Source organism: Narcine bancroftii, chromosome 9 (genome assembly GCF_036971445.1).
Source record: "Narcine bancroftii isolate sNarBan1 chromosome 9, sNarBan1.hap1, whole genome shotgun sequence".
Classification (NCBI taxonomy): Eukaryota; Metazoa; Chordata; class Chondrichthyes; order Torpediniformes; family Narcinidae; genus Narcine; species Narcine bancroftii.
In genome coordinates this window covers 19,321,853-19,390,661 of record NC_091477.1, presented here as the reverse complement: position 1 = coordinate 19,390,661, position 68,809 = coordinate 19,321,853, and the positions used below count along the sequence as shown (strand labels likewise).

At 39.9% G+C, this 68,809-nt stretch overlaps 1 protein-coding gene across 1 annotated transcript; it reads right to left on the bottom strand.

The window, feature by feature from the left end:
• Positions 1 to 17,156: 17,156 nt before the first annotated feature.
• On the bottom strand, positions 17,157 to 67,649 carry LOC138743524 (organic cation/carnitine transporter 2-like). The gene is made up of 10 exons (XM_069899017.1): positions 67,255 to 67,649; positions 60,951 to 61,054; positions 57,285 to 57,439; positions 53,107 to 53,278; positions 43,420 to 43,546; positions 29,397 to 29,497; positions 27,373 to 27,587; positions 25,054 to 25,236; positions 20,582 to 20,717; positions 17,157 to 17,226 (listed from the first exon to the last, which is right to left on the bottom strand). The coding sequence occupies exons 1-10, from the start codon at positions 67,639 to 67,641 to the stop codon at positions 17,157 to 17,159; spliced, it is 1,650 nt and encodes a 549-aa protein (XP_069755118.1). The 5' UTR covers positions 67,642 to 67,649.
• Positions 67,650 to 68,809: the final 1,160 nt, after the last annotated feature.

Genomic DNA, 68,809 nt, shown 5'->3' with positions numbered 1-68,809 from the left:
CTTTTTTTTTGGGTGCACAAAGGCCAAGACTATTCACAATTCTTGATGTGGGTGGAATCTGATCTATAGTTCACATAAAAGTTCCACAGATGGCTGGAAGGCATGGACATAAAGATAACTATTAATTTGAAGAAGGGTGAGAAAGGAATGAATAAATCACAAAAGGCAGGTCTGGACAGGAAAGCCTCAAATATTTAAAATTACAGGTCACAAAAAAACAATGAAAATGAAGTTTCAAAAATGAATTTCAAATGCTTTCAGCATTCAAAGTTCATAATCTGCTGAAACCTGAAGATAAAAATGTTTATATTTGTTTATATATGTTTACATATGTTTATATACCAGCTAATTGGTGTCAGGCCTACAAGGTGATTAACATTTGCCATGCTTGATGAAGAATACACCAGAGGCAGAAACATACAAGCTACTGTACAAAAAATGCCAATATCTGGCATAGACTTGGGAACTTGAATACATTTGCTGTCATCTTGGTGGAGACCACTTTTAAGCATTCCTACAACAACAACTTTGGGTATTTCTCTAATCATAGCTCTTCAAATCTGGGGTAAATTTATGTAAACATGTAGCTGAATTAGGTCCTGTGTGAATGTGTTGTGGTTGAAATGAAAGAGCTGAGACCTTGCAATGTGATCATTTATGCTTCAATAAAGTAATATATTTTTTAAAATTTTTTTTTTACTTGACACATACACCATGGTAACAGGCCCTTTTGGCCCATGAACCCATGCCGTTCAATTACACCCAATTAACCTACAACCCCAATATGTTTTGAACAGTGGGAGAAAACTGGAGCCCCCAAGGAAACTCATGCAGACATAAGGAGAAAGTACACACTCCTTACAGATAGCACGGGACTTGAACCGCAGTCCTGATCACTGATGCTGTAACAGCATTGCGCTAACCGCTATGCTATCTGTGCCACTATGTGTCATCTGAGTGTTCCTCTAGGGTTTTGAAATGTATATGAAGATGTGCAGCTGTGATTTATGATCAGAGATTATTGTGAATTGCTTTACATCCAGATATATGATCAGATGGTTCATCCATTTACTATTTTAAACTTATTGCAAGTTTCCATGGAAAGTAGGACAAAAATCTTTCCATAGCACTGCAAAATTTTATCAGCACATTAAAACTGATGAATCAAGGTGTTTATGCTAAATGTTTACAGAAGCTTGGTTGGACCACTTACAAAGAACATACAGGTACTGGAGGAATAGTGTGCAAAAGCTAACAAAAGTTCCTTTGATGAATGCAAGAGAAGTGGAAATATCCAGGCTCTTTATGATACATGAAAATGGATTTGAAGTTATGGTGTTGGATGAAGACCAAGAAAAACCTATTGCTTTCTCTTCTGGTATTTATGAAAGGATTGAGTAAAATTGTGCAAAAATCATAAAGAAATGACTTGGAGTGATAAAGTCAAGAAATTCCATCAGATTTTATCAGACAGATCCTTTTGTTTAAAGCCGGATTATAAGCCACAAGTGGTAGTGCACCTCAATTTTTGTCATAATATATCTATCACAGTATGACAAGCAATCAAGTTCAGAAATGTCAAGCAGGAACAATGAGATGTCATGACTACTACACAAGAACTCTAATTATGAAAGAGAAAATGGAATCTACATATTAAATGAAGTCACTGAGGTCTTTCCAGTGACTGTCTGAAATTACAAACAAGATCCAGAGATACTCAATATTCAAGAATTCTGAACAGACAGTAAAAAAAATGGACAGAATGTGATTCTGTATAGATGAGAAACTGAAATAATACCAGAAGCCAGTGGGGTGGGGGGCGGCATTAAATGGGATAATTCTTCTTTCTTTGGCTTGGCTTCGCGGATGAAGATTTATGGAGGGGTAATGTCCACATCAGCTGCAGGCTCGTTTGTGGCCGACAAGTCCGATGTGGGACAGGCAGACACGGTTGCAGCAGTTGCAAGGGAAAATTGGTGGGTTGGGGTTGGGTGTTGGGTTTTTCCTCCTTTGTCTTTTGTCAGTGAGGTGGGCTCTGCGGTCTTCTTCAAAGGAGGTTGCTGCCCGCCGAACTGTGAGGCGCCAAGATGCACAGTTTGAGGCGATATCAGCCCACTGACGGTAGTCAATGTGGCAGGCACCAAGATATTTCTTTAGGCAGTCCTTGTACCTCTTCTTTGGTGCACCTCTGTCTCGGTGGCCAGTGGAGAGCTCCCCATATAACACGATCTTGGGAAGGCGATGGTCCTCCATTCTGGTGACGTGACCTACCCAGCGCAGTTGGATCTTCAGCAGCGTGGATTCGATGCTGTCGGCCTGTGCCATCTCAAGTACTTCGATGTTGGTGATGAAGTCGCTCCAATGAATGTTGAGGATGGAGCGGAGACAACGCTGGTGGAAGCGTTCTAGGAGCCGTAGGTGATGCCGGTAGAGGACACATGATTCGGAGCCGAACAGGAGTGTGGATATGACAACGGCTCTGTATACGCTAATCTTTGTGAGGTTTTTCAGTTGGTTGTTTTTCCAGACTCTTTTGTGTAGTCTTCCAAAGGCGCTATTAGATCTAAGAGATTTTAAAAAAATGACCACACTTCAAATTGAACACAAGAATATTCAGAATTACTTGGGAGTGTTTAACTTCTTTAATGGCCTCAAAACTGAACAGTTTTTGCAAAATTGTAAAATAAGCTTCTAAATTTTCACTGCCATCGTGAATGTAGCCTACTCCACCTTTTAAAGACCTTGTGTAGAGTTCTGTGGAAATGAAAATGACACTGTCCTGCTTGTCAGTGATTGAAACTCACTGCTAAACATCCTGTAGGTGACTTCAAATCTAAAACAAGTGACATCATCAGCCAAAAGCTAAAGTGGTTACGAATAGACAAATATCAAATCATTTTTTGTTAGAAAGGTCAAGACAAGGTTGTCCATTGTCACCTTTTTTATTTGCATTAGCAATAGAGCCATTGGCAGAAATAATTAGAAGTGATAAAGAAATTGAGGGATTTGAGATAGGTAATAAAGAGCATAAAATTAGTTTGTTTGTAGATGATGTTATAGTATATTTAATGAGACCAGAAATATGGTTGTACAAATTGAATATGGATTAGTATAGGGTTACAAATTTAATGTTGATAAAAGTGAGGTGATGCCTATAATTGATATGGATTATTCACAATGTAAGTGATTGATGAAATTTAAGTGGCAAAAAATTTAGGAATAAAAATTGATAGAAATATAAATAATTTATATCAGTTAAAAATATAAGAGAGAAAACTGTGACAGGAAAATAGGGTCAGTGCAAAAACAAAAAAATGGCTAAGAGGGTAATAATGTTAAAAGGACATTGTACCGGAACTAAAAGTGCAAATTGGAAATTAGAAAAATAAAAATTGGAAAAAAAAGTGCAACAATTGAATACATACAGAACTTTGTTTCTGACTTCACAAATGAGCCTGCAGCTGACGTGGACATTACCCCTCCATAAATCTTCGTCCGTGAAGCCAAGCCAAAGAAAAAAATACAAATTTACTATCCACTGTCTATTTATGTATCAAAGCTGTTGTATTTGTTTGGTAATCAAAACTGTTGGTCACTTAAGTGTCTTCGGCCACTACCCATTTCGCAGAAGGGGGTAGTACATTAAGTATTTTTGAGTGTGTTGGGAGGGGGACTTACTATTCCTTTTTAAATTTTTTTTCTTTTTTTATTCTTTATTTAACTTTGTTGAGGAGATGAGAATTAATTTTACTATGTTTTATGTGGATGGGGGTCCTTGTAGGGTTTGGATGGTAGTGAAATGAGATGGCTAATTTAAATTTTGCAACATTTAATGCTAATGGGCTCAATAATCCAATGAGAAGAAAGCAAGTGTTATATTAAAAAAAAAATAAAGGTTGATGTTGTATTTTTGTAGGAGACACATTTAACTGAGAAGGAACATCAAAAATTAAAGAGATTTGGTTGGTCAGATTTTTGGTTATTTTTAAAATTCAAAATCGAGAGGTGTGACAATATTAGATAATAAATCAATTGTCATTTAGTTCAGAATCTGTATACTAGTAAGGGGGAAGAGTTTTGATAATAAATTGTAAAATTTAATCAGATTTTTGGACACTTGTGAATATTTAAGCACCAAATGTTGATGATGAGATGTTTTAACATAACATAACATAACAATTTACAGCACGGAAACAGGCCATTAGGCCCTTCTAGTCCACACCGAACCAAACACCCCACTCTACTCCCACCTCCCTGCACAATGCCCATAACCCTCCATCTTCTTCTCATCCATATACCTGTCCAACCTTTTCTTAAATAATTTTTTTAATTTAGCACAACCTTTTGATCAAATTATGATTGGATGTGATTTTAATTGTTGTTTCGATCCTTTAGTTTATAAATCTGGTAAAATAACAATTAGAACAAAGACAGCTAAAAATTGATATCCTTGATAAAGGAAGTGAATTTGATTGATATATGGAGGAAATTAAATCTGAAAGAGAGAGATTATTCATCTTAATCAGTTCAATATGATACTTATTCAAGCATTGATTTTATTTTTTTTTGTTATCAGCTCAGTTACAAGGTAATGTGGTATTGTTTGAATATGTCTAGAATTTTGTTGGATCATTCACTTGTTTTATTGACATATACAAAAACTGAAAAAATTAATTCTACATATCATTGGAGATATAATCCTTTATTATTAAAAAATTCTGAATTTTGTAATTGGGAGAAAAGTGACCTTATGCCTGTAATGGAGAGGCAGCATCCACCACCGAGTGGCGTTGCTGTGCTCCTGTTTGAAGGACACACTACCTGCCAATCAAGGTCAAAGACTCACCCCAAGCCATCAAGGTGACCCTTACAATTGGCCCACGTGAATTACCACAGTTCATCCCTGCTGAGCCCCTGCACTTGGCTTCGAGCCATTGGCCACAGCAACTAATGGGGCCCACACTGATCATTATGATTGGTCCCCCAGCTTTGCCCCCAGAACTATGAAGGACCATGTGCCCCTTTGTTCTGCCTCTTTGGACTCCTCATGGAATGTAAGTATCACCTTCTGTACTGTGTTGGGGTGAGTTTTGAGGCTAGGTAGCAGAGCCATGTCTGTACCAGTCAAGGAGTGGGGGCAGGTAATATCACCTTGATCTGATTGTTGAATGTGTATGCTTTTGAAACCTCCCCATTTTCTGTCGGTTTCCCCTCATCATCTGAAAGTGTATATTTACTCCCCGCATATTGTGTATGTGTTGAAGTTTGCTTGAGATATTGACCCTGTTGTCTCAATTCCATCCCTGAAATAAATGTGTGCTTTGTACCTGCACTTTGGTCTGGTTATTAACCTGTGGGACTCACACGAATCCAAACATCAATGCCATTATCTGATGCAAATTATTCTTCTTGTAAAGATGTTGTAAGATTTAAATGTACTGATCAAATTAAATATTTAGGTATTAAAATAGATAGACAAATAAATTTATATGCTTTAAATTATTTGCTGTTATTTTCTAAAATTAAAAATGACTTAATTAGATGGAAAGTGAACTGTATTAAAATGAATATATTCCCAAGACTTCAATATATTTTCCAATCTATTCTGTGTAAAGTACCTAAGAAATATTTTTAAAGATTTGAATGCAGTAGTTTTGTTTTTAAAAAGTTTATTTATTCGTTCAAAGTACAGATAATAAGTAACATATATAACAATAAACCATAAACATAATGAACATTATATTTTATATGTATAAAAGAAAGAAAAGAAAGAAAATAAATAGAACCCCCCCCTTCAGCCAACCCTCCTAAGGAGAGCCATAAAGAAAAGAAAAAAATATTAAGAAAAAATTAAATATACATATTAAAATCTAATCAACGTAAATCAAAATGTAAAAATTCTGAATATGGCAACCACTTATTAATAAAAACCTATAGTTATCACGTGAAACATATGTAATTTTTTCCATTATTAAACAATATTTCATCTCATTATGCCATCTATTAATATCAATCATGTTCGTATCTTTCCACGTACTAGCAATACATTTTTTCGCTACAGATAAAGCTAGATATACAAAAGCAAGTTGAAATTTATCTAATCCCAAAGCATTCAAAGGTTGCAAACTACCTAATAAAAATACTGTCGGATCTAAAGGTATTCTAGAAACAAATAAATTTTCTTCCAAAAAGATTGTATATATATATATATATATATACATGACCAAACTGCATGAAAAAAAGTTCCAACAGAGTTATCACATCTAAAACACAAATCTGATTCATAAAAACCATACTTTTTAAATTTTTCAGGTGTTAAATATAATTGATGTAAAAAATTATAATTAATCATTGCATAATGTGTATTTATCAATCCAGTTACACTATCATAACAAATATCTAACCAGTCATCCTTGGAAAAAATAAAACCAATATGCATTTCCCATTTACCTTTGGATTTATCCCAACCCATTTTAATCCATACCATCCTGTAATATTTGATACATAAATGATACATACCCTTCTCTGGTACCTTCATAAGAAAGGTCTCAAATTTAGTCATTGCAGGTAAAAGCATATCTCTACCAAACACATGTTTTACCAAAGATCGAATTTAATAATAAAGAAACAAAGAATTCTTATCAATACCATAACTGTCCCTCATCTGGTCAAAAGATAAAAATTTACCTTCTTTAAAACAATCTCCCAAATTTTCCACACCTTTAGATCTCCAATATAATAAACTTCGATTATTTATTGAAAAAGGAATAAGTTGATTATTATACAATGGAGTCAAAGCCAATAATTCACCCCTAGAACCTATCATTTTCTTTTTCTTTGTCCATAACTTCATTAAATGTTTTAATATAGGCACATTATAATGCTGCAACAAATTTACATTCCATTTAAACAAAAATTGATGTATTTCAAATTCAGAAATATTTGCCATCTCAATTTTGGCCCAACTAGGAGACCATTCCAAATCCATCAATGAACTAATAAATTTAAGTTGGGCTGCTTCATAATAATTTTGAAAATGTGGTAAATGCAGTCCCCCTAATTCATATTTCCAAGTTAATTTATTCAAGGCTACTCTTGAAAATTTACCTCTCCATAAAAACTCCCTAACCATTTTATTCAAATCTCAAAAAAAATATTATCAAGTAAATACGGAATAGATTGAAATAAATATTGCATACGTGGAAAAACATTCATCTTAATTGTATTTATTCTACCCAATAAATTAATAGGTAAATCTTTCCATTTAATCAAATAAGTTTTAATTTTTTTATTAATGGAACATAGTTTAATTTCTATAAAGATTGATAATTAACATCCAAAATTATACCCAAATACTTAATTCAATCCATCCATTTCAAATTAAGAATATTCTTATAAGCTGAATAATCTCCTTCACTCACCAGTAATATTTTGCTTTTTTCCCAATTAACTTTATATCCAGAAAGACATCCATATTGCATCAGACCCTCCTTCAAATGTAAAAGTGATTGAGCAGGATTTGTTAGATACACCAATACATCATCACCAAATAAATTAATTTTATTCTCCTCATCTAAAACTTTCATACCTTGTATCTGTGTATTTTGTCTTATCAACTGTGCCAAAGGTTCGATCACTAACGCAAACAAAGCTGGTGATAAAGGACAACTTTGACGAGTAGATCAGGTCAATTTAAACGGTTCCAAAATCAAACCATTCGTCAGTACTCTAGCTACTGGTTTACTATATAAAGCCTTTATCCAACCAATAAAAAAAGGACCAAAGTTGAATTTCTACAGAACTTTGAACAGAAAATTCCACTCAACTCTATCAAACGCTTTGTCGGCATCTAAAGATATCACCATCGGATGGTCTGAAGATTGTTGAAATCTATTAATCAAACTAATCACACATAAAGTATTATCTGAGGCATATCTAATCTTTATGAAACCTGTCTGATCCATATGAATCAACTTAGGTAAAAATTTAGCCAATCTATTTGCTAAAATTTTAGCTATAATTTTATAATCTACATTTAACAATGAAATCGGTCTATATAAGGATACTTTCAAAGCATCTCTGTCTTTCTTTGGAATTACTGTAATTAAAGCACTAGAATAAGACACAGGCAATTCATAATGTTCTCCAACCTGGCGTAATACATCTCCAAACACTGTAGAGAAGTCATCATAAAAAATGTTATAAAATTCGACCGAAAATCCATCATCACCAGGCTATTTACCATTCGGCATTTCCATCATAGCCATTTTAATTTCCGAGTCAGTAAATGCTGCTTCCAACTCCTGTATATCTACATCCTCTAATGTTGGTAAATTCAACTGTGATTAAAAAAAATCAATCGATTCATTTTCTTGTTTTCCATCCGATGTATATAACTTTTTATAAAATGAACAAAATTCATCATTAATCTCATGAGATTTATAAGTGATAAGCGAATTCTGTCTAACAGCATTAATAGTCCTCGAAACCTGTTCTTTCTTTAATTGCAATGCCAATACCTTATGTGCTTTCTCTCCCCATTCATAATATCATTGTTTAGTCCTATTAATCATACATTCAAATTGATAAGATTGTAGAGTATTATGTTCCAGTTTCAACCTAGACAATTCTATTTTCTGATCTTCTGTAGCATCTTTCTGAAATTCCTTTTCTAACTCACCAATCCGTTTCTCTAAGTCAAGATTCTGATTTAATCGGTTCTTTTTTTTATTTTAGAAGTATAACTAATTATTTGTCCTCTCAAATAAGCTTTCATAGCATCTCATAATACAAACTTACTTTGAAAAGAATTAGAATTTTATTAAAAAAAATTTAATTTGTTTTTTCAAAAAATCAATAAATTCCGTATTTTTAATTCTTTCTTTGGCTTGGCTTCGCGGACAAAGATTTATGGAGGGGGTAAATGTCCACGTCAGCTGCAGGCTCGTTTGTGGCTGACAAGTCCGATGCGGGACAGGCAGACACGGTTGCAGCGGTTGCAGGGGAAAATTGGTGGGTTGGGGTTGGGTGTTGGGTTTTTCCTCCTTTGCCTTTTGTCAGTGAGGTGGGCTCTGTGGTCTTCTTCAAAGGAGGTTGCTGCCCGCCGAACTGTGAGGCGCCAAGATGCACGGTAATTTTCTCAGAGGTTGCATATATAAAATATAACAAAGAATTATCTGAAATCACCCTACTTTTATATTCCGCTTGTTGTATTTTCCCCTGTAAATGTGCCGATATTAAAAAAAAGTCAATCCTTGAAAACGATTCATGTCTAGTTGAATAAAAGGAGAAATCCTTCTCTGTCGGATTAAGATGTCTCCAAATATCCACTAAATTAAAATCTTTCATCAATGCTTGAACCTGAACTGCCATTTTAGATTTCTTAACTTTCTTCAGAAATTTATCTAATAAAGGATCCAAAACACAATTAAAATCATCACCAACTAAAACATAATCATTAGCCTGACCCAAATATAAAAATGCATCAGAAATAAATGTTTCACCATCTACATTTGGGGCATAAATATTAAGTAAAGTCCAAAATTCACTAAAAATCTTACAATTTAATTTAAGAATACATCGTGCCTTTTCCTCCATTGATTGTAATTCAAAAGATAAATTCTTATGTATCAAAATTGCTACACCTTGAGCCCTGGAATTAAATGAAGAAGAATATACATGCCCTATCCAGTCCCTCTTCAATTTCATACTTTCTTTGACATTCAGACGTGTTTCTTGTAAAAAAGCAACATCAATTTTCATTTTCTTAATATACGCCAAAATGCGCTTATGCTTAATCGGACTGTTTAAATCTCGAACATTAAAAGTAGCAAACCGCAACTTTGACATATCTACTAATATTACTAAGAACTAATAATATCATTATATAAAAACTCAAATCAAATAGGCTCTCCAATAGGAGAAAAAAACCCACAAATTAAAGACTAAATAAAATAAAAATTAAAATAAAAAAATAAAGAAAAATTAATAAGAAAAAAAGAAAAAAAAAGAAACCCCCCCAAAAAAACTACCAAAAGGTAGTAAACCCTAAACAAAACTTGGGTGTGGATAACCCACCAGTGGCTGAACTCAGAGCCAATCTCTCCCTCCCCAGACAAACAAAGAGTAACATCAAAATATCATAATGACATAAAAAATAAAGTAAGAATAAGAAAGTTCTTCTATTCATCCAAGAGATTCCAAACTCGGAGACCTCATTTCCAGAGAAGTTGGACTCTTTCCATTCCCATTTCTCCCATTTCTGCCATTTCTTCCATTTCCAGAACAACCATATTTTTCTTTAGGAGACAATGGTGGACTACGTCTTTGTCCTCTTGCATCTGGCAATGAATCACCAAAAATAATTGCTTCATGATCATTCTCAAAAAACCAAGATTGAAAGTCTCCATAGAACACCTTCAACATTGCCGGATAGCGAAAAGTAGACTTATAGCCTTTACGCCACAAAACTTCTTTAACTGGGTTAAATCGACACCGACGCTGAATAACCTCTTGACTCAAATCTGGATTTAAAAAAACTCCACTATTCTGAATCAATAATGGAGCCTATCGTTGTCTCACATTTTGCACTGCTAGACAAAGTATTGCTTCTCTGTCCAAATAATTCAAACATCGAATTATCACAGGTCTCAGTGATTGACCAGGTTGAGATGTTCTTCTTAAAGCTCTATGAGCTCTTTCCAATACCAAGCCTCCAGAGAAAAATTCTTGTCCCAATACTTGTGGGATCCATTCTTTGAAAAAATGAAGAGGATCTTGTCCTTCCATACCTTCTGGCAAACCAACAAATTTCACATTATTCTTTCTACTTTGATTCTCCAAATAGTCTATTTTCTTCTCTAACTCCTTCTCATGTTCTTGCAATTCTATAACGGATTTTTCAACCTTCAACACTTTTTCTGTATTAGAAGCCACTAGCTGATTACATTCCAAAAAAGCAGACTGAAATTTTTAAAAATCTTCACAAGATGCTTCCACACGTGCTTTAACTGTATTAAATTCTGACCTTATACTAACATTCATTTGAGCCAGCTCTTGCATTATAGGCTGAATGACAGCATTTAACTGCTTATATAGTTGCTCAGAAAAGCTCAGCCCTGCTTTCTCTGACGTAGTGGCAGAACCAGGGCACTGCAACTCCTGCTGCATCTCAACAACAGGCAGTTTAACGGTTCTACTGCGGGTCTGGACTCCCAGCGACGGCACCCCGACTTCTTCAGGGGGTTGATGCGGGTCTCCCCCCGCAACTCGCTGTTGTTTCAAAAACTCACAGATAAGATCGAGTTCTTCAGGTTGGAACATTGCCTGAGTCATTTCAAACAATGGAGTCATCTTCCTGCGTGCTCCCTCCGTTAAAGTTGGCAGGCTGCCAGAATCGGGATCCACTTCATGGGCACATGCACCTTCCTCCTGAGAATGGGTAATTCCAGCGATGTCCTTCTCTTGGTGAGTAGTAGTCATTCTTTTTCAGCTCCCACAGGCAATCTTTGTGGTTTAGGCACTGAAGAAATTAAACCTGAGGGTGTAGCAAGCCGTTTAGGCCCTAAATCTTCAACATTCCAAAAATGTAATTTCTTCTGCACTTGAGGTTTAATCTTTTTACCATTAATGGCCATAATAGTTCCTTAATACTTTAGACTAAAATTTTAAAAGTTTAAACTTGAAAACAAAGGGTTAAAAACAGGTACTTAAAAGTCCGGCCAGAGAGGTCGAGATTACACGTCTAGTCTCTACACCATCTTGCATGCCCCCCTTGAATGCAGTAGTGAGAAATTTTTTATGGGAAGGTAAAATGATAAGGGAAGCTACTCAGAAAATTAACGTGGAAATATGAATTAGGAGGTTAACAACCAACTCCCAAATTTTCAAAATTATTATAAAGCTGATCAATTAAAATTTATTAATAGAATGTTTGATTCTGATAATTTGTTAATATGGACAGATATAGAGTTAAAATGAATTAATGAAATAGAAGGGATCAATTTGTATATAAATGGAATGAAAAGTTGTTATATTTGCATAAGTCACCAATATTGTCTCATTTGATAGGAATATGTGAGAAAGTGAATAAGGAAATTGGTACTCAAGGTAAAATATCTAGATATACTCCTTTGTATCAGAATAAGCTTTTTCCTTTACGATTAATAATCAACTTATTAAGATTTGGTATCAGAAAGGTATTAAGAAAGTGAATAATTGTTATGAATTGAATCATTATCTTTCATTTGAGGGAAGGAAAGAGAGGTATCAAATACCAACCCATACACTTTTCTGTTATTATCAAATCAAATTGTTTTTGCATGACTTTTATGGGAGAAATTTGGATCCTCCAAAGGAATCAAAATTAGCCACATTGAGCTGGCCAAATTGCTGGAACAGGCCAAGCTCGAGAACGCTGACATTGAAGCCAGTGAGCTCGCTTGCCCAGGTGATCCCTTCCAAGGACCGGCTGCTCCTGCTACCCCAGCCCTAATGGGTGCCGCTTCCCATGCTAGGCAGTGCTCTTTCTGCAGCAAGAGCCAGCATCCTTCATCTCGTTGCCCAGTGTTGCAGCTGTGGCAAGAAAGGGCAATGGGTGAGGGTTTGTCATGTAAGGGGCCTGTACTGCTCCCAGATCTGATTCCAGCCCCAAGTAATCTGCACTGAATTCACCTGAACCCACTTGGTGCGCAACACGCTGACGGAGGGTAGCAGTGATGAACCAGTACAAAAAGGCTCAGTGGCCATCATGCCATGACCCAAATTCAAACTCAGTGCCATCATCATCGGAGGAAGGAGGGCGGCCATCTTGCCATGCCACCAGGTCGATGTTAGGTTACCCATGCAGGACAACCCAGGATGGCAGGGGCCACTTGAGTGAAGAGTATGGAGTCTCTGGGGACCTATCCTCGATGGTCTAGATTAGAACAAACCTCACCAACTCAGCAACTGCATAGTGACTGTGAAGACCCTAAATTTTACAGAAAAGGGTGAATGCAGTGAATTGGGATTCACAGGTAATGTGTTGTGCTGATGGCCGGCCCCACCTTCTGGCTCCACCCCCATCTGCTCACTTATAACTCTGGTTTCCTGCCTAAACCCAGAACCCTTCTAAAGACTACCCTACCCTTAGTTATAAGCTAATAAAAGTATTTGTTCTCCCTCCAGTCATGAGAGCTTTTATTCACACTACAGGTGACTCACTGGGAGATCTTTGTTGTGGTAGAGGACAGAGTGAAGGTGCTCATCAAAGCAATCTCCCAGTCTTTGTCCAGTCTTTCTGAAGTGGGATGTGGAGGAGGCTACATCAGGAGCATCCAGTAAATGACCCTAACAGATTCACAGGTGAAGTGTTGCTTTACTTGGACACTTTGGGGCCCTGAAAAGTGGTGAGGGATCAGTGCAAGTGTAGCACTTCTTACAGCCACTGGGGTAGGTACCAATTAGGGGGAAGGGAATTTGTGGGAAGAAATAAGTAGATGAGGGAGATATGGAGGGAGAAATGCCTATGGAAATCAGGGAGGGAAAAAGTTGTCTGATGGTGGGATCCTGTGGTCCATGGTGGAAATTGGAGATAATATATTGATGCAGAGGCTGGAGGGGTAGTAAGTGATGTCCATGGTGATGACATCAACTGGAGGGCATCAGTATTGAGTTCCAATTTCAGTAATTCCCCCACCACAAACGGACTCTCGCTTTTCCTTATCTCCATGTCTCCCTTCCTCCAGGTATGCATCCCCTTCCTTTCAGAGCTATCTTTCATAGCCCTTTACCTTCTCCACCTATCAGCTCATATTCTTTCATTTCTACCCTTCCACCTATATCAATCTCTTGTCTTTTACTTGTTGCTCTGTATTACTTCTCCTTCTCCTCTCCCTCTCACTGTTTATTCACGTATCTGCCTGATCTTTGCTTCCCTGCAGTAGGGCTCAGGCCTGAAACATCAACAGCCTTTTTGATGTTTCAGGCCTGAGCACAATTTGATGCAACACTCTACCTTATATTGGTTATGAGTATAATTGTGGCAGAGGGATTCTAATATCTCCATATGTGGAGTCATGTGAATCAGAGTCCATGGAATTCGTATTCCAGTAAATATTGTGTGACAGTCATTGACTGTAAGTTTGTGGAATTGTACCCCAGTGAGAGCCAGTGTCTTTGAAACCTATCCCCCTTTGAAAGTCAGTATGTGGCACTGCACACCACAGAGAGTCAACGTCTGCAAGCCTAACATCCCAGTAAGAAACAATGTTGTCTATTGAATCATAAATGAACAGAAAAATAATGGGTGAGGTCAAATTGCAGAACATGGAACAGCAATGTTCCAACCATTACAATAAAATAAGTGACGGAAGGTTAAGACTGGCGGTGGAACATTCCAAGGTTTAAAATGAAAATGAGAATGTAAAAGAAGTGGAAGAGTTGTGGAGGAGATGTTTATACCAATCCTCACTGTGGTGAGGAAATCCAGGATCCAATTACACAATGGGGTGTTGAGTCCAAGGTCATGATGTTTGCGGATGAATTTTGAGTGGATGATGGTGTTAAATGACAAACTGTAGTCAATAAATAGCATTCTATGCCTGCATCTTTGCTGTCTAGGTGCTCCAGGGCTTTATGTAGAGCCAATGAGTTGACATCTGCCTTAGGCCTATTGTTACAATAGGCAAATTGGAATGGATCCATGTTAATGCTCAGACAGGAACTGATATGCTTTAATATCACCCTTTCAAAACACCTCATCACTATTGATGTGAGTGCCAGTGGTTGATAATTATTTAGGCAGGTTACCACACTCTTCGTGGTGCCTGTTTGAAATGGATTACTTCTTCAACTTTTTTTATAATTGTCAAGTTATTATCTCTAAATGGTATTTCAGTCAGGATTCCTTTCTCAACCTTTACTCATTTTTTCATGGTACTGAGCTACTATTCAGAAGTATGTGTCCTAATTTACAGATATTGTTTTTAACCCTTTTCTCCATGTATTTAACAGAATAATATATTCAACATTTTATTTCAGCAATAAGAATTGGGATTTCAGCTGGGTGAGTGAGGGAGGAGCATCTTCCCTCACCGAAAGCAAACACTATCAAATGAAATTGTTTGGCTCATCATAAAAAAAAAATCTCTCAGGAGAAACTTGAGTGTGAATATAATTTGTATGGGTCAATTTTCACCTCTGTTGGTTGCATTAAGGTGTTACTATTTTCCAATGGGGATTGGGATCCTTATTATCTGTTTCACCTCGAGGGTGGTAATCTCCGGATTGCTGCCTGTGCCACGCGCTAGACAGGGTTCTAATGGAAAGATATGGCTGATGAATCTGTGACTAAGCAATTGGTGCAGAGCGCAGGGCTTCAGATTCCTGGATCATTGGGATCACTTCTGGGGAAGGTCAGACCTCAATAACAAGGATGGGCTGCACTTAAACTGGAAGGGGACCAGTATCCTGGCAAGAGGGTTTGCTAGAGCTGTTGGGGAGGGTTTAAACTAATTTGGTAGGGGGAGGGAATTCAAAATGAGAGTGCAGAGAATAGGACAATAGGGAGACAGGTAATTACATGAGGGAGAGAAATAAATAGTGAAGAGTTACTCAATAACAACAGAAAGAAAAGGCAGGTGAGCAGGCAGGAGAAACTACTCTACAAAAAGAGAACAGTACATATAAATTTGGTATCAGGTTTAAGGGCACTATATTTTAATGCACCTAGCCTTAGAAACAAAGTGAATGACCTGGTAGCTCAGATTTAAATGAAAAAGTATTTCTTTGTAGCCATTACTGAAATGTGGCTCAATGAGGGGTGTGATTGGGTGCTAAATATCCATGGATACACAGTCTATAGGAAAGATAGGCATGTGGGTAGAGGAGGAGGGGAGGCACTGATGATCAAAAAGGGCATTAAATCAATAGACAGAAGGGACATAGAGTTAAAAGAGATAGAAACATTATGGGTTGAATTAAGAAAGATCAAGGGTAAAAAGACCCTTAAAAGTTATATGCAGGCCCCCAAATAATAGCTGGGAAGTGGATAATGAGGTACAGCAGGAAATACAGAGGACATGCCACAAGGATAATATCAAAATAATTATGGGGGATTTTAACATGTAAGGGGATTGGGAAAAACAGGAAAATTCTGGAAGCCAGGAGAGAGAGTTTGTAGAAAACATAAGAGAGAGCTTTTTTGAACAGCATGTTGTGAAACCCACCAGGGATCTGCAGTTTTGGATTGGGTCATGTGCAATGAACCCGAGGTCGTTAGGGAGTTAAAGGTCATAGAACCTCTAGGAAGCAGCGATCATAACATGGTTCAATTTAATTTAAAATTTGAAAAGGAAAAAAATTATCAGGTGTATCATTTTTTCAGTGTAATAAAGGAAATTACAGTGGCATGAGAAAGGAAGTGAGTCAAATAAACTGGGAAGGCAAACTAACTGGAGGATCAGAGCACGACTGGAAGATATTTTTGCAAGTAATAAAAGGCATGCAGCATAGATATATTCCAAGGAAAAAGAAATTTGTCCAAGGAAAGATGATACCATTGTGCCTAACAAAAGACGTGAAGGTTAAAAGCAAAGGAGAGGGCATACAAGGAAGTGAGAATTAGTGGGAAATCAGAGGACTGGGATTCCTTTCGACAAGTATAGAAAGAGACAAAAAATGTAATTTGGAAAGATGAGCTATGAAAGGAGATTAGCTAACAATATTAAAAACGATACTAAGAGCTTTTGCAAATATATAAGAAATAAGAGAGAGACACATGTTGACATGCGACCGATAGAAAACAATGCTGGGGAAATTGTGATGGGTTATAAAGAGATGGCAGAGGAGCTTAATCAATATTTTGCAACTGTCTTCACAGTGGAAGATGTTAGTAATTTCCCGGACAGGCAGAGGCTTCAGAGAGTAGAGTTAGATTCCATTACGGTTACTAGAGAAATTGTGCTAGGCAAACTAAACAGATTAAAGATGGATAAATCTCTCGAGCCAGATGAGGTGCATCTGTGGGTTTTGAAAGAGGTGGCTTTGGAGATTGTAGATCCATTGGTGATGATCTTCCAGAAATCGATAGACTCTGGGGAGATTCGAAAGGATTGGAAGGTTGCAAATGTGATTCCACTGTTTAAGAAAGGTGGGAGACAGAAAAAAGGAAACTATTAGGCAATTAGTCTGTCGTCAGTTGGGAAGATATTAGAGTCAATTCTCAAGGATGAGGTGATGAAATACCTAGAGATGCATGACAGGATAGGTCCAAGTAAGCATGGATTTTTAAAGGGTAGATCCTGCCTGACCAACCTATTAGAATTTTTTGAAGAATTCTCAAGTAGAATAGACAAATGAGAGGCTGTGGATGTTATCTATTTAGATTTTCAAAGGTGCCGCATATTGGGCTGCTAAATAAGATGAGGGCCCATGGAATTACAGGGAAGTTATTAAACAGGATAGAGAAGTGGCTGATAGAGAGGAAGCAAAGGGTTGGAATTAAGGGTTCTCATTCTGAATGGCTGCCTGTAACTAGTGGTGTTCCACAGGTGTCGGTCTTGGGGCCGCTGCTGTTTACAATTTATATTAATGATTTGGATTGTGGTATAAATGGTTTTGTGGCCAAATGTGTGGATGACACCAAGATAGGTGGCAGAGTAGGAAGTGTAGTGGAAACTGTATAGTGGCAGAAGAATATAGACATATTAGGAGACTGGGCAAAATTATGGCAGATGAGATTCAACATAGAGAAATGTACAGTTGTACACTTTGGTAGTGGAAACAAACAGGCAGAATATTATTTGGATGGGGTGAAAATTCAGATCTTGGATGCACAAAGGGACCTGGGTGTCCTCGTGCAAGAAAACCTAAAAATTAATGACCAGGTGAAATTGGTAGTGAAGAAAGCAAATGCTATGTTGGCATTTATTTCAAGAGGAATTGTGTCCAAGAATAAAGATGTGTTGATGAGACTCTATGGGGCACTGGTGAGGCCTCATTTGAGGTATTGTATGCAGTTTTGGGCCCCCTATCTTAGAAAGGATGTGATGTTGATGGAGAGGGTGCAGAGAAGATTTACTAGGATGATTCCTGGAATGCAAGGGCTAGCGTACGAGGAGCGTTTGGCAGCTCTTGGGTTGTATTCATCGGAGTATAGGAGAATGAGAGGAGATCTCATAGAGGCTTATCGTATTTTGAAAGGTTTAGATAGGGTGGAAGCGGGTAAGATGTTTCCCTTGGTGGGTGAATCAAGGTCAAGGGGTCATAGTCTGAAAATTAGAGGCTGTCCATATAAAAGAGATTAGAAAGAACTTCTTTAGCTAGAGGGTCGTGGATCTGTGGAACTCGCTGCCGCATATGGCAGTGGAAGGCAGATCACTGGGAGTATTTAAACAAGAAATAGACAAGTATCTCATTAGTGAGGGCATCAAGGGATATGGGGAAAAGGGTGGAAATTGGAACTAATGTAGAGTAGCTTAATGTAGTTTTATGGAACAGACTCTTTAATAGATAAACCAGCATCTTAAGAACATGTCTCCATTTTTAGTTTGAAGTATGTGCAGAGCGTTTTCTAAGCAATCCCAAAAGAGATGAGTGTGGTGCAATCAATGACCACTTGCAGACATGAAGAGTCAAAAGCTTTATTGATCAGAAGACACAGACATGCCTCTATAGGCTGCATGTTCAAGTCCAAGGCAGGTATGAGGGAGGAGACTAGAGCTTACGGCCTTTATTAGGGGATCTTATGGGGAGGAGCTACAGGTACAGAAGGTGGGCCACCCTGCCCAGCCAAGTGAGGACACGTCTGCAGTACCATGTTCCACCACAATGAGGTTTGATGCTAACTTGCTCATTTGTTTTTGTGGGATCAACTGGAAATAAAATATTCTTCCGGATCACATAGAATTAATGGGTGGTGCTATTGCTCTAAGATTCTTTACCTCTGTGATGGTATCAATTTGTGCACCAACCATGACAGGGATTGAGACATGCACAATGTGTTTATTAATATCAATGCTTATTGAGATATAAAGCATGGAAAATGGCCCTTGAGCCCAACTTGTCCATGCCAACTTGACCAAGTTGTCAACTGGAGCTGGTCCCATTTGCCTGCATTTGGCCCATATCTGACCAGAGCTTTCCTATCCATACACCTGTCCAAATGTCTTCTCGATGTCATCTCATGCCTATTTTACAGCCTCTACTGGAAGCTCATTGCATCTACCCACATATCTTCTGAGTGAAGTAGTTATCCTGAGGCAATTTTTAAATGTATCCAACCTCTAAACTGTAGACATCTGAAAAGTTGGCATGTTCTTATATTAATTGCTCTGATAGCTCTGTAGTGAACACTAGTCTTGTAAACCAGGGGTTAAGAGTTTGTTGTTTGCTGGAGCCTCATTTCTGTGAGGGGCACTTAACAAAAATGATGACTCTAGACAAAGTTAAAGAATTTCATGTATGTTAAATTCTAAATGTAGTATTACATGACAATAATGGAATCTTTACCTTTATCAAAATCACCTGATAATGTATTTCAGTCCAAATTATGAGCAAGTTTTTCTGTTGTAAAATTGTGAAAGTGAAAAAAAAAATAAATTATGCAGTAAAAAATCTGCTAGAAGAACACAGTGGATCAGGCAGCATCTGCAATTTTTCAGAGCCAATCATGCTTCACGCCAGTGATTATTCAATATTCTGTTGATTTGTATAGTTCTGTGATCCATGTGTGTTTTAATTGCAATTTTACATCTATTGTAAATGATTACAATGTAATTTGATTGTCCGTTTTTGCTTTGCTGCAGGTCAGTTGTTGTTTAAATTTCCTCCATCCTTTGACTACAGTCTTCAAGTTTATTTTTCTTAAAAGTACAAAAGTGATTTTTGGGCACACCTCGACATCTGAATCTGTTGTCAAATAAAAAGTGTTGTGAGAAAGAATGAATGTTAACTAAAACTTTCCCAACACATTCCATGGATGGATACATGGATATCACTCAAGACTGTTATTACTTCATTAGTATCAGGTGGTATGTCAACAAATTCTATAGTGAAGAATTCCATTCACCAAATATATAGTGCATGTCAAAGATAGAAAAGGAAACTGGACCTTCAATGGTTCATCAGAAAAATCAATGTTAACTTATTAGGTGGAAAATTAAAAAGTATTGACTACTTATTATGAATAATTAAAATACTGGAGATGGAAAACGTCTGCTTGATTGTGTGAGACCAGCAGCTGAAATTTACTTGCACAACATCCAGGACTGCATCAAGCCAGAATTAGTAGTCTTGAGGCAGTAGATAAATTATACTGGAGGAAGTGGGCTGGAATGATATTGCTGTATGATGGAGATAGTGCACTGCCAGATTTCTCTGGGATCTGAGGTAGGAAGCATAGATATGAAATTGATTAAGGGAACTTCCCTGAACACTTCTACAAACACTAATCCATCCAGCCCTTACAGTGTGGAGTCCCAATCAATATGTGGAAAATTAAAATCACCTGCTATTACAATTTTCTGGCAACTATTATATTTATATGATCTCCTGTCTGAACAGAGAAATGAGAAAAAAAAAGACCATTATTACAACTTACATCTTGATATTTTGCATCTGTTCAATGGTGTCTGGGAGAGGATGATTGAACGTTTCAGGTAGTAACAACACTAGAATTCCTGATAATGCTGTAAAGCTTCCTATTAGAATATAAGGCAAAAACTCCTGATGGATGCCTATGGGAAAAAAAAAAGATAGTTTTTCTAGTAAGATGAAGACCTTAGAATCCATATTGGAGCATTGCACATTGTTGTAAAATACTATTTGTACAGATTCTTTTTAATTTCCATTTTTCAAATGAATTTGTGTCTATTTTTGTAAGTCAACATTTTTCTGTAAAATATAATGTTTTTTTCCAATGATTAATTTGAGAACTGGTCTGAAATTTTGATGGATAATTACATGGTCAAGTCCACATACTGCCATTTTGTTGTTGAGTACATTCAGCCTCCCAACATGTAAGAGTCAGAGAGATGTGCAGCACTTAAACACATAAATAAACCCTTCAGCCCTTCTAGATCATGCTGACAATCACCCAGCCGTTTACACTAATCCCATATTAATCTCATTTTACATCCCCCTCAACATTCCCAGTAACTTCCTTTAGATTCTGCCTCTTATCTACATGCTTGGGGCAATTTGAGACCATTTATCCAACTGAACCACACATCATTGGGATGTGGGATGAAACTGGAGCCTTCATGGGAAACCCATGTGGTCACTGGGAGAATTATAACTTCCATCCAGACAGCATCTAGGATCCTGATTGAACTCCAGTTTAGTGGATGTCTGAGGCAGTAGATAGGTTTTCTGACATCCCATCCCAGTGCTTTCACTCTCTCTTCTGATTGACAAAGTGTTTAATGACATCAAAAAGGAGCCAAGTAAAGTTGATGCATCTTCCATCATTTATCTTAGAGTTTTCACATGAAGCTCATGCCTACTGTGCCTTTAAATTGATGGAATTCACACCACAACTGGAGATCAGCACCTCTAACTGGGAGGTGGTGGGTGAGCAGAACCCTTGCAACGACTCACTCTGTGGCAGATCCATGAGTCATTACCACCACAGTTAGATTTGACTGCTTTATTGAAGGTGTTCATAATGACTGTTTCTTCTCAAATGTCGAAGGAGAGGCTGTCAAAGTGACTCTTCTGAAGCCGTGTTGTTTATCAATTGACACAGAGTCAGGTATATCCACTCCTCTCCCTGCCCATTCTTCCCTCTCCAGCCTTTTATTCATGTGCCTGCCTGCTTTTTACTCACCCCTTGAAGAAGGCCTTAAGGTCTATACATCGGTATATATCTTTATCTCCTATGTACTGTATGCTGTGAGACTGACTGAGATTCTCCAGCATTTCTGGGTTTTTACTACAATTAGAGCATCTTCAGACTTCCATGCTTCACATGGCCTTTGCAACTTATTCCAAAGATGAGATTATATAAAATCACAAATACTGCAGATGCTAGAATCTTGTACAAACAATGAGTAGCTGCAGAAATTCAGTGGATCAGGCAGCATCAATGGGTAGAAATTACTAAAGTAAAATGTGTTTGATATTTTATATATAATTAAGGGGGAAGGATGCTGGAGAGGGAAAATAGGTTATTTGACAAAAAAAGGAGAGAAAGGAAGAAGGATATTTTTCCTCTTCTCTCTCCCCCACCCCCACCCTCCGCCCCACAACACACACACACACACACACACACACACACACACACACACACACACACACACACACACACACACACACACACAGAGCAATGGTCACATGATGTCTTAATGCCTTGATAGTAAGCCATTGTAACTTCTTCACTGCCCCATCTAACTGTGTTTTACTTCAGGGAATTGCATTCTTGTAACCCTCAGTCATTCTGTTCTACAACACTTCCCAGGGCTCCACCATTCACTCTAGTTTAACTTGCCAAAATGCATCACTAAACATTTCTTGAGTTATTTTCCATTTGTCATTCCTTCGCCTACTTTCCCAGTTGATCTAAATCCTGTAGTAACCATACATAATTTTCTTCACTGTCAATTGCAGCACCAATTTTGGTGTCATCTGCACTTATTCAGCATGCAACCCACATTCTCATCCAAATTGTTAATGTATTGACAAGTAAGGAAACCCAGCACTGATCTCGAGACAGCTACTGGTCACAGTGATCAAACTGAGAAATAACCCTTCACTACCACCATCAACCAGAGTCTTTCTACCAAACCAATTCTGTATCTAGTTGGCAACTTCACTCTGGATCCAATATGATCTAACTCTTTGAACCACGTGTATATGCTGTTATATAGTTATATATATATATGTGTGTGTGTGTGTGTGTGTGTGTGTGTGTGTGTGTGTGTGTGTGTGTGTGTGTGTGTGTGTGTGTGTGTAGTGTAGATATATACATATGTGTGTGTGTGTGTAGTAGATAGATATATACATATGTGTGTGTGTGTAGTAGATATATACATATGTGTGTGTAGTAGATAGATATATACATATGTGTGTAGTAGATAGATATATACATATGTGTGTGTGTAGTATAGATAGATATATACATATCTGTGTGTGTGTGTGTTGTGTGTGTAGTAGATAGATATATACATATGTGTGTGTAGTATAGATAGATATATACGTGTGTGTGTGTGTGTGTGTGTAGTAGATAGATATATACATATGTGTGTGTAGTATAGATAGATATATACATGTGTGTGTGTGTGTGTAGTAGATTGATATATACATATGTGTGTGTAGTATAGATAGATATATACGTGTGTGTGTGTGTGTGTGTGTGTGTGTGTGTGTGTGTGTGTGTGTGTGTGTGTGTGTGTGTGTATTTCATATATAAAACACACACACACTGTATATAAAATGTCATAAGTGACAGAAGCACAGAACATGAGGCTGCCACTCTTGCCCCTTCTGCAGCCAAATTTCATTAATGGCCACATTGTCATAATTCAACATGCCAAGCGATACTATAAGCTTGTCTGCCTTCCCTACTATACTCCTCGCATTGAAATAAGTACACATGAAAACATTTCCACACCTATAACCTGTTGATTTCAAACATTTTGTGCAATTTTCACATAATCATTTCCTTCCTCCACTCCTCTGTTTGCTCTGACACTCTGGTTCCCTTCCTCCTGCGAATCTGGTTTCAATGCCCCAGAGCAGCTCGAGCAAACCTTCTTTCAAGGGTATTAGTTCACCTCCAGTTCAGATGCAAACCGTCCCATCAGAACAGGTCGCACGGTCCCTCCCTCCTGTACCATGACTTTAGCCATGTGTTAAGCTACATTATCCTCTTGTTTCTAAACTCACTGGGTAGCAATCCTGAGATCACAACACTGGAAGTCCTGTCTTTCAACCTAGCACTAAACTCCCTGAACTTTCCTTCCTCACCCTTCCTACCCACATCATTGGTCCCTACATGCACAACAACATTTGGCTGCTCACCCTCCCTACTGAGAAAGCTGTGAACTCGATCTAAGGTATCTTGGACCCTGGCACCAGGGAAGCAACATACCATCTGGCATTTTCAATCTCTTCCACAGAACCACTTAACGGTCCCCCTAACTATAGAATCCCCTATCACTACAGTTCACCTCTTCTTTCCCTTCCGTTCTTAGCCACAGGACCAGACTCCATGTCAGAGACCTGATTGCTGTGCCTTGACCCTGGTAGATTAACCCCCCCCCTCCCCACCAACGACTGTTATTCAGGGGAACAGCCACAGAGGTGCCCTGCACAGCCTGCCTGTTCCCTTTCCCTCTCTTGACTGTCACCCATCTACCCTCCTCCTGCCTCCTAGGTGTGAATGCATCCCTGTAACTCCTGTCGCATCAATTTGTCAAGAACTGAAGCTGGATGCACTTTTCACAGATGAAATCATCAAGAACTGCAAGAAGAACATTCCCTTGCCTGGGCTGCCATTCTCACGATCTACGATAGAGGAAAAAAAGATATGATATATAAAACCTCCCCTTACCTGTGCCTACCTGTTGAATCATTTTTGTTTGAGATGGAGGGTGGCCCTTTCTTACTTCAACTCCTGCACCACCACCTCATCCTCTATTCGCGAAGCTTCTTGAGCCTTTCCACTCTGACTCAATCAACTCCGACGATGACTACTCCACTACACAGATTCTCACTTTTAAAGTGATGGTTGGGTCATTTGACTGCAATTGCCTTTAATGAGCTGCTATCTGCTGAGTCTCTCCATTTCAACCTCTTTGTCTTCAACTATTGCTTGATTGCCCAATCAGATGTTATCTGCTAAATCTCTCCTTTTCAACCCCTAACCCTAAGATTAATTCTTATTCTCAAAAAACAAAAAAAATTGAAATAATGTAAGAATTTTATTCTGCATTATTGCATTCTTTATCTCTATTTACACCATTTACACTAGAAGGGTGGGGTTTGAAAGAGTTTCTGGCCTCTGGAACATCACCAGAAAACCAGAAAATAGTTTTGTTTCATCTATGTTCCAAAGTTAAGCAATTATCTTACCAATATAGAAAATATAAGGTGAGAAGATAGAGCCCATCCTGGAGACCATTGAGCTCACACCGATGCCCATGTTTCGTACTACCGTTGGATACAGTTCAGCGGTGTAGACATAAATCATGGCAAAGCCACATGTGGTGGCAAGTTTTCCAGTCATCAACAGCACAGTAGTAAGTTTTGAAATATCTAAATAAACCAGAAACAATCATAAACTTGGTAGATTTGTTTCTATGTTCTTGTCTGTATTATCCTATCATCTGCCCACACATGACATAAACATATGTCAGATTGAATTATAAATCAGGATGCAATGGTGTGCTCCTCATTCATTAATATTAATGGAAAGTAAGGAATACTGCCACAATTTTCAATATATTTCTCCAAAGGACACATCTATGTTCATTGTGTTTATTCATGAAACAAGACACTTAAGGATGGGACTCATTTGACAGATGAAAGATATCCTATTCAGTCTGAGTGGGTGAATTACATTTATTATTTTTTTAAAAAGACAGGTACTTCAGGCAAGCAACCAGATAGGAACTTGGTATTTCACAGTTATTGTCCTTGAACCTTGGGACAAAACTATAGATTGGAATAGTTAAGAAATTCTCAGTGATAAAATGTACCTTCAACAACACATCAAGACTGAACTGACTTTGTTAGAGACTATCTTTAGTCTCCTGTCATCTTTCTCCAGCTCTACCTACAATCCCATGGAGCATTCTCGACAAGTGCCCAGCAAGAGAATAAAAAGACACAGCTGCAGAGTTTAATTCTGTGCCCAATTTACATGACAAATATCACTCTTGTGCTAACATGCCCCATGTCAACTTTACAAACTCATGCTGAATGACCGGTTTTACAAAACTAAATAACGCAAGACTGTGAAGTCAGGCAAGCCCCAAATCAATATCTAAGCAATGGCATGCCAAAGTTAACAAATGCTGTATGAAAGATGATGGCAAGGAAATCAACAACATTGGTTCAACACAAAGTAATGCTCATATTACAAAATAGTGTTATAAAATGACACAAGACCTAAGGGATACAGCATTGAATGTGAGCTCCATCAAATAACTTGCTGAAGAAAATTATAGCTGGCATTGTTCTAATAATACAAAATGAAGTGTGTTTTCTTACTGGTGTCACTTTTCTAAAAATAAAGTCAGTTATGAACAATCATTTTTAAATTTACTTGTTTGTTGGGGTTTTAATTCAATAGTTTTAATTCAATACTCTTTACTTGTTTGAACGAGTGGTAACCCAATACTATTGATAACAAAGTAACCGAATTGATTGACATCCTGTCGACTGCTACTAAGACTCTCACCTTTCACCTTCATATCCTGACCTGGTGTTCATCATTTCTAAAATCCACTGCAGTTTCTCATCAAGCCCAACTACATCTCTTCTGCCATTTATAAAGAGAAGGGGAATATAACCTGGTGCCTCTCTTCCAAATCAGAAACCATTTTAATTTGGAAATATATCACTATTCCTTTTGACCATTAAGTTGATTGATAGAGGTGGAGGATGTTGCATTAACAATGTCAAAGGTTGGATGGGATCGCAAAAAAAAACAACATTCAAATGCAGGAAGAACCTATTCCACCATCATGATGACAGCAGAATACATGGAGAAACACGAGACTATCACATTTAAAATTGAAACTACTAATGTCGCCTTACCAGTGGAATTTTTCAGTTCTTAAAGACAAAAAATTATGAAATTTTGATAGATACAAAGACTTTCGAAGAGACCTGCAAAATATTCAAACTTCAAGAAACTTTGTTTCAAAGATTTTATACTCCACATCCACCAAATGCTTTGAACATATCCAAAAGGAAAAAAAAAAGACTTTTTGGGTCCTTTAATGATGTAGTTTTGTCTTTGGGCCATATAAAGAAGTTAACACTTTCTGCAGACTTGTTAATTCATTTAAAAGGAAACTGGTTTCCTTCTCTCATGCTTCATTAAAGTAGATGAACACCAGCACAATTTTCCAAATCTACAGGAAACATTTCATGAATCAAAAGAACTAGAAAATCATAGTTAAGGTATTTCATGCTCTCACCATTTTTTCCTGGGAATATTTTATCCCACTATTTTTTTCTCAGTATTCTCCATCCAGAACCTGACCCTTACAATATATCCAAGATCACTGACATTTGGTAGTTTATGGAACTATGCAATAGAATTTTAAAACCCCTTCCAGGTTAGATGAACCATTTACCTGGGCAAACCATGAAATTCTAGTTTGAAATGTTCAACAAAAAACAGATGACAATTATTTTAGAAGGACTTTAAAAATAATGTACCTAAAGGTATGAATTGGATGAGTAAAAGGAGAGCTCCACCAAGAAGAAGTGTGCCTGAAAGGGTGAACCTGCGTGAAAACCTCCAAAGAAAAAGCCAGGATGCTGTGTAGGCAGGAATTTCAATGGTAGCAGAGAAGAAACAGTTCAAATAGTCATTGCCATGAAGATTGGGAGTGTTCAATGACAGACTATAGTATCCAACTGTTATAATCATCCTGCAACAAATGATAAAATATCTTTGAAAGTATGTTCTAATTCTTTCCTGGTTCAAACCATTATATTCCATTTTGACATTAGATCTACCATCTCACAACAGAAGACAGCCACAAATCTAGTTCACCGATTATTGTCAAATATTAGAAAGTGAACACAAGTTTTTGAGACCCAATTAACCTTCTAGAAATGACCACACTTCTTTGAAAAACAGTAGCATTTCCATTGGAATTTATTGTAAAATCAAATGTTGTGCATTATAACCACATTGCATTCTTATTATTCCCCTGCCTCAATGGTTATTCAGTGTGCTAGCTATTGAGAATCTCACCAAAGTACATGAGAGGAGATATACCATTAATTTGCACCAAGTATTAATAACGTAGATTGAAATTCTCTTCTTCAAAAGGATGAATTCAAGATCATTTAAGCTGAAAGGATTATTGACATTTATTTGAGTAGCTAAGGGGCTGGAATTAAACAGGCATAAAAAAAATTCTGGTTCTGTGCTTAACTTTAAAAACTCTCGACTTCCAAGAGTAGTTGAAAGTTGGATAATGCATTTGTGAGTAACAGAGAGGGATCACAAACTAGCAAGGATTTTGTGTGAGCGGGAACAAAGACGTCTGGGAGATGCACAAATTTTTGAAAGCAAAAAGAATTGGATGACAGAGCAGTTAAAAGAGCATATGATATTTTGGATTTCATAAATAGAAGCACAGAAGAAGAATTTTGTCCTTGTTGCTTAACACAGATACAGTGATTTCTACATCACAAGCAACAGAACTGAAATTCAGTTTTTCAAGCTTCAGCAGAACCACATTTCAGAAATAATGGTGACTGTTTGGTTAAGACTCTATTGAGCTTTGTTGAGCAGTTAACGTGAATGAAAAAAGTTAAATATCTACTCTCTGGAGAAAAAAGGCAAAAGGTTTGGATACTGTTGATGTACTAGTGTGTCCAATTTCATGCACACATATATTAATATTGAAAATGTTCCAGAGAAATTTATTGCAGAAAGAGTAGATAAGTATGAGGGGTTTTTTTTTAAGAACAGAGAACACCAAAGGTCATTGGTACAGTTATAAAACCATAAAGTGTTTGTGACTGTAAATAGATTCAAGATGATTGACAAGCACTAGCAGCACATTTGGAATATTGTCTTCAGTTCTTGTTGCTTCATTGCAGAAGGACGTGGAGGCTAAGGAGAGGATGCAGAGGAGATTTACCAGAATGATGCCTGTCTTATGGGACAAGGTTAACAGAGCTAGGGCTTTTCTCTTTCAAGCAAAGAAGGATGAGAGGTGATTTAATAGAGATTATCAGAGGCGTAGATTAGGTGGATAGAATTTAACTTTTTCACAGGGTAAGGGTAGTAAATACCAGAGGACATCTGTACAAGGTGAGTGGAGGAACATTTAAGGAGAAGTTGGGGTGCATATTTTACACAGAGAGTAGTGGGCACTTCGAATGCATTGCTGGGGTGGTGGTGGTGGCTGGTACAAAAGGGACTTGTAAAAGACTCTTAGGCACATTGACACACTAAAACTAAAGAGCTATGGGTGTAAGGTTGCGAAAGTTTAGTTTGTTAAGTACGTTTCTATCAGTCAGCACAACTTCTGGGCTGAAGGGATTGTACTGTGCTGTAATGTTCTGTACTCTATGTAAAATGAAGATGAGTGATTTAATGCAATGTGAAATTATGATTTGCAGAAATATGGGTAAAAATGATGCAGGGGGACATAAAGGATCATTGTAGATATCATGGAACAAGTGACCTCCTACTGAACTATGATTGATGAAATACTCACCACAACAGCATACTGATGATTGTAATGAGTCGGATGTTGTTAGTTTTTACCAAATTAATAATTGAATAAGATTGCATACTTTTCACAATCATATCTTCAAGCTGCAATAATAAAAAGAAATACAGTTTTTTCATAGATTAATAGAAATTATTATAATGATCTTTCACTGCAAGTTCAAATTGGCATAAATTAACATGAAATTATCAAGGAAATGTCCCTTTGACCACAGGTCTGTACCAAGCATAATGTCCAAAGTAATACTCGATTGCTTGCACATAATAAATATTCATCCATTACGAATGAATTCATGTTTATATACAACATTATAAGACAGAAACAGTCCCCTTCGGACCTTCTAGTCTGTGCCAAACCATTTGTTTTCCTAGCCCCATTGACCTGCAACCAGTCCATAGCCCTCCATACCTCTCATATCCATGCACCATCCAAATTCCTCTTAAATGTTAAAACTGATCTCACATTCACCATTTCAGTTGGCAGCTAGTTCCACACTCCCACCACTCTCTGTGTGAAGAAGTTCTCCTTATGTTCAGCTAGACTTTTCCCCTTACATTCTTAACTCATGTCCACTGGTGAGTTGGTACCCTCCAACTCCCACAACTACCAGGACCAACATATACTACAAACCCTCCAACTCTTACAACTACTAGAACTACACTTCTTCACATCCTGTCCCCTGCAAGTATTTCATCTCTCAATTTCTCCATCTCTGCTGCATCTGTTCCCAAAATGAGGTCTTCTAGTCCAGATCTTCCAAAATGTCTACGTTCTTCCACAAACATGGCTTCCCCTCCACCACTATCAACTCAACCCTCACTTGCATCTCCTCCACTTCTCGCTCATCTGCCCTGGCATCTCCAGCCCCCAGATGCAACAAACATAGAATCCCCCTCATGCTCACCTACCACACCACCAACCTCCACATCCAACACATTATCCACCAGAATTTCCAGCACTTACTACAGGATCCCATCACCAAACACATTTTCCTTCTCCTTTCCTCTCGACCTTCTGCAGGGACCACTTCCTCCATTATTACTTTGTGCACTCATCCTTCCACACCCATCGCACCCCTGTCACTTTCCCCTGTGCTCACAGGAGATGCAACACTTGCACCGACACCTCCTCCCTTACCACAAAGGCCTCAAACAGTCCTTTCAATGAAGCAGCACTTTACTTGTACATCCAGAGGATTTATTTACTGCACCTGGTGCACCCTTTGAGATAGGTTGCAGATGGGAGATGGCTTCGCTCGATGCCTCCACTCTGTTCACCACAACAGCTACCTCCAGCAGCAAACCATTTAAATTCTGAGTCACACTCCCATGCTCACATGTTTGTCCATGGCTTTGTATACTATCCCACCTAGACCACCTGCAGTTTGGGGGAAGAGCACCTTATTTTCCATCTGGGGACTCTCCAACCAGATGAAATGAGTATTGAATTTACTGCTTTCCACTAAACCTGCTCACCTTTTCTTTCTCCCCCCCTTTCCTGTCTTTCTCGTTCTTCTACCCACATAGCCCTGCCCTCCCTCCTTTCTCTACCTATCATCTCCTGCCTTTGCCAACCTCCCTTTCATTGATGAAGGGCCCAAGGCCCGAAACTTTGGTTATATATCTTTATCTTTGCTACATAAAGGATGCTGTTTGACCTGAGCTTCTCCAGCAATTTGTGTTTTTCCTCTGGTTTTTATTTCACCTATCCTCACTGGAAAAAGCCTACCTATATTTACTCTGTCTATCCCCCTCATAATTTTAAATTCTTATATCAAATCTCTCGTCATTCTTCTACGCTCCAAGGAATAAAGTCCTAACCTCTTTATCCTTTCCCTGTAACTTACTTCCTGTAGTCTAAACAACATCCTAGTAAATCTTCTCTGCAGTCTTTATGTTTTGCTGATATCCTCCCTGTAGTTAGGTGAGCAGAACTGCATACAGTACTCCAAATTTGTATGCCAAATATGAAGTCTAATACAACTTTACTATAACATCCTAACTCCTATACTCAATACATTGATTTATGAAGGCTAATATGCCAAAAGTTCTATTTACAACCCTATCCACCTGTGACAATACTTTTAGGGAATTATGTATCTGTATTCCCAAATCCCTCTGCTCTACCACACTCCTAAGTGCCCACTATTTACTATGTATGTCCTTTCTTAGTTTGTCCTTCCAAAATGCAACACTTCACACTTGTCTGCATTAAATTTCATCTACCATTTTTCAGCTGATTTTTCCACCTGGTCCAGATTCCTCTGCAAGCCTTGAAAACCTTCTTTGCTGTGTTACAAACCCAGAGGACACCAAAACCCAGCAGCAATAGATATTCACCAAGACAAATGGTTACTTAAACAAAAGTTACTTTTAATTTTTTAAACATGAAAACAGAATCACACTTTAACTTATCACTATTAACTTAACCCCCTTCTAATTCTCAGCGCACGTGTATGTAATGTGTGTGTAAGTTTAGAAAAGTTCTTTGATTCACAGTCCAATTTCACTATTCAATCCTCCAGGTTCACTAGTTGCAGGCAATTCTTATACTGAACACAGAATTTAACATTTATAAAGTTCACCAGGCTTCAGTGCTTGAAAGGTAAATGGTTACCGCTCAGGAAGGTTCTTGTCGGTTTTCAGAGAGAGATTTGTTGTTCACTGACACCCACAACTAATTCCTTTTTAATCAGCCACTTCAGTGTCTTGCCAAATAAACTTTCCCCCTTAGGGTTCTCCAGATTATAACCTCTTTCTTTCAGGCCACTACAGAGTTCCTTTTTGTTTCTCTTATTTCAAGTGAAACATTAGGCAGCCAGTCGTCTCCTCTTGCATGAACTACAAGGGCATTGAGCAGGCTGAACTACGCACCCTTAACCCATCTTCTAAATGGGGTTTTCTACAAGCTTTCCAGCTTGTCCTGTTCCAGTCTGAGCTGCTGCTTCTGTTGACTGGAGCATTGTAGAACTGAAGTCCCCCCTCTCTCTCTCAGAGAGAAAGCCTGTTTTTTCTCTCCTCTGCTTGCAAAACCACATGACCCTCTTAGAACAGCAAGTTTCATTCCAGACAGCCTGCAGCTCTGACGAGTTATTTCATCTGTTGCCTTTTTGTAAACAATAACCCATTAGTGAAGTCCCTTGGGCACTCTCCAAAGATTTTGCAAAGGATCTTGGCGTCTGATTGTCTAGCATGAGCAGAGCTCTAGTATTTTAAATAAGATCTGTTTTAAAGTGTTTGTATGGGACCTACATGAAAAAAAAACTGCCCCAATTTATCTCCCAAAATTATATCTATATTCAATACAAACACTACATAATCTGTCACAGATGTCCACAATACCTCCAATCTTAATATCATCTGCAAATTTGCTGATCCAATTTACCACATTTCATCCAGATCATTGATATAGATGACAAATAACAATGATCCCTAGTACCAATCCCTGAGGCACATCACTAGTCACAGGCCTCCAGTCTGAAAAGCAATCATCCACCACTACTCTCTGATTCTTCAATCCTGCCATTGTCAAATCCAGCCCATTACTTCACCATGAATACCTCGCATCTGAACCTTCCTTACTAACCTCCCATGTGGGTTCTCTTCAAAGGCCTTATAAAGTCCATGAAGACAATATCCACAGCCTTTCTTTAGTCAACTTTCCCAGTAATCTCTTTAAAAAACTCCATAAGGATGGTTAAACATGACCTACCATGCACAAAGTCATACTGACCATCTCAAATTAGTACGTGGCTGTATATCCAACTCAAATTGTATATCCAATCTCTTAGAACACCTTCCAATAATTTACCTGCTACTGATGTCAGGCTCACCAGCCTATAATTTCCAGGGTTACATTTAGAGACCCACCAATTCTCTGGCACCGCACCCATGGCTAATAACATTTTAAACATTTCTGCCAGAGCCTCTGTAATTTCTGCACGAGCCTCCATCAAGGTCTGAGGAAATATCTAGGCAGGCCCCAGGGATTTATCTTCACTTGTTTGCTTTAAGACAAAGGGAACCAACTTTGTCCCTTACTATCATTTTGCTCTTAATATATCTATAGAAAGCCTTAGAATATTCCTTTACATTGTCTGTCAAAGCAACCTCATGTCTTCTTTTAGCCTTCCTGATTTCTTTCTTGAGTTTTTCTTGCAGTTTGTAAGTGTCATGTCAAAATTCATCATATTCTCCCTGGATCAAAGAACAATATTATTTATAACTGCAAACTAGCTGAAAACTTTGGCTAAACTTTACTTCCAAAGGATACTGCATAACTTGCTGAGTATATCCAGCACATTTGTGCATTTCAGAATATTATTCTCACTTATTTGTTTCAGGAAAGTCAATGGTGCTATTTTCAAGCAACCAGAAAACAATGATTGGGCAGACTATCAATGAGTTGACTGAAAAGAACAATGTTGTATTTCAGATTTCAAGCCGATGATAATAAACTGGATGGGTTATAATAAAAAGTACAGAAATACAGGAGGAATTCAGAAGGACTCACAACATCCAAAGGAGGTAAAGTTGTATAACCGATATTTTCAGCCTGAGCCTTTCTTCAAAGTATGAGTAAAAAGCTGGCAGGCACCTAACTCAAAAGGCTGGGAGAATTTCTAAAAAAGGGCAGTGGGAGGAGCATAGACCTACAGACAAATGGTGATAATTGGACATAGATAGGAGGACAGGAGAGGAAAAGAGAACTGAGCATGGGTGGTGGTGGCTCTGTGAAAGGAGGAAAGGAGACAGAAGGAAAAGGAGAGAGGGGGAAAGAAGAAATAGAGATAGAGAGTGTGGGGGTTAAATGGAAATCAGAGAAGACAATGTTAATGCTACCTGGTTGGAGAGTGCTTCCAATGGCAGGTCTCAGACTGGCAGCACGCATGAGACACTTCAGTAAGAGAATGGGGTAGGGAATTAAAATGAGTCATCATTGGGAAATCCCCACTCTGGTGGCATGCAGATCACAGAGAAAACATTAGTGGGAATGGATTGAAAGATGAAAGTCTGCAAATGCTGTGACTGTCATAAAAACACACCAAAATGCTGGAGGATTAATAGCATGAGACAAGCTCTATGGACCTAGTGAGCATTCATTTATTAATTTTTATGCATAAACAGTGATAAATTTTCAAGAACTCCTTACAAAGAAGGAAGATTGACAACTGGGAATCAAGGCTAAATTCATTATCTATTATCTTGTTAAATATTAAACATTCTTGCTTAAACACACCAATGGCATCATGAACAAAGCCTCTACTTCCTCAGGAGTTTGCGGAGGAGCTAGTGGAGTTGTTCAAGTGAACCGGTACGGACTTGAAGGGCCGACATGGCCTGTTTCCGTACTGTAAACAGTTATATGGTTATAGTTATATGGAAGTCAGCCAGTCTTTTCGACGTCCATAGTTGACAAATATACATTGCTGATGTTTCAGGCCTGAGCCCTTCTTCAAGGAATAAGCAGAATGAGCCAGAAGCAGGAAATCTCAGAATTCAGACAATGCTGGCTGGGGAAGGAATCCAGACCAATAAAAGATGTTATTGAGATATGAAAAGGGATGAGGTAAGGATTTATCATGTTTGTGCAAAAGGCAACTGAAGGGAGAGTAAGAGCGACGAGAAGGTGACAGGGGAAGAGCTAAGTGGAAGGGGGGGGGTCAATATTAATGCCATCCATTTGGAGGGTGTCCAGTCAGAAGATGAGATATTGTTCCTCCAATTTGCAGTTTGTCTCAGTCTGGAGGAGCATGAGACCATGGACAGACATGTCAGCAAGGCAATGGGATGGAGAATTGAAATGGGTGGCCACTGTAAGATCCACGCTATTGAGGCAGAGCTGAGGTACTCAACAAAGCGATCTCCCATTTTGTCTGATATAAAGGAGACCACAACGGAACCAGATGAAGTAGATGAGTTCTGCAGATTCACAAGTGAAATGTTGCTTCACTTAGAAAGACTGCTTGGGGCCTAAAATGGTGGTGAGGGAGAAGGTGTGAGCACAAGTGGAGCATCTCCTGTGGTCACAGGGATAGGTCCCAAGGGGAAATTGGCAGGGAGGGAGAAGTGGACAAAGGAGTCTTGAAGGAAGCAGTCCCTGTGGAAGGTGGAGAGGAGAATATTTGTCTATTAGTGGGATCACATAATAGATGGCAGAAATGGTGGAGGATATGTTGGATGTGGAGGAAGATGCAATGATATGTGAGGACAAGAGGAATCCTGTCCTTGTTGCGTCTGGGGGTGCAGGGGGCCAGAGCAGATGTGAGGGTAATGGAGGATATGCAAGTGAGCAATGAGTTGATGATGGCAGAGGGAAAGCCATCTTGATTGAAGAAGGAGGACATCTCTGATGATCTGGCATGCAAGTCCTCATCCTGGGTGAAGATACAACAGAGATAGAGAAATTGAAAGAATAGAAGGGAATCGTTACATGGAACAGGGTAGGAAAAGGTGTAGTCAAGGAAACTGTGGGGGTTAGTGGGTTTATAGAACATATCTGTGGAGAGTTTGTCTCCCAAGATGGAGACAAAGAGATTGAGGAAAGGGAGAGGATTGTAAGAGATGGACCAAGTGAATTCAAGGTTGGGATGGAATTTGGTAGTAGAATGGATGAAGTTAACGACTTCATCATGTGTACATGAGGCAGCACCAAAGTAGTCATAGCAGAGGAAGAGTTGAGGGGCCTTGCCTGTGTTGGTTTATAGCATGGTTTGCTCTACATAGCCAACTAAAATGCAGGAATAGCATGGGCTCGTGTGAGTATCCATAGCCTACACCTTTAACCTGCAGAAAATGAGATGAGTCAAAAGAGAAATTATTGAGGGTGGGATCAAATTCTGTCAACCGGAGGAGGGTTATAGTTGAGTCTATTGTCTTGAAAAAAATGAAGGTCTTTGAGTGCTTCACTCTGGGAATAGAGGTGATTAAGGATTGAATATCCATGGTAAACATGAGGCAATCAAGTTCAGGGAACTGGAAGTTGTTGAAGTGATGGAGGGCATGTGAAGTGTCCCAAATGTAGGTGGGCAGGGACTGGACCAGGGTGGACAAAACAATGTCAAGTTAAGCAGACACCAATACTGTGGGGCAGGAGCATGTGGACATGATGGGCCTGCTGAGACACTTGGGTTTGTGGATCTTGGGTAGGAGGAAGAAATGGGTGGGGCTGGGTTGGAAAACAATAGGTTGGAGGCCATGACATGGAGATGACTGGAAATGATGAGTTCAGAGCATGCGTGATTCAGTGGTTTGATGGGGAGGGTAAGTAAGAGGAGGTATCTGAGAGTTGTCATTTTTTGGCTTTGGCCACAATAGATATCAGTGCTCCAGACCACAACAGTGCCACCCTTGTCTGCAGATTGATGATGAGGATCGGATTGGTGCAGAGAGAGTGGAGGGCCAGGTGTTCTGAGGGGGTGAGATTGGAATGAGTGAGGGAAGTAGTGAAGTCAATACAGTTGATGTCACAGTGGCATTTGGAAATTTAAACATCCAGAGCGGATAGAAATCTGGAATGAGGTGCCCAGGAGGAAGAAGTTTTAAAGCTGGAGAAGGGATCTGTCACATGGAGATGGAGAATTATAATTGTGGAAGTAGTCATGGAGACGGAACCGACGGATGAAGATTTCAGCATCATGGCATGCGCGTAACTCCTTAAGATGTGGGTGAAGGGGGATGAAGATGAGGCCTCTACTGAGGAGGGAGTGTTCAGACTGCAAGAGGGGAATGTCGAAGAGGATGGTGAAAACCAGGCAGGGGTTGGGGGAAGTTCAATGGAGTGGAGGGTGTCAGCAAGGGGAGGAGAATGGATGGATCAGGAAGTAGAGAATAGGAAGGGTTCAAGGGAGAGAGGGGAGGATTAGGAAGGGTGAAGAGAGAGAGAGAGAGAGAGAGAGAGAGAGAGAGAGAGAGAGAGAGAGAGAGAGAGAGAGAGAGAGAGACCCATGTGCTCCTGGAGCCAGGGTGGGAGATCGAAATAAAGGGTGGACAAAAGGAGCATTGATTGAGGAAATTGAAATTGCTGAACAAACTTCTTGGAGTTTGTTAAGAGTGTAATTATTATTATTATTGGTCATCCTTTGGTTTGAAGATGATACGTTGTTGTGCAGTTGATGGGTTGGGTTAACAGAGATGAATTGCACAAGAGAATCTATACATGATGGAGTTTTAAGTGGAACAGCTGTTGCACAGGACGATCCCACTCTCTCAACAGAAGAAACATTGATCCCATGGAACAGACATCCATCACGGCTGGAGACCTCTCTTGCTGCATTGGATGACCAGGATATCAAAGTGACTTATGCTCTTGGCGCTCCACAATATCTGTTGTTGAAGACCCATCAGCTATCCTCACCTGGTTTAGCTTGTCTGCCAATACAGTTGATCTGGGTATGGCTGCTGCGTGGGCTACAGCTACTTGGAGCCACAGGTGAGAGCTGAGTGTCAGATGAAACCAAAAGTGGATGAGCTGCCCAAAAAGGCCATGACAGGCCCCCCCCTCACCAGAGGTGCTACCCCTCCCCAGACCCCCCATTCACCCCGTAGACACCCCATAATAAAGGGAGAACCAGAGAATGTGCTTCTTTTTGGTGGAGGAAGAGACTCTCATGACACTTAAGAAGCATGTACAAATCCAATTGAATTGACAAGGCATGGAAGACAATTAACAAAATGCTAGCAAATGGGATTAGTGTCAATTGTTACTTGATGTTCAACATGTACTGTATATTGTGAACTGAGAGACCCTTTTCTGTGCCACATGACTCTTTGTTAACATCTCCAAGTATACAGACAATTTAAATCTGGTTCAGGAATGTGAGATGTGAAAAGGATACAAAGAGAGCAATCGAATGGCGTGAAACTTCTTACATATCATTCTCCTCCATTTCCACCACATACTACATCACCCCTCTCCTTCCATCTGGGTGTTCTGCAGGGAGTTCTCCCTCTCTGATGCCCTTGTCCACTCCTCCCTTACCACAAATTTCCCCCTTGGCACCTACCTCTATGATTGCAGGATGTGCTACACTTGGACCCTCACCTCCTCCCTCACCACTATTTGGGACTCCAAACACTCCTTCCAAGTGAAGCAATACTTCCCTTGTGAATCTACTGTATCAGGTTCTCCCATCGTGGTCTCTCCACATCGGAGAGACTGTACGCAAACTGGGATTGCTTTGTTCAGCACCTTAACATTGTCCGCTGCAATGACAGGGTTCTCCCACTGGCAATCCATTTCAATTTCCTGCCCCATTCCCATGTCGACATGTCTGTCCATGGCTCCTACACAGCTAGACTGAGACCACCCACAAACTGCAGGAACTACACCTCATATTCCCACTGGGTACCCTACAAACAGATGACATTCACATTGACTTCTCTGGCTTCCATTAGCACCTCCCCCCCCCTCACACACTTGTCTCTTCTCTTCCTCTATCACTATTTCTCCCTTCCTCCAGCTCTATCTCACTTTCCCTCTGTCTCCTTTCCTCCAGTTCCACATTCAAACCCCCTCCCTCAATCAATTCTCACCTCCTGTCCAATTATCACCTTTTGTCTGTTGATTGATGGTGAGGATCGGATTGCTCCTCCCCCTGCCCTTTCTTCCCTTATCACCCAGCCTTTTAATTCAGGCATCTGCCAGCTCTTTGCTCATACCTTAAAGAAGGGCTCAGGTCTGAACCATTGGCTATATATCTTTACCTCCTATAGATACTACAAGACCTGCTGAGTTTCATTAGCTATTTTGTGTTTTTATGAGGATACAAAGATCATTTAGACATCAAAACATCTTCCTGAAATAGCAATGTCAGTGAATAAACTTTACTCAGTTTAAAAACTCAGTGAAGCAGAAAAGTCTGCAGATGCTGGGATTGTAGTTTCAGATACAAAAGTGCTGGAGAAGCTCAGCACATCTCCCACTCTTGTGTCCAGTCTCTTCAATTCAGAGGAGGTTATACTGGGAGCATCGGATGCAGTAGGTGATCCCTGCAGATTGCAATATCAGAAAGAGTGTTGATAAACTTCAATTCATGTTAGTGCGAAGTCTATTTGCATTCTTCAGATGCTGCACATGTAGGGAGCCGCCTGCAGACCGGTTTGCACTAGGTGCACAGCTTGTGCGGGACACCGTACAAGACGTCGTGAGCATGCGCGGGGGAAACTGAAAAACCCCAGTTGAGAATGGAGCTCGGGAGGAGTGGCTCACCCCCCCACCCCCACTGCTGGAGGTTCGAGGTTTACTGAGTTTACTTTTATTTAATAAAGTGTTTGGTTATCCAGCAGCTCTGGCCTCCAGTGTCCTCACTGAGCACCAAACATAATACATGGTGTCAGAATTGGGATCAGCAGAGCTTGAAGGCAGAGACCTGGTTTCTTTTGTGATGCAGTAAGTGCACGACCACGTTTTCCTGGTGACTATGCCTGGTGGATGTAGACACCCCGACCCATTGACATTCGAGGGCAATTGGAGGATCGGAGGAATTTTGATCAGGATTATGACATCTTTATTACAGCCGTGCACTTGGACAAGCCACCGTGCATAAAAGCCTATATTCTGTTCTACTTGACTGGTCCAGAGATCATTGAGAGGGAGTGAGTGTTCGTATATGCACTCAAGGTTAGAGACTAGAATCAAAGAGTTCAGGCGGCGGAGTCCAGAGAGGATCCGGAGAGACTGAAACAAAAGTTCCAGGAAACATGCAGCCCACAGGTTAACATCACCATGGAACACCTGAAGTTTTACAGAAGGAACCAGGAGGTAGGAAAACCTATAGAGTCCTTCATCAGTGCATTAAGGTTGAAAGCCAAGACATGCTGATTTGGCACATTGACCAATGACCTGATAAAGGACCACATAGTGTGCTTGATAATGAAATGAGAAAAAACGCTGCTACAAGACAGCAAATTCACAATATGTAAAGCCATAGACAAGTGTTGAGGCCGGGAGTAGGTGCCTGGTGGCACCCTCAGAGAAACCGGCAAACATAGACATGGTCCAAACCACACCCAGCGGAGGCCACTACAGAGACGTGGCGCCAAGCTTCTCTCGGTGGTGAGAAACCCGGCAAAAGTAGCAGTCGCTGGACGGCCCCTCCCAGCAACATCTGATGACAGGGCAGTAGTGCACAGTCCCGCCAACCAGAATGCCCCACAGAGGCAGCCACCTGCAGGAACTGTGGTTTCGAACACGCCCACAAAAAGGACAAGTGCCCAGCCCGGGGAAGGCAGTGCAGGAACTGCCTGATATGGAACAACTTTGTGCAAGTGTGCAGGAGCACTTGAAGAACAACGATATGAGAAAGAGATCGGATACCGGTGAACCAAGTGACTGAAGAAGACGAGTCAACTGAAGAGGAGTTCAATATCCACAACATCACACCAGGCGACTCCGACGTAATCTATTCCTAGTTATCGCATAAACGCGCCCTACAAAAGAAGCACTATGACAAGATGAGCAAACCCCTTCCCCCATTCTGTGAGGGCGAGCCCAGTTACAACCCCCAAGGATACAACCATTTGGCACTAGTAAAGAAAGCTTGCAATGAGCCCTGGTCATACCTGCTTTCATCAGAAGGGAAAGAATACCAGAGAAATCGATGCCACATTCTCTCGGTACGAGACCCAGCCCCTCTTAATGGGATAAACCCAGTGCCACTGGAGGCCCAAGAGAGGAACGTAATGGGGCAACCACAGACAAACAAGCCACACCGTCAGATATAAATGACGAAAAGGACCTAATGAGGAATCCATGGGAAGCAGCACAATTCGCATCAGAGGTTAGTTGGCCCGAGAGTTACATCCCCAAGTTGCCAGTGAGAATGACAGGGGATGAGGAGGAGATACAACCCTTTACATCAGGGGTGTCAAACTCAAATTCACAGAGGGCCAAAATTAAAAACTTGGACTAAGTCATGGGCCAAACTAAATATTTATTGAATATTTTCAACAACATCTGCATGTTTTCTCTTCTTTCAACATATGTAATGTTAAACTTTTTCTTATTAAAATAAATGTTTAATAATAGTTTTGGTTAAACTCTTTCCAGAAGAAGCATTAACAAATGAGAAATAAAATATTCAATAAATAATATTTCTCTAGCCTTTAAGCTCCTTTTAAATGTATTTTTTTCACAAGCCAACAAGTCAAAAAAATAACAACTTGCTTCAATGAAAATCCAATCTTTCAACTATGAACAGTCCAAAGTTAACCAAAGAAAATATTAATCCAAGCTTACCTTACTACACTGTGATTTACTCTGATGCACCTGGGTCTAAAGCAGATACTTGGCATCTCTTCTTAGATGCAAGTTCATCAAACTCTGGGGTCAGAGTTTTCCTCCCACCTGTCTTGAAAGGTCCTGTTTTCTGTCTTTCGTTTGGCCATTTTTCGTAAGGGGTTTATTACATGTGAGTTGGGCGACAGGTCACAGATGCTAATGAATGTAAACAGAGGAGGTGGGGGAGATTAGCGGGCTGACGGGCCGGCGCCAACGCATTTGCAAAGCATTCTGGGATTTGTAGTATCAGCTGTGCATGCGCTATACTGGCGCGGCGGCCAGCGGGCCAGCTCTAATACATATTTGATATGATCTTGCGGGCCAAATATAATTATATCAAGGGCTAAATTTGGCCCGCGGGCCTGAGTTTGAATGTGTGCTCTACATCACCTGCGGGTTTATATCGGATGAGGGCTGGAAGGGTCTGTCAGCCTAATCCAAAATACTGGACTAGCATGTACCTGAACCTAACCTGACAGGGCTTCCTTGTGTCTCCATAGGTACAAGCTAAATAAAGGGGTTGTAGGCAGCTACCTGCAGACCAGCTCGTACTACGTGCACAGCATGTACAGCATGTACGGGACATTGTACAAGACGCTGTGAGCATGCACAGGGTGGGTGGGGGAACTGAAAAACCCCAGTTGAGAGTGGAGCTCGAGAGGAGCACCTCCCTCCCCACAACCTCCCCCCCCCCCCCCCCCCCCACCCCGCTGGTGGCTCAAGGTTTACTGTGTTTACTTTAATTTAATACTGTGTTTAGTTATCCAGCATCTCTGGCCTCCAGTGTCCTCACTGAGCACCAAACACATACAGCACATATCAAAATTGTTTTTAGAATATTACATTATTCATGTTCAACTGCAACCAACATGCATTTGCCACTTACTCAACTTTGTCAAATCACATTTACTCGTCCTAACTGAAATGCTCCATTTGTGGAATTTTTTCTGTCATCTTCCTCTAACACAGTAAAGGAACTCCACACACTACTCAGCCACGGCTGAACCAATGCTTTTGGAAGTTGCAGCATAGCCTCCCTGCTCTTGAATTCTACACCAGAGTTTATGAGTGCAGGTGACTGCAATCTGAAGCAAACAAAATTTCTGGAGGAATTCAGAGTCAGGTAGCATCTGTGGAGACACACAGTCAATGTTGCAGGATGAGCCTTAGTTAAAGGACATGCCTTTGAATTTAGCTCCGCTGCCATCTCTGGGACACTGTGTTTATCCAAATCACTGGCAAATGATATATTATAAAAACCAGGATCCTTCCTTTTTTTTGTTTTGGCAATTAGTAGTTTATTCCCATATATTTCCTTGAGTAAATTTAACTCATGTTATGGACATTATAGAAATACATTGCAGGTATACTTTAGAGATTGAAGAGGCAAGGGACCAAATTATAATAATTGGAGCAGAGTGAATTTTGTCTGAACCTGTGTTTTATAGATTTGCTGATGCAATCGTCATCCATGAAAGTTACAAAGGGTTATTCATCTTGGTTCTCAAGTGTCAATTGATAAGCATATAATGATTGCTTTTTCTGGCAACATATTTGTGTGTTTCCTTCTGGGTGTAAAAAACTACACAGAGAACCAAGTTCATATCTGACCTACAACAATGGAAGTATACTCTTGTAACAAGAGGGGATAAGGGAGGAATATAACAAAAATGATACCTATATGAATGCTGAATGATCACAAAGTAAGCAGAAATATTGTCAGCGATACCTCAAGATCACTGAAGAGGACATCCGGGGCTATGATATCATTTTTCTTTGCAATATATTTGAGTATTTTTTCAGCCTCCTTTGACCTTCCCTTTAACATCAGCCAGCGTGGAGATTCAGGAATAAACCTAAAATTTAAAATTGTTATTTTAGGAATTAGATACTAAACTGACAAATAATGCACAATATTTAAATATTCTGTGCTGACACATGATAAATGTATTTTTATTTAAATCTTGGAGTGGATTCAGAAATGCCAATGACAGGAGGTGGTGCAATAGATTTTTTAATATCCTGACAGGCTTATTGAAAAAAAACCATGCTCCTCTATTCCACTGGTAAATGTTTACTATTTTCAATCAGTACATTACTCTTAACATGCACATTGCACAGGGAGATCTAGAGTGAAAGAGCAAATAGGGAAAGTGTTTAATTTAATCACCCATGTGATAACCTGTGAAGAGTGAAATCTGAATATTGGTTTTCATGCTTTTTAAAAATCAATTACTTTTCTTTCCATTGGGATAAAACCAAAGATAACCATAGGTATTTCCCACACAGACACATATTTTCCTCTGTGACTCATCAAAAAACACATTATTCTCATAATAACAATAGAATTCTTGTAGAAAATTAATCTCAGCTCCTTCCAGTCAACATTCCACGGTGACTTTAAAAAAAAGTGCTGTCATACTTCTGAATGAACCTCACATTAATAAAATGTTGTTTTCTCTGTAACCCAGCACTCTGTATGATGATTTATTTGCTGTACTAATGGACATAAAATTTAAACTTTTCCTTGTACCTTGGTACATAAGTCAAGAAACTTGAACTTGACATTACACCCCAACAAAGGCACACAGCATATTTTGTAATAAACTAGAAAAAAAAATCTCCAATCACATCATTATTAGAAGCAGTAAATTAATTCAAATCTAAGGCTTCTTTCCGCCTCCAAATAATCAATGGAACATTGCAACAACAGATTAAGGAAATAAATTATACTTATGGATAAGCAGAGATCAATCACATTTGCTTGGCTATTTACAATCTATATCAAATTAACTGGATTAGAGAATCAAATGCCATTCTCCTAAGATTGTAATGATACAAAATTAGGTGGGATTCTGAGTTCAGAAAAGGAACAAAATTGATTAATTTCCTTATTGTAAGTTTGATCTATTTAGTTTAAAAAAAATATACATTCACTGGAATGTCTCATTTGAGGAGAGACTGAGTCAACTATACCTCTGTTGTTTAGATTTTAAAAGAATAAAAAATCTTTAAAATTCTTCATGGGCTTGTCACAGTGGATGCAGACAGGATGATCACTGGCTGAGAAATCGAGAACAAGGAATCACAGTCCTGGAATAAGGCAAGAACAGGAACGAGGAGAAATTTCTTTACTCAGAAGATGATGACATTATGAAATTCTACACCCTGAGAGACAATGCAGGGGAGTCAGTCATTAGATTCATTCAAATCAAGAGATTCTTTTGCTATTAAGGGTAACAGGATTATAGGGAAATGGGAAGTTGCAGGAAAATGAGTCTGAGGTAGAAGATCCGGCCACATCTTGAAAGGCACCGTAGACTTGTAAAGCTAAATGGCCCCTTCCAGCTCCTAATTCTCACATTTATGTGCTGGTTGTTCATAAGTGACTGAAGGTTGATGCAGCACAAACTATTTCAAACTGGTGACTGGGCAAAATTGTTGCTGCAAATGATTGGAGATGAAATTTGTTAATACCTTTGATGAACTTGAATATGTTTCAAGAATCATTCAGCTTTCATAGCTCCTACATTCTGTATCATTTACAATGTGGTCTTGTCCACCTTGGTGAGACCAAACACAAGGGCATTGGGCTTCACTCCATTCTGGACATCCACAAGAGGTGATGTCTTGAGAAAGCAGCCTTTCTCACTACCCAGGCCATCCTCTCTTCACACAACTACCATCAAGAAGGAGGTGCAAGACGCTGAAGATGAGCATTCAGCAGCTCAAGGACAGCTTCTTCCCCTCTGCCACCAGATTTCTGAATGGAAAATGAACCACAGAAACTACCTCACTTTCTCACTATTTTTTAAAATGTAATTTGCAGCAATATTTGCCCTGTGATGCTGCCACATAAATAATGAATTTTATGACATGTTCATGACAATAAATTCTGATTCTGAACTCCCATGGCCTCCATCCTGATGGTTTCTTCCTACCTCCCATCCCACACCTGTGCTAGTCTATATAACCCTCTGGGCCTTTCTCCCAGCTTCTTTCACCCTGTATATATGTAATTTTACCTGTTTTATCTATGTCTTGATCAAGAATTCAGACCTAAATTACTGATGACCCATTTCTACCCATGGATGCTCTTTGACCTGCTGAGTTTCTGTCCATTTACTTCCATCCTGGCACTGAATTAGATCTTATCCACCTCCCATTGACGGTCCACATGACAGCTTGATGACACCTGGGCCTCTTCAATCTTGCAATGGTTGGAGGAAAGATGTAAGAATAATTTCAATCACAGTTGCTGCTTTACAGAATTGCATCCAATACAATATTTCTTTGTTCTTAATTCATTTCTGAGCTTCAGACTGCCAATTAATTAATTTTAGTCAAGCTAGTCAATTTGGGAACAGAAGAACCTTTTCCTGTTGTTCTAGGTGGATTGGATGGTCTGCATCAAGTAGAGGTGGCAACTGATCATGTCACAGCTCTATCCATTTATTTGTTTTACATTCCTTATTTCTTTTAATGTACACAAAAGAGGTCTAGAGGACATAATAAAACATCTAATATTGAGCATGTTAACACTTGAATGCCTTTTCAAATGATGAAAAACACAAAATATCTCCATACCTTCCTGCTCACCCCAATAATACTCCAACATTTTAAACCATTAAATTGATGAAGTGGTAGCCCAGTGTCAGAGTTTAAAGTGAACTTCCAATAAGCAATTTACTCACTCCTAATTAAATATGTGTTTTATGTGAATTCATTGATAATCATCAGGTAGCATGGTTAGCGGTTAGCGAAACCTATTCCAACTGCAGCAACACTGGTTTGAATCCCGTGCAGACTGTAAGGAGTTTGTATGTTAAGTCAAGTCAAATCAAGTCCACTTTATTGTTATCTGATTGAACAAGTATAACCGATGGAACAGCTGGTCCTTGGTGCAAAACATGCAGACACACAACCAGATTTAACACACATACAGACAAACAATGCATATGAAGGACAAGTATGACATCAATACAAATAAAATGGGCAGTGTGGTTGGTGTAGTGGTTAGTGCAATGCCTTTACAGCATCAATGATTGGGACTTAGGTTCAAATCCTGCACTGTCTGTAAGGAGTTTGTACACTTTCCCCGTGCCTGCAGGATTTTCCCCAGGGGCTTTGGTTTCCTCCCAGCATTCAAAGCATATTGAGGGTGTAAGTTAATTGGGTGGTAATTGAGCAGCATGGGCTCATGGGCCTGTATGTCCAAATTTAAAATTATAAATAAATAAATATTGTTTTGTACATATGAGAATCTCAGATGGTTAGTGTGAAAGTGTGAACAGTTCCTTTGGTTGTTCAGCATTCTCACTGCCCCTGGGAAAGAGCTGTTCCTCAGTCTGGTGGTGCTGGCTCCAATACTCCTGTATCTCTTCCACGATGAGAGCAGCAGAAAGATGTTGTGTGCAGTACAGAAGGGGTCCTCAATGATTTTGCGTGCCCTCTTTAGACAACAATCCCGGTAGATCACATCAATGGAATGTAGGTGCCATGTATTTGATGTTCAGAAAGCACGGCACATGGAGACGTGAGGCATCATTCATTTGTTTAATACAGAACTAAAAATGGTCCTCTCTCCTTGAATCTTGCCAGAAGCAGCAGAGTCTCCGTCTGCCTTGAAGCACACAGGGCCATCAAGCTGGATCGCTGTCTGGAATAGTGTCCTGGAACCATGTTTCTGTAATCTACTAGAACACAACAGCCCCACAGTTCTCTCTGGTTCAGATGTAGCCTTAGATACTCCCCATGCCTGCATGGGTTTTCATCCTCCAAAATATACAGGGTTTGAAGGTTAATTAGTATATTTGGGTAGAGCAGGTCATTCTGTATCTCAAAATTAAAGAGTTTGAAAATCTTCTGAAGTGCGTACATCCTTCTAATACATTCACAGCATCATTATCTGAAACTTGGCTAATCTTCTAGCATAAATTAAGATATATAAGAAAATGGGGAGGAAGGTGGCATGGATAATTTAGAGTCAGGAACAGGCACGATCAATTGTGAAGTCTAAACTGTGTGGCTGAATACACAAATCCATGATGTCTAAATACTCCAAATAATCCACAATGTGAAGGTTTTGAATGCTGGGAGGAAATCAGAGCACCTGGAAGATGCTCATGAGACAGGGAGAATCCTTAGAGAATAGCAGTTATGATTGGTCACGATTGGATATGTTCAAACACTGTATAGTAGGCAAATTTTCTTTTAGAAAATGGGTTCAATTTCAAGGGTTTTGAAGAAGAGAATGAGAGGCCAGATGGTATTGTAGCTTGCAGAAATGAAAGGTCAAACTAGTTTATTTTAAGTTTGAAAGTAATAATAGTTACATGGAATGCTTTTAGAAAAACAAATAATTTTAAATTTTACTTAGCTGGGTGTATTGGAATCTGAATGCTCAGCAATTTTGTGGCAATTAGATTATGGGCATATTTCCAGTGCTTGGGGATGGAAAGGTGAAAACATTTAGATAGTGGGAGAGATGCTAACACATTAAGTGATTAAAGAAGTGGAAAACAAGTCAGGTCGGTAAATGAAGAATCTGTTTCAGTATGATCAGAAAACTTGATGATCTGAGATTTGGTTCCGTTTGCCCAAATGTTGATTATGGATAGTGTGACAGAGTATTTAGAGGTGGCTTGGGAGGAATTGCTAGAACAGCTTGCGCACACACATTTTAAAACACAGAATTTTCTCTTTTACAGAGTGCTATTGCGATTCTCGGGTGAATTGTTAAATTGTTAACAATTCAGTCACAAATTCTTGTAAGCGAATTAGATGTAAGGTGGCGCCATGATCAGTCTCACAGTGAGTTCAAATATAGAGAAATACGCTTGGAGAATATGGTAAAGCCACAGACTAATAATGGGCACGGAGGGAGTGCGAAAGAATGTATTTCTTTGTAATATGCAAATACAGTAATGAATTAACATCCAAACACGAAAAACAAACTCTTCAGATGCATCGTGCACATTTTAAAGATTCAAGATCATTTGTGTATACGAGCGCAAAGTTGAGCAGAAGAACATTCGTTCTCAGTGTGGAGTCTGGGGTAAAATAGAAATGGAGAAAATACTAGACAAATCTCATTTGCATACTCATGGGTAATTTGTCATGAACAATTCAGCAATGGCTTGTTTCCAAATATATTGCAAAGGACAGAATAGCAGGTGTACAGATTTAAGCCAGTTGAGTCTGTAGATCTCAGATCAAGACACAATGCTGTTCCAGAATATAGAACATTACAGCTCAGCACAGGTTCTTTGGCCCATGATGTTGTGCTGACCCACATTTACCTACCAAATAAACAAAACCCTCCCTCCCTCATAACCCTCTATTTCTCTTTCATCCATGTGCCTGTCTTTTAAATGCCTCCATTGTTCCAGTCTTCACCAACACCCATGGCAATGCATTCCAGTCACCCACAACTCTCTGTATTTAAAAAAAACTTACCCCTGATGTCTCCCCTAAACTTTCCTCCCTTCACTTTGTACAGATGTTCTCTGGTGTTTGCTACTCCCACCCTGGGAAAAAAGGTGCTGGCTGTCTACCTTATATCTGCCTCTCAAGACCTTGATGACTGCTATTAAGTCACTCTTATCTTTCTTTGTTCCAAAGAGAAAACTCCTAGCTCTTCTAACCTTGCCTCATAAGACATATTTTCTAATCCAGAGAACAACCTGGTAAATCTCCTCTGCACACTCTCCATAGCTTCCGCATCTTTCCTGTAATGAGGTGATCAGAACTGAACCAATATTCCAAATGTGGTGTCACCAGACATTTAAAGAGCTGAAACATTACCTCAAAGCTCTTGAACTCAATCCCCTGAATAATGAAGACCAGCATACCACAGACATTCGTAACTCTCCTATCAACCAGCGCAGCAATCTTGAGAGATCTATGATTTGAATCCCAAGGTCTCTCTGTTCTTCCACACTGTTAAATTTCCGACCATTAACCATGTGCTTGTAGCCGCATGCTACTTGAAAGAAGACACACACACACGTAGTATGGTCATCTTAAGCTCTGAGTTTTAATAGGGCTCAGGCCCGACTTTTATAATTGCACCATTCCTGCCATGGTCCTGCTTGGCTGATGTCACAACATACACAACAAAAGCAGGTTTCCCACGTGTGGGTACATTCTTGCATACAATGCCCTTCTTCCTCGTGCACTGTCCCTGTCCATAGACTGTGCAGCAAGGCCAATGCCATTTTGGGGTTGCTGGCCTTTAAGCTGCCCTTGTTGTTCACCGGTTTGCTTGTTGGGGCCAGAGCCACTGCTGGGGTTTGGTTGCGATCGCCGCCCGGAGCGCCGGCTCGATCGCCGCCCGGAGCGCCGGCTCGATCGCCGCCCGGAGCGCCGGCTCGATCGCCGCCCGGAGCGCCGGCTCGATCGCCGCCCGGAGCGCCGGCTCGATCGCCGCCCGGAGCGCCGGCTCGATCGCCGCCCGGAGCGCCGGCTCGATCGCCGCCCGGAGCGCCGGCTCGATCGCCGCCCGGAGCGCCGGCTCGATCGCCGCCCGGAGCGCCGGCTCGATCGCCACTGTGGCGGGCAGCCACATGCTCTTCCTTCAAAATCCATTACTTGACACTTAGGCAGATTGAACACGATCTACCACTTTGGTGCCCAACTCTGTATCCTGCCTAAATTCTATTGAAGCTTACAACAGTTTTCAACGACCCTTCCAACTTTCATATCAGCTGCAAATACCTCTCAATGCAAGTTATTTATAAAAATTCCAATACAGATCGCTACGGAACTCCACTACTCACTGACCTCCAGCTAGAACACTTTCTGTCTACTACTCTGCTTTCTATAGTCAAGTCAATTCTGAATGCACACCACCAAGGTTCCATTGGTCACATGCCATATGACATTATGAACAAGTCTCCCATGGGGGATCTTGTCAAATGCCTTACTAAAATCCATATACACCACATCTATTGCTCTATATTCGTCAATTTTTTTCTTTTTACTTCCTCAAAAAACTCATGAGGCATATCCTTCCCTTCACAAAGACATGCAGACTATCCCTGAAAAGCCAGTATTTCTCTAAATGCATGTATATCCTGTCCTTAAGAATCCTTTTACAATAGTTTTTCCACCACTGATGTTAGAGTCACTAGTCTATAAATCCCAGGATTCTTCCTATTACCATTTTTTAAACAAGTGGGTCACATTTGCCATTCTCCAATCCTCTAGCATGCTCCCTGTGGCCAAGGAGGATGCAAAGATGATCATCAACATCCCAGAAATCTGTTCCCTCCCTTCTCACCACAACCTAGAGTATATCTTGTCTAGCAGCTCCTCTTTCTTAATCTCATCATGGTCTAGCACATAAGCTTCTTCTATTCTGACTTCACTTTGACTGAGCTCCTTTTCTCTGGAGATAAATGAAGCAAAGTTTTCACTTAGAATCTCCTTAACCTCCTCCTCAAGTCACATGTTGCCTTCTTAATCGTAAAATTGACCTACTTTTACTCATGACATCCTTCTATTCTTCCCATAAGCATAGAAGGCCTTTGGCATTTCCTTAATTCTACTTGCCAAGGCCTTCTCAAAGCACCTTCCTGTTCACTTAAATCCTTTCTTAAGTTTTATCCTGGCTATCATATAATTCTTAGGAGGCCTTTCTCTTTTCTGCTTCCTAAATCTAATGTATGCTTCCATTTTCCACTTAACTAGCTGCCTCAACTGTTTTGTTAACCACAGTTCCCTTTTCTTACCATCATTTCCCTGTCTCAGTGGAACAAACCTATTTGGAATGCTATGTACTTGTCCCTAAAAATTCTCCACATTACCTCTTTGCTTTCTCCTGAGAACATCTGTTCTCAATTTACTAGCCCTAGTTCCTGTCTCACCCCATCATAATTAGCCCTTCCCTAAATAAACATTTTTACTATTTTGTCTGCTTTTATCCTTGGCTATAGCTCAGTGAGTTGTGGTCACTATCACTGAGAAGCTCCCCATTGAGAGATATATCACCTGACCAGATTCATTACCCAGTACTAGATCCAGAATGGCCTCTCCTCTTGTTGGCTAGTCCACATGTTTGTCAGATAAAATTCTTGGATATGCCTGAGAAATTCTTCCCCTCTTACAATAAGGAGGTGCCAGTCAATATTTGGAAAGTTGAAGTCTCCCGTAATAACAACCCTATTATTTCTGCTCCACTCTAAAATCTGCCTGTTCATCTGTTCTTCAGTCTCCTATGGCCTTTTTTGGGCCTATAGATTACTCCTAATACAGAAATTTCTCCCTTCCTATTTTGTACTTCCACCCACACAACTCAGTAGACACTCCCTCTACACCATCTAAACTATTCCTGACCAGTAATGCTATCTCCCCTCCACTTTTACTTTCATCCTGTCCCTTTTAAAACATTTAAACCCCAGTACCTGCATCAGACAATTCTGTCCTTGTATCAGCCATGTCTCTGTAATGGCCACAACATCGTCAATCCATGGACTGATCCATGCACTAAGTTCATCTCCTTTGTTCAATACTCCTTACATTGATATAGACACATTTCAAGACTTCCAACTGACCACATTTTTGCTTCCTCCCCTGCCTATCCTTCCTGATAAATCCACAACACATTGCATCCTCCTTTCCATTTTCTGCTCTCTTATCTGCCCTCACATTCTGGTTCCAATCCCCTGCAAAGCTAGTTTAAATACTCCCCAACAGTCCTAGCCCACCAGTTCAGGTGCAGCCTGTCCTTTTGAACAGGACATCCCCTCACCAGAAAAGATCCCAATGATCCACAAATCTGAAGCCCTGCCCCCTGCACCAAATTTTCAGCCACACATTAATCTGCCACAATTTTCTATTCTTAGCCTCATTGGCACGAGGCACAGGCAGCAATCCCAAGATTTACCACCGTTGAGTTCCTGCTTCTTAGCTTCCTTCCTAACTTCCGATATTCATTCTTCAGTACCTCATCCCTATTTCTATCTATGTCATTGAGTCCAACATAGATCACATTTGGCTGTTCTCCCTCTCACTTGAGAATGTTGTGGACTCAATCTGTGATTTTCCTGACACTGGTACCTAGGAAGCAACATACCATCTGGGAGTCTTGATCTTGTCCACAGAACCTCCTATCTATTCATCTAACTATTGAATCACCAATCACTATAGCTCTCCTCCTCTCTCCCCTTCCCTTCTTAGGCAATGATCCAGACTCGATGCCAGAGACCTGTCCACTATGATAATCCCACCTAACAATATACAGAACAGTATACATATTGTTGAGGGGAATGGCCAATGTAAATCTGAGTCCCTAAACTTATCTGAGGAGGATACTTCTTTTAATGCAGTTATAATTTGTGGCAGAAAACCAGAAACACAATATCACATCTAAACTTTCTAGTAGTTATGGATTAAAAAAAAAAATCTGACATACCACAATGAAGGAATGCAAGCCAGGTTGAAAAATGAAAGAGCCAAAAGTAACATCCTCCAACTTCTTATGTAGAATGCAAGCAAGGGCAGTAACATGTAGCCAATAGCATAAGAGATGCACACTCCCACTGTACAGAACAGAATCCGAATAGACTTTCCTAGAAGTTCTGTTCCTGCAACAAAAAAAATCACAAACAATAGTCATTACAAATTATTTACAATTTTAATTTTTATATCAAATGAAACCTTTCTTTGGTGTTCAAATGTAAAAATGCCCACAACTTATTTATAAAATAGCATATTAATTTGAATGTTTGTTAATTGGAACTTATAATCAACCAAGAAAAGAAATTTTAATGACCATATATTGTCTCAATCCACTTAAGGAATGTCCAGAAATTAGGGATCAAAGAGCCAAAGCAGGAAAAAGAACAAAACACTTAAAATGAACAGTGGTCTCTATTAGAAAAGAAAAAGAGAAAACAAAATGCAATAATGGGGAACAAACATTGGGTCCAGAGCTATTACAATCTCTATTGTCTGATTCTGTCAACCATGCATTTTGGCTAATTCTGGTGTCTTTATCATCTATTCCATCTAGCCAGAGAACAATTGGATCATTATTTAACGCTAACTTTTTGTATTTTTAAAGTATTTTCATGAATTACAATTGCTTACATTCTCTGCACTTAAAATCATTATTGAAGAGAATGAACTTTATTCATTCCAAAGTTATGAGTGTGGGTATATAGAAAAAGCTGACAACACCACTATGCTTGGCTGAATACTGGGAAATTATGAGTCCTAAATCTGGTTGTCATGCCAGAATGACTATCTTGCTCTCAACGTCAGTAAAACCAAGGAGATTACTGTCGACTTCAGGAATGAGAGGATGAGGGACATTTTACCTATCTCCATTGGAAGGACTCAAGGCAGTAGACAATGTTAGAACCTTCAATGTCCTGGGAGCCCACATATTGTAAGAAATCTCCTGGAGCTAACACATTGAGGTAACTATGAAGAAGTCACTGCAATGCCTCCACTTTCTATCAAATCTAATATTTGCCATGTCACTGAATACTCTTTCAACTTCTATAGATTGTACCATGGCCTGGTTTAGAAACTCAAATGCCCAGAAATGAAGAAGGCTGCAGAGAACAGCAAAATGAGCCAAGTCCATCATGAGTACTGACCTTCCATCTCTTGATAATAAGCTTAATATGATTATACTATTAATTGTCCTATCTGTCTGAAGAAAAGCTGATGCTTGAAGAGGATTAATTAAGGTTCAATAAAAGGAAACTAGTTCAAAATTGTCCCCCTTTGTGGAACATAAAATCTTCAATCAATGAAAACAAAATAAATACCATTAAGAATTATTCCCTCACAAGAGGCAGACACAGTATTGAAAATGTTTAGGTCAAGAACTAAGTCCTATTTCTCCCCATTATAAGGGAATGCTACAAATGTGTTGATCAGCAAGGATAGATACTGGTTAACAGTATATCCCAATTTCTCTCCTCAAGCCCATGCTCTTAAAGTTATGTTCACTTCTTGATTTCTTCAAATCTAAATAGTATCTAACTACACTGTATAATCCTAAAAATCTTAGTCAATATACCCTTTTAATGTTCCTGGACATTAGTTTATGCAATCTTTCCTCATAATTTAATCACCGTTTTGGTAAATTTCTGTTGAACACTTCCAGACTATGAGTACCATAGAAAACACCCCCTCTATATTCTGTTATTGTACACATTTATTTATTTTAGGTACATCAGCAGAATTTTAGTGATCTGCTTTTGTGGGCATTGGTGAGACCACACTGAATATGCTGTGCAGTTCTGGTCACCCAGCTGTAGGAAAGCGATCATAAAGCTGGAAAGGTTGCGTGGAAGATTAATTAGCGTGTTACTGTGACTGGCTTGAATTATAAGGAGAGTCTGCAGGACTCAGATGCATCTTTCTTCTTTTCCTGAGAGTGGAGAAGGTAAGTGGGGAGGTTGGTGGGGTGGGGGATTGCTTAGAGAGATTTATAAAATCATGAGGGATATTGATAAGGTAAGTAATCACAGGTTGGAATGGAACTGTGGGTGGGGAGAAGGCTAAGGATCAGAGTCAGGTTGATCCATACATGGACAAATTTGAGAGGGGATTAGAACACAGCTGCCAAGATTTCTTAATCAGGGTTTGCAGTTGGTGTCAGGGTAATATTTGGTTGGGTTGGAAATCAGAGTTCAAGTTAAGATTTGGATTGGTAGCCAAGTACAAAAGTGCTAGCAAGGAGTGAGATTTGTTGAGATGGATAAAATATATGGTGGTGAGTCGGACTGGCAATGAGGAAAGGATAATAGTCAGAGTGGCAGTTTGGTAACTATTGTGGAGGGAATACGGAGAAAGCAAAAATAAACATCTGATTCCAGATTCAGATTTGTTCTAGAGAAAGGACGGAGCCTGAAGTAAAGCCAAGAAAGCACTAAATGATCTTTGAGGAAAGCGAGCTGGATTCCTAGTCCGGCCAGGGAAATGCTTCAGCAGGTATTATGAAAGCTTACACAGCATCATGCATGAATGAAAATTGTAAAAGTGGTATCCAGGAATGTATCAGTCACTGTGGGATGCCTCTCTACAAGTCCAAGTTTCTATGCATATCTTTGGATCAGATGGGGAACCCAGAATGAAAATCTTGGACCTCATACAATTTGTATTTTCATTTGTTTTCAAAATTTCATTTAAACTGGTTTCTGTAGCACATAAAAGTGCTACATGGTCTAACTTCTGGACAGAAGATTCTGTATTCAAACTGGATTACAGTTTTGCATGCCATGAAAGTTAATCTCCAGAGGATGGTCAGTTGCCTCCAAGGAATTGCTAACAATATTTGTATGGAAATTTAAAGAATAATGAAATTCACAGGTACCGACACCCAAAGTCCACATTTGGGGCATGATAATGAGAAATAACTGAGGTCTGAAAAGCTATAAATACAAATTCATCATAAAACCCAAATTAGCTGAAAAATAACTTCCTCGAGATCATTCTATTTATCAGGAAAATAGCAATGTTCACACAGAGAATTAAAGATGAAACAGAAAAATAATTGAATGAAATTGAAATGAAAGATGAGGCAAAAAAGATCATAAATCTTCAGAATGACTACAATTAAAAATTGTGCTGGAGAAACATGACAGGTCACACAGCATCTTTAGGAAGTAATAGTTAACCAAAGTTTTGGGCCTGAGCTCTTCATCAAGGTATGAGCAATAAAACATACAGGTACCTGAATAAGAATGTGGGGGGAGGGGAAGAAGAGACGAGAGATGAACGGGAAGAGGGAGCAGCTCGGGTTTACAAGTAACAATATTGGTGAGAATATAGAAGAGAATAAGGCTGAGAAATAATTGGAGGGTGGTAGCTCTCTGAATGGAGAGAGATGGGAAAGGGGTGGGAAACTGGAAGAAAGGTGGTAGAGTCCTGGGAATAGAGAGATATGGGAAGGGTTTAAAGGAAATTGGAGAAGTCGATGTTAATGCCATCTTGTGGTAGAATGGCCTAAATGAATGTGTGCTGTTCCTCCCGTTTGCTGGTGGCCTTGGTTTGGCAGTGCATGAGATCATGAATAGACATGTTGGTGTGGGAATGGTGTGTGGAATTAAAATGGTTGGCCACTGGGAGTTCCTTGCTATTGCATCAAACAGAGTGTGACTACTTTCTACAAATATTTGTGAGCCATGAGGAAAATGCTTGAACTATCCTAGTCAAGCTCAGCACCTGTTATGATGGAAACACAAATACAGTATGTTTGTGTAGATACTGTATCCCTACCAGTCATAGGGTATTTACAGTTGAAGAGCCAAGGATTTCAGGTCCATAAATGTAAAATGTGGCTATTTTCATTGATGTTTTGTTTTACAGTACTGGATGTTTCTGGAATTCAAATATTATCAGGTCACTGGACTACATGAAGTTTTCAACTTGCCTGAAATGTTTTCAGAGCTTTATGACATTTTCCATCAAAATGTATGAGAAAATGAATGAGATTTCAAAACTCCATGGATGCTCTACCCATCAATTGAACAGAAATTAATGAATTACATAGAGTGACAGAATCATCAATTGTATTGCAGCAATGAAAGTTCTATAGTAGATTGGATGGTATTGAATATTGCAGGTACATACCAAGAACAAAGGCAACCATGTAGATTGATATTTCTCCCATGCCAATAATAAAATTAAGAAGACAGAATATTTCCCAATTTGGAGAGAATGCTTGAAGAATACCAGATACACACTGTACAACCATCACTCCAAATAGAATCACCTTTCTTCCACACCTAGAAACCAAAACAAATGAAGATTTATACTCAAATAGTCAGGCCTCTGATTATACATTTATTTATGTCTTAGTTACTTAATAGCAATGTTCCAAACAAAGATTTGTGCACTTTGGTGAATAAAAAGCAGGAATTCAGCAAGGATATACCAGAAATTCAGCTGGAATGTAGTTATGTACCATCCAAACCCTACCTCATGGACAGCTTGTTGTAAATATAACCTATCACAGAATCCTGAATTAGTCTTGATGAAGGGCTCTGACCCAAATGCCAACAATTCATTTTCTCCCACTGATCCTGCTCGACCCTCTGAGTTCCTCTAGCAGATTGTTTTTTTTTTCTGTGGAATCATAAAATATTGAAGGTGATCATAGAACCTTTCATGGCCACAACAGCTGAAAGACTAACTTGACTTCAAACACATTGTCACCCAATGATCTAAGATATATCTGTCTGCTGAAGTATGATGATGGGTTCAGCTGCAATAACCTCTATGGAAACAGGTTCAGGCTGCCCTTAAACCTCACCCAATTCTACTGTCAACAATACCCCCTACCCCACCCCCTCCACAACCACAGCTACTTGGAAGAAAATAACATTCCTCTGTTTAAATTTAATTAAAATAAAATAAAATGACAAAGAGCACAGTAACAGGCCCTTCCAGCCATAAGCCTATGCCACCCAAATATATTGATTAACTTTTGAACCCCGTACAATTTTTTTGTTAGAGGGTGGGAGGAATCTGGAGCATAGGGAAAAAAAAAACATGCTAATATTTCACACTTCTCATTCCAACTCCCTCCCAACAACATCACCATTGTGAAGCCATAGACAAGGTAGTCATCTGAACCCTACACAAAGGTCCTCCACCTCCACACTGGTCATATTTTGATTTCTAACAGGCCCCACTCTTGTTACCATTTTCTCCTTATGTATTTATAAAATGAAAAATTTTTGGGCTTTCTCTGATTTTACTTCCCTGTTCAATTTTCAAGGGCTACACTTCCATCATTATAAAACATCAGTACCTGTTATAAATATTCATTTCTGCCAATGTCCAATGGGAGTTTATTTTCACAGATGTACTAAAATTCTTTCTTGCTTCAGCCAAACAGATATACACGATACACCATGGTCCTCTACCGGCATCACCTACGGCTCCTAGAACGCTTCCACCAGCGTTGTCTCTGCTCCATCCTCAACATTCATTGGAGCGACTTCATCCCTAACATCGAAGTACTCGAGATGGCAGAGGCCGACAGCATAGAATCCACGCTGTTGAAGATCCAACTGCGCTGGGTAGGTCACGTCTCCAGAATGGAGGACCATCGCCTTCCCAAGATCGTGTTATATGGAGAGCTCTCCGCTGGCCATCGTGTCAGAGGTGCACCAAAGAAGAGGTACAAGGACTGCCTAAAGAAATATCTTAGTGCCTGCCACATTGACCACCGCCAGTGGGCTGATAGCGCCTCAAACCGTGCATCTTGGCGCCTCACAGTTCGGCGGGCAGCAACCTCCTTTGAAGAAGACCGCAGAGCCCACCTCATTGACAAAAGACAAAGGAGGAAAAACCCAACACCCAACCCCAACCAACAAATTTTCCCCTGCAACCGCTGCAACCGTGTCTGCCTGTCCCGCATCGGACTTGTCAGCCACAAACGAGCCTGCAGCTGACGTGGACATTTACCCCTCCATAAATCTTCGTCCGCAAAGCCAAGCCAAAGAGAGACAAAGAGACTAAAATTCTTTCTTGCTTCAGCCAAACAGATATACAAGATACACCAATGACAATGGTATACATTTAAATTACCACAAATGTAAGGCAGAAAACAATATAATAAATATCAAAAGACAGATAAATAAATATTCACAGTTGTCGTTGATTTGAGGACAAGAAAAAGAAGTAAAATTTCAGTAGCACAAAGATATATTTTGGTGGTCCTGAGGGTGATTATGTTTTGTATTAGAGTTGTGTGGAGAGGTGCAATAGCCTCTGTTGGATAAAAATTGTTCTTCAACCTGAAAGTGCTGCACTTTGGGTTTCTGTACCTTCTGGCTGGGGTAGGCAGCACGCAAAGATTGGGATTGGGCATCAATATTGAGTTTTTCCAATTTCTATGAACCTGTTCCCCAGTCTCTCTCTCTCTGTCCTCAGCCTTCTGACTCCTGTCCTCAGCCCCTCCCCTTCTTCCTCCAATCAGAGAGCTATTTTTCTTCGCGCTCTCTCCCTATTATTTCTTGGTTTCCTTCTACCTTATCATAACCTTAAAATAACCTTTTATTCAGGTGTCTGCCTGAGTTTCTGCATTCGTGAAGAAGGGCTCAGGCTTGAATGTTGAATACTTTTCACGTTCTGCGTGACCTGCTAAGTTTCTCCAGTACCTTTGTGTACTACACTAGACCCCAGCATCTACAGACTTTCATGTTTACCATCATAACTTTAGCCTTATATTTATCATAATCTATTTCTTATTTAAAAAGTCCACAAGTCCACAAGTCAGTGGCTCTGTTGAACTCTTCCTCCTCTACACATTCACTAATGTATTTTAGGAAAGGAAATCTGTCATCTTTACTCATTCAGGCTATTATGTGATTCAAATTTGCAAAGATCATTGATTCTTAAGATTTCAGATCTTGACAACAGTGGATCTAACTGCAGTATATCCTCAACTGCTTTCTCAGTTCTTCAGGAATTATGAATGGACAATAAAACCTATGCAATGACAGTGATAGCCATGTCCTATGAATGAATAAATTAAACAAAGACAATCAGTGGAGTAAACATGGAACAAGAGTTCCCATATCTCTGACTTCAAAGATTGTCCAAGTGGAATGTGAAGATGTGTTTGCTGAGATGATGCACATCCATTTTCTTTTGGAGTTGCAATGGAATGATATGAGAGATGAGTAGGGACACAAGTGAGACTTCAGAAGCAGTCTCAAATTAGCACAACTCTCCAAGATAGCAAGGAAGTCAAAGACATGCACTGTGACAGCCTCCAGTCATCCATATTATAGGTAACAAAAATTATATTTCTGCTTGGCTAGAGGCCACTGTACTTTTCCAAATGAGACAGCACTCATCCATGAGCAATGATTTTCCATCCAACATTATGTAAAGAATGGAGAAATTTGTGGATAATTCCATAGTATGCAGGCCTATTCTGGATGTGTATAATAATGCAACAGTTCATATTTCATTCACAACAGATTGAGATTTCTGACAAAAAATTATCACATAATGATTAATTGAAACAGGAAACAACCTAATCATTCTCCTTTGACATTAATCACAGCATAATTCCCCACTCCATTTACATCAGCAGTTTAATGCTGACATTGAAAAACAATTGCAATTATGCAGTGAATTTCATGGTCTTCCATCAACCTGAGAAGCTTGACACTCAGTGAAGCATCTTTGTATTTTTCTGTGGCAATTCTGACAAAAAGCAAACAACAATCATCAGAAAAGGTTATATTTTTGCAAAATTACATAAAAGAAATAACTCACTTGTCTGATAACTGCCCAGAAATGAAAGAGCCAACCAACACTCCTGTAAAGAACACCGACACTGCTAATGGGGATTTCCAATCGTCATTGCATACCAAGTCCCACTGAATAAGAAAAAAATGAAAAATTAGCCCAAATAAGTAATCCTCAACAAAGATACAGCAAAGACATTTCTCTACACAGTGTTAAAATACATATGCTTTACAACATCTAAATTGGTGGTAACACTCTTCACCTCAGCAATTTGATGAAGTAGGAGCAGATCTAGGCCATTCAGCCCTTTGTCTTCTGTTAATTGATCATGGCTGATTTACTTTTCACCTCTCAACCTATTCTTCTGCTTTCTCCTCACAAATTCCATTTTTAATATACAAAATGATGGCATACACAGCCACCTATGGCAATATATTCCACAGATTCACCACCTTCCAGCTGAAGAAATTCCTTCTTAAATTTGTTTTAAAGGGATGGGCCTTTAATTGTGTTCCCCCTGGTCTTAGACTCTTCCATGACATGAAACATTCTCTCCAGGTCTATTCCATCCATATCTTTTAATCCTTCCAAATTCCAGAGTGATGGTCCAGAACCATCAGCCCATCGAGTCTGTCCCATTTCCCCGCTCAACCCCACTGCCCGGCATTCTCCCCATTACTCTATACTTTCTGACATTCTACTTCTCAGCCCAGTCTCCTAATCTATCTAAGTCCTTCTCCAGCCTTTGTATTTCCTCAACACTACCTGCTTCTCCACCTAAAATTATTATCTACAAACTGGTCACAAAACTATTCATTCTGTAATCTCAATCATTAATATACAACATCAAAAGAAGCTGAGAAATACCACTGGCAACTGGCAATCAAACTGAATGTGATCCCTGTATTCCTACTCTCTGCTTCCTGAGAATCAGCCAATGCTCTATCCTCCCTTGTATGCTTCGTATAATACCAATACGCTTTTATTTCATTAAAGTAACCTCATGTGCGGTACCTCCTTTATCAACTCTGCTTGTCACTTTTTCAAAGAATTCCAATAAGTTTGTCAAGGAAGATTTTCCTTCAAGGAAACCATGCTGACTTTGGCCTATCATGTCATGGGCCTCCGTGTAATCTCACCCTTGACAATCAGCTCCAACATCTTCTTAACCACTGACGTCAGGCTAAAGGTTCAAGCCTGAAATGTGGTTATGTATTTTTTACCTTTGCTACAAATAAGACACTGTTTGTCCTTCTGAGCTTCTCAAGCATTTTTTTGTTTTTACTTCAGCCACGGTGCCTACAGATTTTCATGATTTACTTCTAGATATATGAGAAGAAATAGGCTCATTGGGCCATTGAGTCTGATCCATCCATCTAATTATGAGCTGATCCATCCATCCACTTTTGATAGAGGTTTACAAAATTACGAGAGATATAGACAGAGTAAATGCGAGTAGGCTCTTTCCACTTAGATTAGAAGAGATAAATACAAGAGGACATGGCTTTAAGGTGTAAAGGGAAAGGTTTAGGGGGAACATTGGGGGAACTTTTTCACTCAGAGAGTGGTGGGAGTGTGGAACGAGTTGTCATCTGATGTGGTAAATGTGGGCTCACTCTTAAGTTTTAAACATAAATTGGATAGATACGTGGATGGGAGAAGTCTGGAGGGTAATGGAATGGGTGCAGGTCAGTGAGACTAGTGGTATGATGTTTTCAGCACAGACTAGAAGGGCTGAAAGAACTATTTTTTTTGTGCTGTAGAGTGTTCTATGGCTCTAAGTGAGGCTTCACTAGTGCTTTATAGAGCCTCAACAGTACATCCATGCTCTTGTTTGCTATCCCTCTAGAAATTAATTCCAACATTGCATTCACCCTCTTCACCACTGACTCAACCTGGAGGTCAACTTTTAGGATATCCTGCACGAGGACTTCCAAGTCCCTTCGCACCTCAGAATTTTGAATTTCTCTCCATCTAAATAATAGTCTGTCTATCTATTTCTTCTACCAGAGTGCATAACCATACACTTTCAAACATTGTATTTCATCTCCCACCTCTTTGCCCATTCTTCTAATCTATCCAAGTCTCTCTGCATTCTTTTGGTATCCTCAGCACCTCCCCTACCACCTATTTTGGTATCATCTACAAATTTAGATAAAATGCCATCTATTTCATAATTCAAATCATTTACATACAACATAAAAAGAGGCAGACACAACTCCAACCCCTGTGGAACACCACGGGTAACCAGTAGCCAATCAGAATAGGATCCCATGTCCTCTTGCATTTATCTCTCTAATCTAAGTGGAAAGAGCCTACTCGCATTTGCTCTGTCTATATCTCTCATAATTTTATAAACCTCTATCAAATCTCCCCTCATTCTTCTACACTCCAAGGAATAAAACCCTAACCTGTTTCCTGCTGACCAGCCAATGCTCTACCCATGCTAGTATCCTTCCTGTAATTCCATAGGCTTTCATCTTGTTTAGCAGCCTTAGGTGTGGCAGCTCATCAAAGGCATTTTGAAAGTCCAAATACACAATATCCACAGCATCTCCCATGTCTGTCCTACTTGTGATCTCTTCAAAAGATTGCAATAGATATGTCAGACATGGTTTTCCTTTAAGGAAACCATGCTGACTTGGGCCTATCTTTTCAGGTATTCCGTAATCTCATCCTTGATAATCAATTACAACTGCTTCCCAACCGACATCAGACTAATAGGTCTATAATTTCCTTTCTGTTGCCTTGCTCCCTTCTTAAACAGCAGTGTGGCATTTGTGATCGTCCAGTCCACCAGAACCATGCCAAACTTCCTTGATTCCTGGAAGATTATTATCAATGCCTCCACAATATCTACAGCTACCTCCTTCAGAACTCAAGGTGAATTCTTTCTGGTCTGGGAAACTTATCTACCCTTAAACCATTTAGCTTCCCAAGTGCCATCTCCTTCATGATCTTGACTGCACTCACTTCTCTTCCAAGAGAGCCATGAGAGTCTGCTGGGCCACTAATGTCTTCCACAGTTAAGGCTGATACAAAATATTAATTCAGTTCCTCTTCCATCCCTTTGTCTCTCATTACAATTTCTCCAGTGTCATTTTCTTTTGGTCTATTGCCTACTTTGCTCACTCTTTTATTCAATATTTCCCCTACATCCAGGCACATGTTCCACTGTTTATCCCTGAGCAGCCCTCCCTCACTCTTGTCAAAGAGATTTTTAACAGTGCTCAACAAAAATATATTCTCATTAAAAATAGGGCAGTAAGAGAGGGAAGAGTCAGCCTTGGTTAACTAAGGAAATAAAGGAAAGTATAAGATTAAAAGCTCATGTATACAAAGTAGCTAGGAGTAGTGGGAAACTGAATGATTAGGAAAACTTTAAAAGGTAACAAAGGAGAACTAAATGGGAAATAATGAAAGGGAAGAAGGATTATGAAGGTAAATTAGTTCAAAATATAAAAAACAGATACCAAAAAGATGTTTAAAATATTTAAAACGGAAGAACATGGCTAGAGTCAACATAGATCCCTTGGAAGATGAGAAAGGGAGATTGATATTGAGTAATGAGGAAATGGCCAAGGCATTGAACAGATATTTTGTGTCAGTCTTCACAGTAGAAGACACATCCAGCATGTCAAAGAGTGGTGATAGGAATGCGAAGGGAGGTGAAGGCCTCAATAAAACAATTGTTACAGAAGAGACAGTGATGAGCAAACTAATGGGACTGAAAGCAAACAAATCCCCTGGTCCTGATGGGAGGTATCCCAAGGTACTGATGGAAATAGCGGGAGTTATAGTCGATGCGTTAGTAGTAGTCATTTACCAAACTTCTCTGGATTCTGGGCAGGTTCCGGCAGATTGGAAGACAGCAAATGTCACAACACTTTTTAAAAAAGGATGTAGGCACAAGACGGGTAAGTATCGGCCAGTATTCGGGAAAATGCTTGAAGTTATCACTAAGGATAAAATAACAAGATATTTAGAATGAAGGGGTTCCATCAGACAGACACGGGATGGATTCAGAAAGGACAGGTCTTGTTTGATAAACTTGATGGAGTTCTTTAAGGATGTAATGGTTGCGGGTAGATAGAGGGGAACAGGTTGGTGTTGTTTATTTGGATTTCCAGAAGGCATTTGATAAGGTGCCGTACAAGAGACTTATCAATAAGATACAAATGAATGGAGTCGGGGAAGTATATTAGCATGGATGAGGATTGGTTGACTGACAGAAGGCAAAGAATCAAAATAATTGGGTGTTTTTTCTGATTGGCAGAGAGTGGTAAGTGGGGGGCTGCAGGGGTCGGTGCTGGGCCCGCCGCTGTTCACCATTTACACTGATGATTTGGAAGAAGGGACAGAGTGTAGTGTAGCCAAGTTTGCAGATGAAACTAAATTGAGCAGATAATCAAATTGTACAGAGGATGTGGAGAGGTTGCAGAAATACATAGTTAAGTTAGTAAATGTGAGATCATCCACTTTATAAGAAAAATGGAAGAGCAGATTATTATTTAAATGGTAAAATAAAATGCAGCATGCAGTAGTGCAGAAGAACTTGGGAATGCTTGGGCATGAATCACAAGAAATTGGATTGCAGGAACAATAGGTTATTAAGGGATATGGGGAAAAGCCAGGTAGGTGGAGTTGAGTCAATGATCAGATCAGCCATGATCTTATTGAATGGCAGAGCAGGCTCGATGGGCCGGATGGTCTATTCCTGCTCCTATTTCTTATGTTCTTATGTTATATTCATCCTCCTGTTCTTCAGATACATGTAGGATGCCTTCTCATGCCACCTGCTAGCTCTCTTGTCCCTTCTTAAGTTCTTGGCTTGACATCTTATAATAGGATTTTTGCTTCCTAAACCTTATTTATGCTTCCTTCATTCTCTTGACTAACAGTTCCACAACTCTTGTCAACTCTGGCTCCATTCCCATTATTTTCTCTCTCTCTCACTGTGGAGTCAACTTCTCCAGAACCTCATGCAAGTGATCCCAGAACAGCCTCCAGATTTATGCTGTGCACTTCTCTGCAAACATCTGTTCCCAATTAATTTTCCCACCTTATAGCATTGTAATTAGTCCTTCCCCACTAAATAATTTCCCATTTCATCTGGTCCTATCCTCATCTATGGCTATACTAAATGTCAGGGAGTTCTGGGTCACTATTATCGAAGTGCTCGCCCACCTGGAAATCTGTCACCTCACCAGGTTCATTGCCTAGTCAGCCTGACCACATACATCCTGAACACACCTGACAAATTCAGCTCCATCTAACCATTTCAGACTCAGAAGATGTTAGTAAATGTGAGTGATTTCCGAGTTACCCATGACACCAACCCTGTTATTTTTTTTCCACATTTTCCTCCTCAGTGGCCCAGAAGATATTGTGAGTTGATGTGGGATGGGGGCTTGGGAATACTGACAAAAGAATGGTGTTTCTTTCTGTTTCTGGCTTCCACCAACACTGACTCAGTGGACCATCCCTCCACAAAGTCCTCCCTTCCTGCAGCTATGATTATTAGCACTTCTCCCACCCCATTTTACCTCCCTCCCAATTGAAATATCCAAACCCCAGAACATGACAGCCAAAACAAAGAAAAAAAGGGTTTTACAATCATTTGGATTTATAACACAGCTTGGCGCACAATTCCCTTGACAGACTCTTGCCCAGGGACTACTGTGGTGGTACACCACTGGCCTACTGCAGGGGGCAACCTCTGTACCTGCAGGAGAGTATGGGGAACAAGACAACACCTGGCTGGGTGGCAATCACCCTCTGGGATACCAGACTGAGCCCGAGGCCTCACTCAGAGTTTACAGTAATACAGCCAGGCCTGCTCTGTGGAAGTTTACGTCTATTAAAGCCTGTTGTACAGTCTCTTTGGTTTTGTGTGTTTGCTTCTGTCTAACAGTGCACCACACTTACACAGTTTTGAGTTCTGATTATGTTTCATTACTTTCCTTGTCAGTTCATTACAGACATTCACCAATCTCAAGAATGGACAGCCAAACCTCTCTTCATCATTTCCTTTCTGAATCAGAAAGTATACGATTCCCTTTAGATCAACATCGTTGGAGTCCAGACTAAGGAAGAGGGTTCTGATAGCCAGAGCAAAAATTCAGAATTCTAATGTTTATAAATCCATAATCAAAGTTAAACTCAAGTTCTTCGGACTCCGAGATCGCACTGGCCATAAAATTACATCTGTGAACTCGCCCTCATGCAAGTGAACTTTGCATTTAAAAATCTAGCATCTCAATTAATTCCGCAGATTATTTTTGGCTGACCGATCCTCTGGTGTGAGCAGTTAATCAACCCGGACACCAACCTCGCTGACGATGGTGGAGATGTATTGCTCCCGACTGTACTCCCACCCATCCAGACACGGCTCCTGTTCGACCCCAGACATGTTGACCAAATCTGGGTCGGGGAAAGTCTCCGAAAGGTTCACGATCACGTCCAGGCGGTAGCGGCTGCACTTGCTGTAGTGGGGATCGTCTCCTGGCACCAGCGGGATCGTCCTGTTCATCCAGGCTTCGCTGAGGTTGAGATTCGCGGGGATTGAGCAGCGATGATCTGGCACATCCCCGACGAATATTATGGACAGTCCGCAGAAACCGTTGGGGAAGACGCTGAAGCTCAAGAGCAAAAATATAAGTTTCTGGAACGGTCCGTATTCGCCGAGGAAAGCGACTATTTCTTCGTAATCCCGCATGGCGATAGTGGCGACAGAACTGACCGGAAAATTTGCGCAAATGAGCAAGAGAAGTTACTTTGTTCACACGTGCTCTAAACCCCACATCTCGGACTTTTTCTAGCACGGACCGTCCCTTCTGTCGATAAGGTCACTGCCGAGATTGAAGTTGGCTTCCTCTTTTAGCAGAATTAGTCCTCGATTCTTACTGCCACACAATATATAGTATTAATAATGAGGACAAATTTCTTATCGTCCACGTTGACCAACTGAAATCGATACCTGCTTCATCTTAACAATATACAATAAACATTCACAAATACCATAAAGCAAGAAAAAAGTGGTGCTCCATTAGTACAGACAGCTCTTTGAGTGGTGTTGGAGTTGTAATGGTGTGGATTGTATGTACTCATTGGCCGGTAAAGGCTCGGGCTGGTCCGCCCCCCTGATGACACTCTCCCCTGGACTCCGCCCCGGGACCCAGGGCATAAAGGTCGGGCCACCTTTCCCTTTCCTGCACTTCTCTAGCTTGGATCCAGCCCAGCTCAAGTCTTCTGTACAACAAAGCCTATTGTTTCCCTCCGTCTTTGTCCTTGTGGTTATTGAGGCAACTGGTCGTGCCCAACAATTTATTCTACATAAAATTTTAATGTCTCTGGTAATGGAGAAGTTTCTGCGCCCTGATCGGCTAGAGGTGGATCCCCAAGTCCCGGGTGCATCAGAACTCTTCAAGCAGTGGATCAATTGCTTCAACAACTTTCTGGAGGCCACTGCTGGAATGGTTCATGCGGATGAGAAGAGGCTGAAAGTCCTACAGGCAAGAGTCGGCCAGAGGGCTTTCCAGGCCATCAAAAGCTGCATGACCTACACCGAGGCGATGGCTGAGCTACAGACACTATACAAGCCCAAGATCAACGAGGTCTACCCCTGTGCCACAAGGACACTGTTCCAATCCAAGACCTGGCGAGGGCCGGGAATCCTGGCATCCAGAAAACATCAGCCTGGTGAGTCAGTAGAAGAGTTCATCCGAGCCCTGAATCCACTGGGAAAAGATTATTTGGGGAACCCCAAGGTCCCTGTGCCGGGGGCCCAGTGCATGGAAGACCTGGTCCAGGATGCTTGCATGTCGGTGTTGAGGTCGGACTATATCCGACAACGTCGCCTCAAGGAGGATCAACTCCCATTGAAA

What these genes read in the sequence shown, in the direction of transcription:
- LOC138743524 (XM_069899017.1), bottom strand. Translation starts at nt 67,641, where the DNA reads ATGCGGGATTACGAAGAAATAGTCGCTTTCCTCGGCGAATACGGACCG. An exon ending in CATGGTTGCCTTTGTTCTTG is followed by an intron (nt 53,279 to 57,284) that starts GTATGTACCTGC and finishes TTTTTGTTGCAG; the next exon opens with GAACAGAACTTCTAGGAAAG. An exon ending in TCCTCTTCAGTGATCTTGAG is followed by an intron (nt 29,498 to 43,419) that starts GTATCGCTGACA and finishes TTATTATTGCAG; the next exon opens with CTTGAAGATATGATTGTGAA.